Source organism: Eutrigla gurnardus (assembly GCF_963514095.1).
Source record: "Eutrigla gurnardus genome assembly, chromosome: 21".
Taxonomy (NCBI): Eukaryota; Metazoa; Chordata; class Actinopteri; order Perciformes; family Triglidae; genus Eutrigla; species Eutrigla gurnardus.
In genome coordinates this window covers 2,263,090-2,324,037 of record NC_139932.1, presented here as the reverse complement: position 1 = coordinate 2,324,037, position 60,948 = coordinate 2,263,090, and the positions used below count along the sequence as shown (strand labels likewise).

General features: G+C 46.1%; 1 protein-coding gene and 1 long non-coding RNA gene across 2 annotated transcripts in view; one reads left to right on the top strand and one right to left on the bottom strand.

Moving 5' to 3' along the window:
- Nucleotides 1-254: 254 nt before the first annotated feature.
- LOC311031948 (uncharacterized protein) lies at nucleotides 255-13,575 on the top strand. Its single transcript, XM_084038545.1, has 2 exons — nucleotides 255-1,106; nucleotides 13,470-13,575. The coding sequence occupies exons 1-2, from the start codon at nucleotides 473-475 to the stop codon at nucleotides 13,550-13,552; spliced, it is 717 nt and encodes a 238-aa protein (XP_083894671.1). The 5' UTR covers nucleotides 255-472; the 3' UTR covers nucleotides 13,553-13,575.
- Nucleotides 13,576-54,194: 40,619 nt separating this feature from the next.
- Nucleotides 54,195-60,948, bottom strand: part of LOC311031967 — a 78,953-nt gene continuing 72,199 nt past the window's right edge. The window contains exons 2-4 of the long non-coding RNA XR_014599126.1: nucleotides 57,445-57,624; nucleotides 54,365-54,431; nucleotides 54,195-54,250 (exon numbers count right to left, since the gene is read on the bottom strand). This is a non-coding gene — a long non-coding RNA (uncharacterized lncRNA). The remainder of the gene's footprint in view (nucleotides 54,251-54,364; nucleotides 54,432-57,444; nucleotides 57,625-60,948) is intronic.

Sequence of the window (60,948 nt, the reverse complement as noted above, 5' to 3'; positions counted from 1 at the left end):
ACGTGTGTTCAGGTCCACACTCGGCGGCCACCTTGTGGACAAATTATGTGTTTTTTTTTTATTTTGGTCGCTTTGTGTAAACTTATGTACATTGTGGTGTAAGCCTTTTTATATGATGTGAGGTCTTGTTAATAGGCCTACACGAATACAAACATAGAATGATAATAGAAATATATAATAAAAAAAACAACGTCTACCACTACATGGAATATTATTCATTTCCCAATGTTGGCTTTACGGATAGTGTAGAAGAAAGTCAGACGCACCACAGCAGCACCACGCGAGGGTAACTTCGTCTAGCTCCCTTTTTAGTTTAAGGGGTTTTTATTCCAGTATCTTAGCAGATTTTAGTTGCTTTTAGTCTTTTTATACTCACAGCCACTATACTGTGTTTTTAAGGCGATCAGTGGCTATTTTATCTGCTTTTTACTGGACACAAGCTACCTAGCCAAGCAAGGCTAAGCTAAGCTAAATGGCTACCTCCACGTCCCCGGCTGATCATCAACAACTAAAGAAAGCTCACAAAAAGATTGCTGACCTGACGGATGATGTTCGCCGACTTTCCGAGGAGCTGAGGAGCAAGGACGCCCTGCTACAGCAGTCTCTGACAGTAGCTCACGAGCAGAGTCTCCGGATCTCATCGCTGTCAGCGGCCCTCCAGGACACGGTGCCCTGGGATCCCACCTGTCCGCGGCCATCCTTCTGCTCCACTCCCCACCTCCAGCGATCATGGGCTCAGGTTTCTCATGGCCGAAAGAGGACCCCACCTGGAGCTGTTTCGCCTCCAATCCCACTCTTCAATTGCTATTGCTATGTTCTGTCGCAGCTTGCGACAGAGCCGATGATCGGGGTCCGGGCTCGGCTCCTCCGACCGGTGTGGTGTCCACAGACAGCTCCACTCCCCGGTGGTGCACCGCCACCCAGGCCCGCGGGTCCCTCGCCATCGGGGGGAAGCAAGGCAGCTGCCCTGCACCACCAGGTCGGTCTAACATCTCCCCCGCTGTCTTCTGGAGGTCCCCACAGCCGCTCTGCTGGTGCCTGTGTTGTTCCCCCACTGACAGACACCACAGCCTTCCCTCCACTCATGGCTAGCTGCCCTCCAGCAGGTGGGTGTTCAACTCGGGGCTGTCCGCCTCCCCCGTCCCGCTCCTCATCCCAGCGCAGACAACTCATTGTTGTCTATGATCGAGTGTTTTTTAACAGTTACTCATCATTTGAGCACCATGCCTTTACTTTTAGCAGTCCTCCAATTCTTTGCCTTACTGTATACAGACCACCCCATCACTCTAGCTCTTTTATCAGTGAATTTTCTGAACTTTTATCAATTATTCACACCTCTTTTAGCAGGATTTTAATAACTGGTTATTTTAATCTACACGTTGATGATATCTCGGATCCGATATCCAGAGAATTTTCAAATCTTTTAAGTTGTCTTTTTTTTCAGCAGCACGTCGCACAGCCAACTCACAACAGAGGACACACCCTGGACCTGGTCATAACCCATGGCCAGGGCCGGAGTGGGACTCATTTTCAGCCCTGGAGTTTCATACCTCAGACCGGCCCACTTTAGATCACAACCTATTATATTAAAATAATGTAATTATAACTTTACATGTTAAGCATACAATAGCGCACTGTTCTCTAAAGCCTTGTAATTCCGTGTATTTTTTCTAAAATAATTCCAATTCAGTGGAAGTAATGGTTGCTTCACAATGGGGATTTATTTCAACATGAGTGCACATCTCCACCATTATTCTTTGCAACACAACATCCTTTTCAACAAATTATAAAAAGAATAAATAAAATATTACATATTAAATTTGAAAAAATAATAAACGGTAATAATCTGTAATAACATAATCAGAACTTAGATTTCACAAACATTTAGATTTAAACATGAACAAAGAATAAAATAAGTATTGCACAAGTTTGTTATTCACAGTAAAACATAACTTTCTAAAGATGCCATTATCAGTTTTTCCTCTGCACAAGAATAGTGTCAAAGAAACATGGCCAACCCTAAAACATTAATAAACGCCTGAGCAGTGCACTGGTCTCTGCGACTTTGTTTATTACAGTATCATTGTGCAAAGACATGAGAATTTCTTTCTCAGTGCACATGAGCATGAATGCCTCAAGTTTTTTCTCAGTCAAAGTGCTCCTGAGTCTGTTTTTTATGAATTTCACTGTTGAGAAAGTTGCATTTTGTTCATTATCTTGTCTTACCCGTTTCATCGTCTTCATTGGTCGCTTCAGACCGCGACATCTGTCTCCAGGGCTTTTCTCTTTTTAATCCTCGCTTTTTCTGCGCCACCCTTGCTCTTTTTATTTTCCATTTTGGGTTATTATTTTCCTTGTACATCTGTGGTTGGAGCTAGGCAAACACCACTGAAGTGTGCGGACTAGTGCACGACACGTACGTTACGTCAGGCTGCGTCTGCGTCTGTTTCTTGTTGGTGGGCGTGCCCTTAACCTGCGTCCGCGTCCCAGTTTCATTGGCATGATCTAACAGACCGCCAGCTCCCTGATATGACCAGCGACAGTGGTAACAGCATACACGTGATACCCACTCCACTCAGTGCCATGACTGAACACCGGCACAAAATAAATAAAAATAATAATTGAACACCGGCCCTTGCGGCCCAAAAGTCAGACCGGCCCACCGGGAATTGTCCCGGTCCTCCCGATAAGCCACTCCGGGCCTGCCCATGGCCTGTCCATCGGTGTGCCCTCTGTTGTCGACCTGGCTGTGTCTGACCACTACTGCGTGTTTTTTAACATCACCAGTTTTAACCAAGAGGAGGCCCCGGTGAGAACAGTGAGGAGGCGCTACCTTACTTCTGAAGTGGCTGCAAATTTTATGGAGATTTTACAGAGCACTCCTGCTGAAATTTTACCTGCATCTTGTGATTTTATCGTTGATAATTTTAACAGCAGACTGAAGTCAACTTTGGACTCAGTAGCTCCACTTTTAACTACATAAATAAAAAGAAAACCTACACCCCCGTGGAGAAAAAAAGACTGAAATCAATGAACTGAAAAGAAAATGCAGGAGTGCCGAGGAAAAGTAAACTGACAATTCATTACGAGATTTTACGTCAACAACTCAAAACCTACAATAATGCAGTCAAAAAGGCACGAATTTTACATTTCTCACAACTCATCACCATCACTAAAAACAACTCCTGGTTCCTCTTCTCCACTTTTGATATTTTAACAGGCACTAATTCTAATAAAGTTTTTAAGACACCAACAGATGATCTTTGTGAGAACTTTGCAGACCACTTCAGAACCAAAATCAAGGACATCAGATACTGCATTTTATTCCATCAAGTTTTATGTGTTAATACTGAACTGTTGTCCTTGCCTGAGGTAACACTGGAGAGTTTTGTCCTGGTTGATGCATGGACACTTGGTCGAGTTTTCTCCCAAGTAAACCCAACAACCTGCCTTTTAGATCCCATTCCCACTTCACTTTTAAAATCGTTTTAAGCCCCTTCTGAAGAAGAGCAATTTAGATCCAAGTGTTTTTAATGACTACCGACCTGTGTCCAACTTACCATTTTTAAGTAAAATTTTAGAAAAACAGTTTTTTAACCAAGTTAACGACTTTTTAAAATAACATTTTATTAAATAGGCTCAGACACCTGGTGGGCATCTCTGGTACTGTTCTTATCTCACAGACCGATGCTTTTATGTAAGTATGGATACATGTTCCTCAGGAAACCATGAAATTGGATGTGGGGTTCCGCAAGGGTCAATTTTAGGTCCACTTCTTTTTAATCTTTACATGCTGCCCCTTGGGGACGTCATCAGGAGGCACGGCATCAGCTTCCATAGTTATGCTGACGATACGCAACTGTACATCGCCGTGTCTCCTGGGCCCAGTATTTCAAAACTTGTAATCCGGATCAGAATAATCCGGATAATGAAATCCTCCTTTTCTCAGTCATGGATCAAGGTGATCCTGCTGACTTTATCTGAGTATTTCAAAACACTGGCCGGGTGGATCACCGTGATCCCGACCTGGCTGGACACGGATTGCCAAATCTCAAGTCTCCGCCTCCGGATCTGAAACATGGCGGACTACTTCACGGAAGGAGCAGCTGGGAGCACGACTTTCACGTAAAAAATTTAAGTTTACCGTCATCTAATGTTTAGCGGTTTAAGGACCATATGAACGCCAACCAACATATCGTGCTAGCTAACTATATGAATTGTCACGTCCTTAAAACCAGGCTGTAGCGATCTCTAATTGAGCCGCGGCCGTGCTAACGGTAGCTAACTCGGCTCCATTGACTTGCGTGTTAAGCAGCTAGTGATCGCTGGCTTTGTTTACGAATTTTGCGGTCCATGGTTTGATTTACAAGGTAATTAATCTGACGTACATCATACCATAACTGTTTAAACTAACATCAACCTGTTCGGAGTTTATTAGCGTTACGTCATTGGCAACACAGCAGACTGAAAATAGGCTACATGCGTACAGACCACACACTGTATATGTGTGTTGTGTATGAACTATGCAGTTCATTCAGAAGTGTCAGAATGCTACAGTAATGCTGGGAAAATCATGCTGTTGGATGACAACAGCATGATGACTATTGCCATGTTAGTCATTCTGGCGTTATACTGCACCAGGCTCAACGCAAGCACATGTTAAAACGGTTCTCATTGTGGTTTGAATTGCTGTAGCTGCAAAAACAGGCTCATTTCAAAAGCAATAATGGGATACAATAGTGGAGAAGGCACATCTCCAAATCATGCTGTTGTCATCATGCACACAATTTCTGTGACTATTGTGGATTCCCAATGAAGACAAAGATATGACTCATACTCCTTCCCTTTCTTCTACTTTCAGAGCCCACTCAGCTATTAAGGACAAGGTCTGTATGAGAGCTGGAAATCCTTGGAAATGCTTCAATTGCAGTGATAAGTTGTTGGATTTTGAATAAAGTGCTGGAAAGTGTTTGAAATTGTAGTTGCCTTATTTTCATGTATTATTGCTTGATCAGTGACACAATTGGATAAAAAATGTTCCATCCTAATTTGTCTCCCTTTATGTAGAAGGCTCTCACTAAACATAATTGTGGTCATTTAAAGCAAAATAGCATCTGATTTGGTTAAGTAAAATAATCAGTTTGTACACAAACATAGCCAAACACTTTTGCTACACCTTAAATGTTCTTAAATTCGACAGAGCCTTCTCAATTGCTGCCCCCTCCCTCTGGAACTCACTACCCCCACACATCTGAGCCTGCACCGACCAGACCACCTTCAAATCACTCATCAAAACCCACCTCTTCAGAATTGCCTTCAACCCCCCTTAATCCACTACTTCATCTGTATTGCACCACAAACTTGTTTTTAAATGTGCCTGCTTTTAAACCGTTTTATAACTTTACATTACTTGTTTTTAACTGTTTTATAACTTCACAGTACATCTTTTTAACTTATTTCTTAAGAATAGCCTGCTTGTTTTAATGCACTCACTTGTAGCCTCCCTGTTTTTAATAGTACTTGTTTTAAATGTATTGATTTTTAACCGTATATGTAAAGTGTCTTTGAGATCCTTTGAAAAGCGCTATACAAAATAAATGTATTATTATTATTATTATTATTATTATTATTATTATTATTAAATTACTCCAATTTGTTTCAAGTAATGCACTGACAATTTAGATTAAGTGTAATGAACATCTTGAGTAACAATATCTTGGAGAAGCGGAGCTGAGACATTGTCAATCCAAGTCAAATCCACCTCTGAGGTGGGATCCAAATGATCCTGAAATTTTGGTATCAAGCTGATCCAGATCTCTGCCTTACGTTTTGAAATACCCAAATCCAGCCCTTTATCTGGATTCAAGGGAGGATTGGATTACCAAAGCTGAATCCTGATCTTCAGGATCGGGATTCTCTGGATCTGTGTTGAAATACCCAGTTTTCAGAACAGATCACGATTTAATCCAATCCGACCAGGATAATCCAGTCGGATCACTTTTGAAATACTGGGCCCTGATGATACAGGGCCAATTGATTGATTTTTAACTGTATTTTAGACATTAAGTCATGGATGGCAGAGAATTTCCTACAGCTCAACCAGACTGAGGTTTCAGTTATAGGGCCTGAAGGCCAGAGTCCGCCCGTTTCTCTCTCAGGCCAGTACGGAGGTGCTGATGCATGCTTTTATCTCCTGTCGTTTAGATTATTCTAATGCTCTGCTCTCTGGTCTTCCCAAAAAGAGTATTTTAAATTTCCAATTATTACAGAACTCAGCCACACGCGTGCTGACGAGGACCAGAGGGCGGGAGCACATTACACCAGTTTTAGCGTCGCTGAATTGGCTCCCCGTACGCTTCAGGATCGATTTTAAGGTTCTTTTACTAGTTTTTAAATGTCTTAACGGCCTTGCGCCCTCTTATTTAGCTGACCTGCTTTTACCATATCAACCCTCGCGGACCCTGAGGTCCTCCGGCACCGGCCTTTTATCCATACCAAAACTAAAACCCATGGTGAGGCGGCATTTAGCTACTATGGCCCCCACCTGTTGAACAGCCTGCCGGAGAGCCGCAGAGACAGTTGATATTTTTAAAGGAAGGTTAAAGACACACCTTTTTAATCAGGCTTTTAACTAGTATTTTAAATTCTTCTTACGCTCTTATGTGATTTTATCTTATTTTATAGTTTTGCTTCTATCTTGTTTTTAAGATGATATTAATCTTAAATAATTTTAGTTGTTTTACTTATCATTGGTATTATTTAATTTTATTATCTTATATATTTTTATCCTTTTAAGCTGTTCACTCTATTTACTTATTTTTTCAGGGTTTTTTAATCCTATCTTATGCTTTTAGTTTTTAGCTTTAACTCCAGAGTTTCCTCAGGGGGGTCTTCCAGGGAGCTGTGTCTGGGCTGCTGCTGGGGGCGCTGTCCCTGGGTCCCTTCGGCTCGGCTAACTGTTGTCTGTCGGGGTTGCCTGGGCACTGGTGCCCCCTGTGGCACAGCCTGCGACTCCTCCCAGTGTGGATGGCCCCAAAGATAGCGTTTCTTCAATCATCAGTGTCATGCCATGTCTCCCTATTGTCAGTAGTGAGAGTGTGCAGGTGTGTGTGTATGTTTGTGTGTGTGTGCGTGTGAGCGTGTGTAGTATGGAGGGTGGGAGGGAGGGGCTTTATTTGTAATTGTTTTTTCTATTTTCTTTTTTATGTGTGTAAAGCACGTTGTGTTACATGTCTATGTAGGAAAAGTGCTCTATAAATAAAGTAAAGTTTAAAGTTTATATATATATTTATGTTTCATTGCTTTTAATTATTTGTTATTTCATTAACATATCCTGTTTGGTTTGTGTGAAAAGATGTGAAAAGAAATAAAGGGTTATCTGAATGTGTATGTTTTTTTTTTACCTTAATATCTTAAAGGGATAGTTCAGAATTTTGGACATAAGACCTATTTTCCAAGTGAGCCGGTGTGTTCGAGACGTCTGGAGACGTTTTCAAGAAATTTCATTCAGTTCTTCTAGTTGCCGAGTTCGCTTATGCTATGGCTAGCATGAGTCAATGGTTCTTAGCTAGACAGGCATTAAAAACAGTCTTGCCCACTCCACAGTGCACCCGAGGCAAATCAATTAAAACACTAGACTGTCGATGTACATATCTGTGTTGATAGAATAATATTTGAAACAAAACTAACCTCGCATCGCATGAATCATCCATTTTTTGAGGAACTAGTTTCTCAGCAGCAGCGGAACTTTACTTTGCTCCGTCGGACTCAAAACTCTAAGACATCTATTTATGGCCCGTAATACTGCCCGTAAATAGGCAATCGAACCGGGCCAAACTGTCGGCACTTATACCCCCAAGGCTGTCTGAAAAGCCCTCAGAGCTCACTCAAACACCAGGCAGCCCACGGCCACGCGAAGCCACAATTACGCACCGCAAACCCGGACCACTGCTCCGTCCGGAGAACCGTAAACCCTCGGACGCGTTGCGGGGATTTCCTCTGGTAAATAGACACATGAACACCGACGAATAGTCGGGCCTTGTGCCCTCAGAGCTGGGTGAAAAGCCCTTGGACCGCAGACCAACACCGGGCAGCGGGCGGCTCCGCGAATCCACACATGCGGACTCTCCGTCGGACTCAAAACTCTAAGACGCGCCGCCCGAAATACTGCCCATAAAAAGGCAATCGAACCGGGACAAATTGTCGGGACCCATGCCCTCAGACCTGGGTGAAAAGCACTTGGACCTCACGCAAACACCGGGCAGCCCACGGCCCAGCCAACCCACAATTACGCACCGCGAACCCGGACCTCTGCTCCGTCCGTAGACCCATAAACCCTCGGACGCGTTGTCAGCTCCAGCGGGGGCTATCTCAGTAGCCTACTAGGAAGTATGACACGCTGCTGCTGCTGCTGAGATATAAATCCTTAAAAATGCAAGGTTGGTTTTATTTCAAACATTCTATCAACACAGATATGTACATCGATAGTCTGCTGTTACAATGGATTTGCCTCGGGTGCACTGTGGAGTGGGCAAGACTGTTTTTAATGCCTGTCTAGCTAAGAACCGTTGACTTGCGCTAGCCATAGCATAAGCGAACTCGGCAACTAGAAGAACTGAATGAAATTTCTTGAAAACATCTCTGGACGTCCTGAACACACCGGCTCACTTGGAAATAGGTCTTATGTCCAAAATTCCGAACTATCCCTTAACTAGTTTTGGAAGAATTACAACTATGTTTATTCTCTACACTGTAACAGGGCGTACCCACCAAACGCGATGAAACTTCATCGCGCGACAAGATTACATGTAAAGTCAATGCAAAGACGCGATTAGACGCTTCATCGCGCCGGGCGACGCGATGGACGCGATAGCGCGGCGCGATGGACGCGATGGACGCGAAAAATCGCTTCATCGCTTCATCGCGCCATCGCTTCATCGCGCCATCACGCCATCGCTCGAGTTGAAATAATTGAACTTTTGCAGCGAATTCGCGTGAAGACGCGCCGCGACAGCCTATCAGCGTTGAGATCGTCACCGACGTGCTGACGTACGGACGTCCTGGTGTTCCCTCGCTTTTTGCCGGCTCCTGCAGGAGACGGTGGAACTCGCCGAGCTCACGCCGCCTCCGTAGGGTAGCATGCACCCAGAACCGACATCGGCGCCTAGCCCGCAGACGAAGCTGGGAACTTCTCCAGAGTAGATACAGTGCAGCGATGGTGGTTATCTCAGCCATGATCAACGAGAGAATGAAATGGCGGAAGAAATGTTGTTGTTTGGGCGGGCTCGTCGCGCGACGCGATGACGCGATGCCGCGATGAGGCGTTTTTTGGCATATTGGACCGGCGTCAAAACTGGAGCGTCTAGCGCGACGCGATTTCATTTGTCGCGCGATTCAATCGCGTTCATCGCGTTTGGTGGGTACGCCCCGTAATGGAACAATGACTTCATATAGGCCTACCTTAAACAACCATCACCCTACAGAACTGTTCCAGTGACATCTCACTTCAATAAATATTGGAATGGTTAAATTCCAAAATGAATTCCATCCATCCATCCATCCATCCATCGTCTACCGCTTATCCTGTATTCAGGGTTGCGGGGGGGGTGGGGGTTGGGCTGGAGCCGATCCCACACTGGGAGAACATGCAAATTCCACACAGAAGGAACCCGAGGCTGACCCGGGAATTGAACCTGGGACCCTCTCGCTGTGAGGCGAGAGTGCTACCCACTATACCACCCCAGCCCCTTCCAAAAAGAATTGTTACATAAATATTCTCAGCAATAATTAAATTATTTATTTGATTAATACATAAGATAGTGAGCTAGTTTACCCAAAATGACAATAGAACAGTCTGCTGCTGTGACCCACATGTAGGCTTAATGAGTTTCTTTTGTGTGAGAGGTAAATTACTCTGGGGCTTGGTAATGGGCAGGTCCACCAATTAATCAATCAAAGAATGACTATATATATAGATAGAGAGAGACAACCAAAATGTAGCGAGTAAGATGGCGGAACACCACATTGTGGAAATCACAGATGTGCAAGGTACACTGAAACTTCATACGTCATCGGGTGACGCTGCTGTTACTGTCACTATTTAAAAGGCATTATACTTTATATACTACCAAAACAAATATCTTCAACCAAAAAGTTTGTTTTTGTTTTTTCCAAATATCTTCAATATCTTCAACCAAAAAGTTTGTTTTTTTCAGACCTGCTCGGCTGAGTGCCGAGCAGGTCTGAAAAAAACTGGCAAACATGTTGACGACCTATACAAAGGCAAAAGATAAGAGCAGGACAACTGGTGAATAGAGGGTGACCTGGGAACACTATTTAGTAAGTTGAATTTTGTTCACCTGTCCTGACATTCATATTGTCTCCAACATTATAACCCTTTTTTGGGGAGTACTATCTTTTTTTTAGTATCTTGTTTTTGTGTCTTTTGGTGGCAGTGGTACCGGCAGCACTCCGGTGGGCACCATTGTGCAAACACCCCACTTTGCCACACCTGTAATCCCCGGATTGGCCAAATCATCAGCCAAATCAACCAAAGCTGGGACCTCCTCCCCTCCACCTCCAAGAGGCCCGGCCACCAGAAGACCAGCCAGTCAGGTTTCTAGTTTTATGAGAGCTATGAGTCCCATGCTGAGCGGCGGACGGCTGCGCTGGAGACCCTGGTGCGCCCGGACCTAGAGAGGTGGAGGAGGGTAAAGGAGAGAAAGAAGAGGGCCTTTGAAAAAAAGCTTTTAGGTGCTCTCTCTCAAATTTCTGCGAGGGACAGCAGCAGATAATTGAACTTAAAAAAAAATTAATAAAAAATATTTTCTCTCCATCCTTGAATCTTTGTGTATTTTGTAAAATTTGGGTATTTGCACAAATAGTGGATGGTTAGTCATTCTAAAATAGGAACGACACCTCTGGGGACCACTATTCCGAGATCCCCTGCTAATTGAGCCTGGCTCGTCGTCCTCGGCAAAGCAGGAGTCTTGATGATTGAAGCACTGCCATTAAAAACCAAGTGATTGATTGCAAAGGAAGCCCTAGTAAAGAGGCAATTTAGACACTGCCTTGATTTTCCATTTCTAAAATGTTTGTTTCGTAAAGGCACAGCCTTTCCACTCTGGCCTCATTTCCAATTCATGGCAAGTGCTGTATCACCCTGTGGGATGTGCCACCAGTTCACAAAATGAAGTGAAAAGTAAAATATGTGTACTGTAAAGAATAAGAAGGTGGTGTGGGTGGGGTGGGTTCAAAGGCCATTGCAAATAGCATCCTGGTACTGTGCTGCGAGAGGAAGCTCCTGTTCATCATGGGCTACAGCCTCATTTTCCATCACATCCTCAGGATCGACCTCATCATCAGCATCAATACAGATGTTGTGCAGAATGCAACATAAAATGGTAAATGGTCCTCATTTATATAGCGCTTTTATCCAAAGCTCTTTACAGTGTTTACTGAGATTCACCCATTCATACACACATTCACACACCAACGGTGGAGTCAACCATGCAGGGCGACAGCCAGCTCTTCAGGAGCAATTAGGGTGAGGCGTCTTGCTCAGGGACGCCAGACACTCAGCTAGGAGGAGCCGGGGATTGAACCAGCAATCTTGCGGTTACCAGCCAACCCGCTCTACCTCCTGAGCTAATGCCCCCCATGCCATTACTGCAGCACTGGCTCTCTGCACGCTTCCCATTTGGAGGTATCTGAGGCAACAAAATCTTCCTTTTAAAAGGCCAAAGGCATGCTCAATGATCACTCGTGCAGAATGCAGTCTTCTGTTGTAGTGCTTCTGCCGTGCAGTAAGGTGACCATTGTCCCTGTATGGTTTTAATAACTGGGTAAGAAGAGGGTAGGCAGAGTCCCGGATGATGTGAGTGCCTGCAGGAAGCAGGGCTTGGGGGTTTTCGGCCAAGACAGTGGCAACCGCTGTGTGCCGGAAGGCCCGCGCATCATGCCAACTGCCTGAAAGGCCAGCATGGATGCTGCAGAAACGCCTTTTGCTGTCACAGAAAGCAGTTAAAACCAGTGAATAGAACTGCTTCCTATTAAAATAAGCATTAGGGTTCTGCACATGTGGTTTGGGGATAGGGATATGACACCCATCCACTGCAGCAATTGTACGGTGGAAACCTGCCCGTCCAATATATGGTATGCTAGATGAAGATTAACCAGGCCACAGAATTCATTAAGGTGCTTCATGAGTGTGACCTGCCAATGCCGAACCTGTCGGCAACCCTGTCGGCATTTACTATATATATATGAGTCCATAGACAGGCCAGGACACACTTTATCAAAGGGATTTTGGTGCTCAAAGGGACAACATTGGAAAGTTAACAAAATGTTTGGAAAAAAGTATTTTGCATTGCTAGAAACACATTCACATGGCCTACTCACCTCCACTTGGGGTTTTGAAAGCCTGAAATGAGGAACTCAAACAGTGGGACAACCTCACATAATTTTGGATTCTTGCCGCAATCCTATTGTATTCACACAAAAACAGAGCACATGTAAAAGGGGGCTGTCATGATTCCATCATGGCAGCCCTGCCTAGTGATGTGACTTCCGAAACGGGCGTGTCGGCGCTTCTCTGAAGTCCCGGATCGAAACGTTTCGAAACGTTGTGCCGAAAAGCGGTTCTGAAACGCCCATGTCACGTGACTGTAGTTCAGTGATTGAAGGAACGCCTCTGTTTCGAAACGGCTATTCCAAGATGGGCAGATCCTTTGAAATACTGCCAAGAGCGACGTGCTGTCTTCCCTAATTTGTACCAACTGACTAAAATGTTTAAGTGTCCCTGCAACAAGTGTACCCCGTCAAAGGATTTTTTTCAAAAGCAGGGGAAACGGACTCAACGAACAAATATTATTTTTTAATAAAAATCTTTGATTATTGTATTGCATATAACAATGTGTCATTTATTTATTTTTAATGTTTCTTTAATTCAACCTGTATTCTACTTAACTTAAGGAAACCTAAGACCGGCTCATTTCATAGTGGCACATATTTAGGAGTTTTCTTTGGCCAGAGCATGTAGTTCACAGAAGTCGCCACTAGATGCCACTGTAGAGTCAGGTTTCATATTCGTTTCAAGGCTTCAACACATACTGAAACATCGCTTCGAACTGTTTCGAAGCTTCCCTTTGCCCATCACTAGCCCTGCCCCTTTTCCTGTGTGTGTGTGTGTGTGTGTGTGCTCGTCTGTTTTCCCCTGTGTCCCTTCCCCCGTCTGTTCGGTGCATGTGGGCGTGGTCTTCCCTCCACAAGCAGCAGGCAGGTGAAACCACTTGCAATCAACGCCCTTTAAGAGCTCTGGATTCCCTCCTGTTCGCGGCCAGATCGTTTCGTCAGTCTCCGTGGTTGTACTCATTCCTGGCTTACTCAGTTTCCAAGTTCCTGTTGTTGCCTCCGTGTCCAATTCCAGCTTGTGTAGCTAATGCCTCTGTGCCTCTCCTGCTCTACCCCAGATCGCCGTGCCGACGTAGTCGCTGTTGTTCGAACAGCCTACTTACCTGCGGATTCGACCTGCACGCCGTCTCATCTGGGATAACGGACCTCACGATACCTTCACCCTCATCACTCCTCGGGACCCTGGGACCTCGCACCACTCACCTTCCCCTCGCACTATTTTTGCACCTGGCAATTCATTAAAGAGACTTTGTTTCACTATAATCCGTGTGTTGAGTCGTGCACTTGGGTCCAGATCCATCGCAGTTCATAACAGAACGATCTGGCCTGAAGCATGGACCCAGCCGACTCGGAATCGGGAGCCCAGGTGTCTAATCTACGTCAAGCTGTGTCCAACCAAGGTGTCCTGCTGGGGCGTCACGACGAGACGCTGCGCGGCATAATGGACGCCCTCGCCAACCTCTCCTCCGGTTTTTCTCGGCTAGAAAGCTGTATCCAAACTAATGACTCTCCCGTGACTAATTTCCCTGCAGCAGTACCGGTCGGCGCGTTTCACCCCCGCAAGCCTTTTGTTCCTGCCCCCGAACGCTACGACGGAGACCTGGGTATTTGTAAATCTTTCCTGTTCCAGTGCTCACTAGTGTTCGAGTTACAGCCCACTACCTATGGCTCCGATCACTGCATGAAAAGTCGGATTTTCGTCCCTGTAAACGCCCGGAAATCTCCCTAATTTTCGGGAGTTAATGACAATTTACAGGCTGCGAACGCCGCGTTCGTCTGTGCCGAAAATTGTCGAAAACGGACCACAGCGAAGGCTCTAATTAGCATATGAATAGCAGCGAAACCGCGCCTGGCCAGAGATGGCTTGAATATCCTCACTCAGGATTGGATGAAACCACTAGTTTTAAACAAGTATAATCGCTCGTGATTGGTTGGCAGATCTGGTCATTATAAATGTAAAGCCAACCCACGTTGGCAGATCTGTCACTATTGGTCAACCTGATGAGTCATTATAAATGTAAACCCCACCCCCGTTGGCAGATGTGTTACTATTGGTCACACTGGGTCTTTTAAACAAGAATAATCACTAGTGATTGGTTAGCAGATCTATCACTATATATATATATATAATATGAATGAATTTATTGAGGAAAGGAAAAATTGCCTGGAGGAAGTATTCAAAGAAAGAGCTTTATTGACATCACAACACACAACTGTACAAATTTGCCCACACAACAAACAAATTAACTGGCGACATTCTGTCCGAATTTGGTCAATTTTACAGCCGCCTGCGGTGCGTGGCCCTGTACTTGGGAGTGAGCTCCTGGCTACGAGAGGATGGAGGTCGCACAATCCATCCAGACACCCCGCCAACAACGCCGTCCTCCTCATTAGACATCATGTCTGTGGTGGCGCACTTCCAACGGTCCACCTCATCGCCAGCAAGCACACTCCGTCTCGCTTCCAGCAGCTGTAAAACAATCAATAAAGACAATCAGTACTGCGCGATGCACTGCGCACGGACACAACACATCTATTAATGCACCTGAAAAATAGGTTTAGGTAGGTTTGGTCACATTGACCAAAAACGGATCTAATAAATCTAATAAGTCTTACCCTCTTTCTCCTGGAACGACTCCGAGCTGACCTCTTCACAGCTTCCGCCTGCGATGCGAGATCAGGCTGTGTCTGAAGCTCCTGCGTACCGTTTCATAGTATGTCTTACAGGCAGCTGGAAAACAATTAAATGAGGGGTATGAATAAGAAAACTTAAGTCACAGTAAAATTAAAACAAGGAAGAAGAAAACAGTAAAAGTTACTTACACATAATGGCGTCACTATCAGCGTCATAGAAATCCGGACTTGCGGACAAAGCTCCGAGCAAGTAAGAGGTCACAGCTTCGTTATGAGGCGAGGTTCGTCTGTGAAAACAAAATGAACAGTTAAGATCGGTATCTACTGTTAACGCATCTATATCCTTATACAGCAGAATGAAAGCATATTCTTTAAATCTTACCCTTGTTCCGGTTCGTAGCGCCTACAATTCGTCTCCGAGTTGTGAAGACGGGGTACTGCTTCCTGTAAAAGACCAACAACACTTAACAAAGCAACTTAACGTTACACTGGTTCCTCTCTTTTGTTCTTTTACAAGGCTACTATGCTACTTTTAGCTTGGACTATTAGCTTTTAAGCTACTTTTAGCTTGGGCTTGCTTTGCTAATTTTAGCTTAGCTAGCAGTCACCGAACATATTCTTACCGCAATCTTGGGATTGTTCACCCGTCTTCTCTTCTTCGAGTTAACGTTAGCCTCTTTAAGGAAGGACTTCTGTCTTTCAAGGCGTTCCACGGAGAACCTCGTCCACTGCTTACTAACAGAACAGATGGGTTCCATGTCCATAGTTCCATGGTGGTGATGGGGGTGACAGCGACGAAGCCCAGCCACTCCAGCAGTCCTGGGACATTCTCAGAGGCAACAGCAGTCCTGGGACATCATCAGAGGCTCCAGCAGTCCTGGCATATCCTCAGAGGCTTGTAGCTGCAGTGTCTGCTCCAAATGTCCAGATCCCTGTGTTGCAGGAACATGATTATTGTTGAGGTTTTATTTGTGTTTATCAGTAGTGCAGTTTATAAGTAAAACTTCATGGACTCTGATGTTTTAACACATTGTAGATATTACCCAGCAATGCCTTTGCCTGATTATTTATCAGAAAGACAACTTCATCTGGTTTCTTTTATGCTGTAGAGTTCAATACTTTAAACTGCTTCCAACTCACCTTGTATTTCTGCTTCATGTTCTCCCACTTCTTCTTTGTCCATCCGGCTCCACCTTCCCTCCATCCCATGTTCTTCAATAAACATCCTATATGAAGAACAGCACGTAGAAAAGTGTTACAGTTCATTGATGATTTCTTGCCGACTTCTTGCCGGTTATTAATCACCGTTAGTAAATATATAACCACGGTTTAACATAAGCACTACATTATTAGTTAACGTCGGTAAAAACGGCACATTTTCCGCTTCGCTTGCGCTCGCTAACCCCTATGGTAAATTACCGTCAGTAGGCTAGCCGGCTGGCAGGACCTTCGATTCGTAACGTTAACGTACATTTCCAACAACAATAAAGTAACGTTCATTATCAATACGATTTAAAAGTCAGCTGGAAACATAAAAGTCATGTTACAGTATACTTACACGTGTACGCGGTTTGTGTCGGGCTGTCGCCAGAATCACCGCAGTTGTCCGCCATTATCCAAAACTTTTCAGAAGTCAGATGAGCCGCAATGCATTTTGGGGAAGTTGAGTAGATTTAGCAAGGTCCGCTGTATACTCAGAAATTCTTGCCAATGCAGTATACATCCGGGCATTTCTCGCGTACACAAATTCACATACTATTGTATGTGAACGCACTACGTACTCAAATGTACATTACATTTAGGTCATTTAGCAGACGCTTTTGTCCAAAGCGACTTACAATAAGTACATTTGTCAAAAGAAGGAAACAAAGAAACCACGACGTATCATTGCCGATGCAGTAAGAGCTAAAAATAGAACAAGTGTTAGGTCCTCATCTGAGTAAAGTAGTACTTCAAGAGTAACAGTGCTACGATCCAAGTTTTTTTTTTTTTTTTTGCGGGGGGAGGGGGGGGGGGGGGTCGAGGGAGGGTGTTAGTGGGTCATGCTATGTAGAGTCGAGGTGAAGTCTGAACAGGTGAGTCTTGAGCCTTTTTCGGAAGATGGCAAATGACTCTGCTGTCCTGACATTGGTCGGGAGTTCGTTCCACCACTGAGGCGCCAGAACAGAGAAGAGTCTGGACTTTGCTGAGCGACATTTGTTTGATTTCAGCGATGGTGGTACCAGCCGGCCAGCTGAAGTAGAGGAGCGGAGTGCTCGCTTCGGGGCATGAGGTTTGACCAGTGTTTGAAGGTAGGCAGGTGCCGTTCCATTGATGGCCCTGAAGGCCAGTGTCATCGTCTTGAAGTTGTTGTGATGTACGTCACAATTAAGTACGAGTAGGACGTTAGTATGGCATTTCGAACACAGCCGAGATCTATGATCTATGAACCCATCCTTGACCCTCTAGCAGAACTACGACCAGCCATTATAAAGCAGTTTATAGTTGTTAATGTTGTGTCAAAAGGTACTGCATTTAAACATGTTATTGCGCAAGTTTCCTGGCTTCATCCCCATCCGGACAGACATTTTTATGGAAAGCCAATAGAAGTTTGGAGCTTGCAGGGAACAGACACGTCATACCCAGCATCATTTCTGCCTGTTGAGCGCATTGCTGGGAGATGTGTGGTTAACACATCCACTGTGCATTTAAGCAAGACCAAAGAAAGGGTCACTGTAGTCATGCCACTATGCACAGTGGTTGAGCTCTAGGAGACTGTGATGTTGTTTGCATGAATGTACATTTTACCTTTGTGGCAAAGCCTGATTAAAAGTAATTGTTGAAGCAAATTGTTTTGTGTATCTTTGAATGAAGATGAAATTAAGTTATATCTTTGAATGAAGATGAAATGAAGTTAACACCTTTCAGAAAAATGTCACCTGGGGTAAAACTCCCCCTGCTACCCTGATTTGCATTTGTATAGCTCACAGCATTTTCATTTACATGTTAAAGCCTCCCCTAGGATTACGGGGAGGGGGGTCATGGGGGGACAACTGCCAAGCAAGGCCCACGTCAATTCCCGGCAATTCACGTCAGTTTTCGGTGTTTCCTGCAAATTGCCGTGTGCAGCCGTAAACCTGAACTTCAACGGCAATTTACAGGGCCGCTAACTGACGAAAATCCCACTTTTCATGCAGTGGATAGAGCCAAGATCGCTTACGTGCTGGGGTTGCTCACGGGGAGGGCTAGAGCCTGGGGAACAGCGTTTTGGCACAATCCACCACCTACCGAATCCACCTTTGAACGATTTTCCGCTGAAATGTTGTCAGTGTTTGACCACCCCATTACCAGCCACGACGCTAGCAAACAACTGCTAAGCCTACGCCAGGGCACTTCAAGTACAGCTGATTACTCGGTCCAGTTCCGCACGCTAGCCGCCGAGCTGGGGTGGGATGACGGGGCACTCCGGAGCATTTTTTTGAAAGGGTTAAGTGACTCTGTTCAAGACTGTCTGGTGGGCAGGGCAGAGACGGAGAACTTACAGCAGCTAATCGCACTAGCCATTAAGATAGATAACAGACTCGGGGAGCGACGCGGAGAGAGAGTTTCTTCTACGGCTGCCCTGAACTCGTTCCTGCAGGTTCCTTCGGAGGCTAAGACTGGTCACCAGACTCTACTCTCTTCGCCTACGGGACAAGAGGAGCCGATGCAGCTGGGGCGGCAGCGGCTAACTCCGGCGGAGTGCAGCCGGCGGTTCAAGGAGGGGTTGTGCTGCTACTGTGGGAGACCGGGACACAAACTCGCTAACTGCACCCTCCGGTTAAACTCCAATCCTCACCAGTCGCAGCCGGGGTGCTGGTGAGTAGATCAGTGGTTCCTATGTTGCCCCGTAAACGTATAAACATTAGTGCTAACATACTGCTAAGGGGTAATACCTGGAGACTCAAGGCCCTCATTGACTCGGGCTCAGACTCTAATCTGATAGACTCTCAGTTTGTGAAAAACTCCTTGATTAACACCCTTCCCATTGATACGCCACTGGTAGTCAACACTCTCAACGGTAACGAACTGGCTCGCATCACCCACCAGACCGAAACAATATCCCGGTTGCTAGCCGGTAACCACCGCGAACAAATCGCCTTCCACGTCATGCCGTCGACTCATGCTCCCCTGGTTCTGGGATTACCCTGGCTCCAGAAACACAACCCGGGGATCGATTGGGCGGCCGGTAAAGTAACCAGTCAGCACTCCCTGCCTGCTCTAAGAGCCCCCATGTGGCACCCCCTGAACCCCCTAACCTATCTTCTGTACCCCCTGTGTATCATGATCTAGCGGAGGTGTTCAGCAAGCAGCGGGCTCTCTCTCTGCCTCCTCATAGGCCCTACGATTGCGCCATCGCCCTGCTGCCCACCAGTCGGCTTTACAACCTCTCTGCGCCGGAACGAGTAAGCATGGAAACCTACATCACAGACTCCCTGAATTCAGGTATTATTCGGCCATCTTCTTCTCCTCTGGGTGCTGGGTTCTTCTGTGTGGAGAAGAAGGATAAGACACTTATACCATGTATTGACTTTCGAGGTTTGAATAACATAACGGTCAAGAACAAATATCCACTGCCCCTCCTCAACTCTGCTTTTGAACCCCTCCATGGCGCTACCATATTCACAAAATTGGATTTACGGAACGCATATCACCTGGTGTGTATCAAAGAAGGAGATGAGTGGAAGACGGCATTCAACACCCCACTGGGCCATTTCGAATACTTAGTGATGCCATTTGGGCTCACTAATGCCCCAGCCGTTTTCCAAGCCCTGGTGAATGATGTGTTGCAGGACTTTCTGAACCATTCTGATTACATACTCATTTTGATCTTCTCCCACAGCCTCAAGGAGCACATTGTGCATGTGCGCCAAGTACTGCAAAGGTTGTGGGAGAACAAATTGTTTATTAAGAGTGAGGAGTGTGAGTTCCATGTCCCATCTGTTTCCTTCCTCGACTACATTCTAGAGAAGGGACAGGTGAAAGCTGACCCCGCTAAGATCCAGGCAGTGACTGATTGGCCTCCGCCCCAGACTCGCAAACAACTCCAACGGTTCCTGGGCTTCGTGAACTTCTATCGTTGCTTCATCAGAAACTACAGTCAGGTAGTGACCCCTCTAACCAGACTCACCGTTCCTTCAGTATCCTTTGTGTGGTCTCCGACAGCTGAGGCAGCGTTATTGGAGCTCAAGCAGCGGTTCTCCTCGGCTCCCATCCTGGTCCAGCCTGATCCTGCCCGCCAGTTTGTGGTCGAGGTCGACGCATCGAATACTGGCGTCGGCGCCGTACTGTCGCAGAGAGCCACTGATGACAAATTACACCCCTGTGCTTTCTTTTCTAAGAAACTGTCACCTGCAGAGCGCAACTACGACATGGGTAATCGTGAACTACTGGCAGTAAAGTTGGCGCTGGAGGAGGGGAGACACTGGTTGGAGGGGACGGAAACACCTTTCACGGTATGGACCGACCATAAGAACTTGGCTTACATTTAAGGTGCTAAACGTTTGAACTCTCGCCAAGCCCGGTGGGCTTTGGTCGATTCAAATTCAACCTCACCTACCGATCTAGGAGCAAGAATGTCAAGCCAGACGCCTTATCCCGGCAGTTCTATGACAGCAGGGACAGCCCTCCTGTCCCAGACTCCATCCTTCCTGCTCCCTCTCGAGATCGAGGCTCTGGTAAGGACTGCTCTCCGAACTGACCCAGATCTTGGTGGTGGCCCCCAGGGTCGGTTGTTTGTGCCTGTCTCTGTTCGTTCCCAGGTCCTCCAGTGGGGCCACATGTCTCGGTTCTCATGTCATCCAAGCTCCTTCCGGACTCTTTCTCTGCTCCAACGCCACTTTTGGTGGCCAACTATGGCTCCCGACACCCGGGAGTATGTCAAGGCGTGTACGGTGTGCGCCCGAGGGAAGGCTACGCATCGACCTCCTGCAGGACTTCTCCGTCCGCTCCCACTGCCCGGCCGTCCCTGGTCCCACATCGCCTTGGACTTTGTTACTGGACTGCCTTCATCCCGAGGTAACAACACCATTCTCACCATTGTGGATCGTTTCTCCAAAGGAGTACATTTCGTGGCTCTCCCTAAACTTCCCTCAGCTACAGAAACTGCCCAGCTGCTGGTGGATCATGTGTTCCGTATCCATGGGATTCCCGCGGACATTGTGTCAGATAGAGGTCCCCAGTTTACATCCAGGGTGTGGAAGGAGTTTTGCCGGGCACTGGGTGCAACGGTGAGCTTGTCATCAGGATATCATCCGCAGACCAACGGTCAGACGTAGAGAGCTAATCAGGATCTGGAGACGGTGCTGCGCTGCGTATGTGCTCGGAATCCAGCTTCTTGGAGTACTCACCTCACCTGGATCGAATACTCGCACAACTCCCTCACCTCCTCAACTACAGGTATGACACCATTCGAGGCCTCCCTAGGCTACTTGCCACCTCTGTTTCCCTCTCAGGAGCAGGAGATCACCGTGCCATCAGAGCAGAGCAGCCCTCCTGCGCACCCAGGACCAGAACCGGAGGTTGGCTAACCGACGGCGTACCCCCGCCCCTGAATACAAGCCAGGACAGAAGGTATGGCTAAACTCTAAAGACATTCCCCTCAACGTAACCTCCAAAAAACTCTCCCCCAGGTTCATTGCCCTTTTGAGGTGGAGGCCATTGTGAACCCTGCGGCTGTTCGCCTCAAGCTCCCGGCGTCGTTGAAGATCCATCCTACCTTTCATGTCTCCTAGTTAAAACCCGTCTCCACCAGTTCTCTGTGCCCTCCGGCCATCGCCCCTCCACCCCCCCGGCTCATCGATGGACATCCGGCCTTTACTGCCAGCCGCATCCTGGATGTTCGTCGCAGGGGGCGCGGTCATCAATACCTGGCCAACTGGGAGGGGTATGGACCCGAAGAGAGGTGTTGGATTGCTTGAGGGCTCATTCTGGATCACTCTCTCCTCGCTGATTTTTACCGAAGACACCCCAACAAGCCTGGTAGACCGTCGGGAGTCGGTCATTGAGGGGGGGGTACTGTCATGATTCCATCATGGCAGCCCTGCCCCTTTTCCTGTGTGTGTGCTCGTCTGTTTGCCCCTGTGTCCCTTCCCCCGTCTGTTCGGTGCATGTGGGCGTGGTCTTCCCTCCACAGGCAGCAGGCAGGTGAAACCACTTGCAATCAACGCCCTTTAAGAGCTCTGGATTCCCTCCTTTTCGCGGCCAGATCGTTTCGTCAGTCTCCGTGGTTGTACTCATTCCTGGCTTACTCAGTTTCCAAGTTCCTGTTGTTGCATCCGTGTCCAATTCCAGCTTGTGTAGCTAATGCCTCTGTGCCTCTCCTGCTCTACCCCAGATCGCCGTGCCGATGTAGTCGCTGTTGTTCGAACGGCCTACTTACCTGCGGAATTGACCTGCACGCCGTCTCATCTGGGATAACGGACCTCACGATACCTTCACCCTCATCACTCCTCAGGACCCTGGGACCTCGCACCACTCACCTTCCCCTCTCACTATTTTTGCACCTGGCTATTCATTAAAGAGACTTTGTTTCACTATAATCCGTGTGTTGAGTCGTGCACTTGGGTCCAGATCCATCGCAGTTCATAACAGGGGCCCTAATGTGTTTATCTGAAGTGAAAAGATGTCAATCCACAGTGTTTTCATCAACACACTCTCGTGAATGTGATTCTAAGGAAGTAATGTTGGATATAATGTCACATTCAGGGTCCGACGTTAAGGTTTTTTCCTACTTGCCCAAGTACTTTTCAAATCTACTTGCCCTGCCTAAATTCTTACTTGCCCTGCCTAAGAGGTTCTTTTTGTGGCGCCGCGGTGTTGTGCAAATTTTCTTCAAGACTTATATCTTACTAAAATCCATTATCTGTTGACTGTAGACGACACTACACAACACTTCTTCTGTCAGAAAGCTGTTTTTATTTTTCATTTGTCATTACATTTCATATGAAACTTCTCCCTGCTCTCTTCCAACCAATGAAAGAAATGTTGTGACATTGTCAAATTGTGAAATTGCCTTGGTTGGAATAAATAAAAAGAAAGACAGAAAGAAAGAAATTTACCCGTACACAGTGCATCAGTGCATTCTGTGTGTGTCTGTGTGTGCGTGTATGCATGTATGTTATACCCTCCGTGCCCTTTCCAAGCATGTGAGCCACCTGTTTAAAGCACGATCACTGTTGAAATCTTGAACAGGAGGGCCTTCAATAGCCAAAAACATTAGTTTTGACAACATTTTTACAGACAGTTGGCTCCTCCAGTCAGACTTTATTCTTTTCATGGCGCTGAAGCCACGCTCGCATGCTGCAGTGGAGAGTGGCAGCATTAGGATCACCTCAATAACCATCAGGAGGTTGGAGAAAGTCTTTTTTCGTTCTGGGTCGAGAAGAAAATCCTCCCATGCCCTGGCTTGCTGGCTCGGTGGCAGGGACTTTATCAGCACCTTGGCAGCTGGCCATTCAGAATACTTTGCCTTCTTGCGATCGCATCCATTACGGTCCAGTACTTCGGCAAAGTGGCCAGTAACTGTATGGAGGAAGTCACTGCCGTAGTGGGCCAAGTCTTGCTTGTCTGAGGGCCACTCTCTTGGATCTGCAAGATTGGAAGCTGCCTTCAAGACTTCATCTGTCTCCACATCCTTGAAGAGCCGAAGCAGACTTTCATGGACTTTGTCCAGCAGCTCCTTCTTCGTTCTGTGACATAACATACATACTTAAAATTAGGCAATTATTTAGAGTCACTAACATCACATCATGTCGCTTATCACAGTGTACCGTGTTTCAAGAGTATTCTCCATGTGTGTCAGGACTGGAATGTAGTCTTTCATCAAGGTGTTGAGGGCTTTGGCAATGTGAGGGAGCCATCTCGTTCCTCCAAGATTTGTTGGCTTCCAGATCTTGATCTGCAGGACCTCTGCTAACTCACGCAGCTCTCTCCAGGCCTTAGGCGAATAGTGGTACTGCTTATACAGGCCCTGCAGTAAGTCAGTTACCTGTACAGAAAATCACAATACATACATACCTTTCTTTTCACTTGGCATGGCCATTTCTTGCACCTTGACATGTCTAAATACACTGACATAACCAATATTACATGAATCAATTTCACTTACTTTCTTCATGTTGGCATGTTGGTTGATGGTATCCATGGCTGCCAGTTCCAATCCATGACCAAGGCACTGGATGATAACCAGATATGGAATCTCTTGGCGCAGAAGGGTTGACACTCCCCCACGTCGTCCCACCATGACGGCAGCCCCGTCAGACCCAAAGCCAACTGTCTTCATCTTCCAGTCATGTAGCCCACTTTTCTGTAGGGCTAAAAACATGGTTAAAGTGATATTTTAACAAAATTCAATAAGTCTTAATGTGTTTTTTAAATTAATTTGATTATTTACTTATATTTGTGTGAAAGGACAGTTTACATTAATGAACTTTTCTTAAAATAATATGCCAAACTATAGCCAGAAGCTATTTTCCTCTATTCACCTGTTGAACATAGAGATGATATAAGAAACAGCTATCAGTGTGCACAAAAAATATGTAACAGGACTGAGTTGTAATTTTTCTCCCCTTACCAATACTTCACTTTGTCATTTTTGAACTAATTTATAGATGCATCATCTTACTAGAATTAATGGCCTCACAGTGTCCTGGAGCAGTGGCATGTGTTAATTCTTCCACTGCTACAAAGTCATTGTTGGGCTGCCCATGTCTTATCATTCTTATGTAGATGCCCTCCAGGTCCCTCACGCTGACATCCGTGGCTGCATCAGCCAGGACGCTAATGAAGGGTGCTGTGTTGATTTGTTTGAAGATGGGCTCCCACATCTCATCGTAAATTACTTCAATAAATCTGTAAACAATATAGAAAATAAATAATGTGGTCAATGTTAGAAAAGCAAAAACAACAATCTTCTTTTCTTTTTTATGTACCAGTTCATCTTTTTTTTTTGATAAAATGAATAAATTCACACACTTTCACAATGTTTTTTTAGGACTCAAACTCTTGGACATTTAATTCAGAAAAAAATACCTTCAAAATGTAAGACTTAATAAAGTCGTGAAAGGACTTTTTAATACTTTTTGGCGTTTTGGCGACATGATAAGCTGTCGTTAGACATTTTTTTATCTGGTTGTGGCTCTCCAGGTAGAGTCTTTGGACACAACGGTCCATCGGTCCGGGAACATTTCGGTGTTTTTTAGCCTGTACGCAGGCCAGGTGAGGAAGTGACTTGCTATGGCTGTCTAAATTTTGTTTGCGATAGCTGTCGTTCCCGCGGAAGAAAGAGCCGTTTTTATCGGCTTTCGAAGGAAACTCCCTGCACACCGTACAAAACATACAGGCCCCGTCGTACTCCACCCACGAATAAATTTCCTTCCATGAAGGCAGGAAACTTCTTTTTCTTTTGTCCGTTTCGTATGTTGTTTTTCCTGTTTTTTCCGAGCCGTCCACCATTTCTGTTACCGCCGCATGTGAAACAACGTCACCGTACGTCTGCGTCGGTACGTCAGCACGTCAGCACAGAGGCTCAGCCAATCGAAGCACACAAAAAAAAAAAAAAAAAAAAAAAAGCAGCACACTGCAACTGCCGCCTCCACAGCAGCAGACAGATGATACGAATTTGTCGGAGTTTGTGCTTGCCCGACCGGGCAAGTCTGAACAGGTTCTACCTGCCCGCCGGTTATTTTTACTTGCCCCGGGCAATCGGGCAACCGTTATTGTCGAACCCTGACATTGACTTACATGTAGGACCTCCTAGTACCTATACATTGGATAGGATGTCTATTATTTTAAAACTTTGAAACGTTTGCAGTCACCTTCTCTGGTCGAGATACTCCTCATGAAAAAGCACCAGTAATTCCATAATTTCTTTTTTTTTTAAGATTTTTTTGAGGCATAGACGCCTTTTATTAGCAGTGGATAGATCGGAAACATGAGGAGAGAGAGAGGGGATGTGACATGCAGCAAAGGACCTCCGGCCGGGATTCGAACCGGGGTCGGCTGCGTATGTACGTTCGTACATGGCATGCGCTCTAACCACTCCGCCAACTGCGCGCCAATTCCATCATTTCTATTTCGTCTGCCATAATAAACGCAAATGCCGCGATAGCCGCCATAATCACGTCTACTTTGGTGTCCTACTTGACAGCGCTTGGCTGCCGTCTCTTTTATAGCCCGAGCCTCTCAGACACCTGCAGCTCTCGCACCGATCGTGTAAGCGCCTGTAGTATAGATAACAGGAAGTGAAGGCTCAGTATCAACACCCAGAGGAAGGAAGTCAGACTTTTTTGGTTTTTGGTTCACAGTCGACATACTTTTTGAAAGTTTTATCCAGAGTTTTCTTTTGTGGGGAATCAGCCATGTTAATGACAGGGCTCGAAGTTCCATCCAAACAAGTTTCCTCCCGACACTATTTTGCTGCTGCACCACCCAAGACCATTGTGACTGGTTGAAAGAAATACAAACGAGCCAGAGTTTTTTTTCCCCGATCCCGGAGATGTGATATACTGTAGCCAGACCCTTCTACTGTTGCAAAGTGAGACTACCGTTGACATTATTCAGCGAGCATCCTGCTGAAATTCATGTCTGAGAGTGTCATATCTGCTGTGGCAACACAGCTTAGAGCAAAAGGACCTGGTACCGTGAGTCGAGTTGAGCTCTGATAGGAAGTGGAAACACAGCTTAACGGAGAACACATCTGTCTTCATATAGAGCAGCAGAAACTCGGTACCATCAGGAATATAGTGGTGATAATTGTCATCACTGTATTTGGTATTCTTTGTATTACAAACAGGTTCATGCAGATGGGTAGAATAGAATATCTATATTTGTCATTGTTACAGGTACAACGAAATTAAGTGCATTCCTTGTTCAGTACAAAAGTAGCAATAAATAAGTAAAAAGTCACTATGGAAAACCTCACACCCCACACATATCCCACCCATACACATACACATTTATAAGAGGTAAAACATAAAAGCTATGCTTTGGTAGCACCGTTCAGCAAAATAATGGCTGTTGGGTAGAAACAGTTTTTTAGTCTGTTTGTCCTGGTTTTTATGGATCTGTATCTCCTGCCTGATGGCAGCAGTTCAAACAGTTTGTGCTAATCTTGAGCTAAAATCTATATAGAGCAGCCGAGCATAGCTCCCCTGCTGCTCCAGGTGGGACAATGCAGCATGGAGGGCTGTGGCTACGGCGTCCTCAGTAGACCTACTAGCCCTATACACAAACTGGTGTGAGTCAAAGTTTGGGGGGATGAATGACATGATGTGCTTCTAAACCAGTTTTCCAAAGCACTTCATCAGCACAGGAGTGAGTGCTACTGGCCGGTAGTCATTGGGGGTGGAGATATTTGTTTTTTTGGGCAGAGGGACTATGGTGGAGGACTTCATACAGGATGGGACAGTGGACTGGGAGAGTGACCGGTTGAAGATCTTGGTAAAGACCCCCGCCAGCTGGTCTGCACAGGAAGATGCCGTCGGGACCAGCTGCCTTCCGCGGGTTGACAGCCCCCAGCATACACCTCACCTCATGCTCCCCCACAGTGAGGACGATGTCGTTGTTGGCTGCAGGATGTGGCGTTACTGCTTCTGGTGGTTTTACCTGTTATGCCCCAGCTAACAACATGAATAAATGGACACCTTCCCTCACTCCCAAGCCACAGAGAACCCAAGGACGCGGATTTGTGCGTATATCAAACAATAATTTATTTATAAAATAATAAGAGTAATAAGATACACAACTTAACATAAAGCAGCATTTGCGTCGGGGTGAGCCAAGGCCAAAATAACAAACATAACCCAACTAACTAAAGAACCGAGGCTGACCTGCAAAAGAAGAGGAAACCAAAATACAAAGTCTAACCTCCCTACTTACTGAACACAGAAAAAAACGAAGGACAAAGCAACTGGCAGCCCAACCCTACTGCTGCATACATAAACTAAACAAAACCGACGGGGTTGGGAGTGGAGGAGGGATGACGAGTGAGCGGCCCAGATATCCCTCCATATATGGTCCCCCTCGAGCTGGCTGGACCAATCAGGGCTGGATCCTGGCATGACACCTGCAACACATCATCCATTCACACATTCATTCAGACACAGAGGCCTAGACCCACCCCTGGGTCATAACATACCTCAAAGCAGGCGAAGAAATGGTTAAGCTCCTCCAGTTGAAGGCACCATGGAAACATTGTTAACAGGCACGCAGGCTCTTGCCATCTCTTTAAATGTCATTGCATCCAAAAACCAAGAGGAATTTTTCCTTTATCCTGTGAGAGGGTGAGAACCACTGAGAGGATGACGCCATCGTCCTCCTTCACGGTGTTGGGTGACAGCACAAACACTGGCTCTGACAGGAATAAACCCTTCTGGTACCAGACCTTGAGCATCTTGCCCTGCAGGTCCACCTTGAGCAAAGAGTCCCCCACCGAGTCTGAAGCCACAGCCATAGAAATAATGGTATGGTTGCATGTTACATTTCCCATAGTTGATCTGAGGAAACTCCAGGCCACCGTTCTCATGGAGGTCATCTCTGTGGAGATCCTCTTGTGGGCAGTATACCTTATCTTTGCCAATTTTGACACACGTTGCCTCACTTGTTCAGGTCTGTTGGAGTTTCACTGGTCATGTTGAGGGTCAGAACAAAACACAGAGGGAACACCCTGCACATGGTGTTGTACAACTCATCCAATGCTCCTGACTTGCATAAGTTCTGGATGAGGTATGTTGGTGACAGGTATAGGCAGACTGACAGGTCACGTGGTGTTGGGGCTACGTCAGTCAGGATCAGTGGTAAAAGTCAGCTGTTCACGCGCGGGTTGGGTTTGAATGAAATGTTTGAGATGAGAGGGGGTGGACGGGGGAAGTCCAACTTTGCTGACCGCACAATCTATTAACATTTAACGCACTTTAGCACCGATCACTTTAGGACTATGCTACTATGGAACGTTTTTAACTTATCTCTAATAAAACCAACAAAACGCAGTACCCATTTTAAGTGATTCTTTGAACAAGCAGCGCGTCTGGCAAAAACATATTTTCCCGATCTAGCCTCTCGGTGACTAAATAAGTGGTTCGATAGTCGCCATACATTTGTCAGCAAAACTGTGACACAACCACATGGATTGGAGCCACGAAAGGACCCGACGTGTCACAAATGGACGCGTGGAGCAACAAAGGAATGCATGCTATGCAAACAATGTAAGGAGGACGCGCACAAACAAACGGACAACAAGGACGGACTGAAAGGATAGGCGGTAACGTACCCGACCCGTTCCGTGACTGCTGTGATACATGATTGATTGGAACACTTTGATCTGGTCCCGCCGCTGAGTGGAAACTGTCTGTCATTGTGAATTGTGATATCACGCTGTGTTCGCGGCCCACCGGGCCAAGCTGTGTGTGTGACAAACTAACGTGCTCTGCCCTGTCTCTATGCTATCGCCGATAGCTGTGACTGTTTTATGTGGCTGCTTTGCTTTGGATTCTCTCATTGTGATCATTTACTTGTGCGTTCAAAATGAGTAGAACAAGTGTTGGTTCAGATGTTGGGAAACAGGACATGGGAAAGAGGAAAGTAATTCTAACTGAAAAGGCTTTTGCAAATAAAATTGAGTCCATACAAAAGGAACGAAAAAGGAAAGTGGATGAAATAAAGACTGTGATAAGCTCTATGAAAGAGCTCATGAAAGATGGAAAACATGTTTCAGCTGTTAAAGGGAAACTTGATGGCTTGATGAAATTGTCTCACACCTCTAATGAACTACATGCTTCCTTAATGCCTCTCATTCCTCATGATGAACAAGAAAAACAAACCGGTTGGTTCTTAAAAATCATTAAACATAAAGATGATTTTATTGAGGATGTTAATGCATGGTTTTCTGTAACCAGACTCAGAGGATCCCCAAGCAGGCCTCTGCTGGTGGCTAATAGGTCAAATGAAAGCCCTCTGCTACATGAGGCTGCAGAAGAGGAAAATGGAGGTGTGGAAAATGTGGAAGTGACTGGGCCTCAGTCACATAATGTTCAGGATGATATTCAGCCAGATGACAGCATATCAAACTATAGCAGCCAGAATCATGGTTCAAAATCTATCAGGTCAAAAGTGTCCTCAACTGCATCTGCCCGTGTCAGAGCCGAAGCTGAAATGGCTGCTTTAATAGCTCGAAAAAGGTTGCTCGAACAAAAGCATGCTCTTGAGGAAGAGGAAGCCAAAATAAGGCATGCGTTGCAAGAGCTTCAACTTGAAACGGACATGGCCGCATCGGCGGCAAAGCTTAATGTTTTGAGAACCTCTGGGTCAGGGGTACGGAGTGTTGCTTCTCAGAAATTGGATGGAATGGAAGCCTACTTTGAAAGTGGCCTCAACTTTAATGCAGAGACCTTTGTACGGCAAAATGTTGGAGATGTTGGAAGGCAGGAGCAACTCTGACAGAGCAGTGGACAGTGCTCTAGTCGAAGTCCAAACCGGTGGTCTTACTGGGGCCGGTGAGCAAGATTGTAAGCTTGCTATCGTGCCAGTCAAGGTTAAGTCCAGTAAAGGTCAAAGGTCAGTCGAAACCTACGCCTTTCTGGACCCAGGGAGTTCAGCGTCCTTCTGCACAATGGGTCTGATGGATAAGCTGGGACTCTCTGGGAGAAGAACAAGGATTCTTTTACGTACCATGGGCCAAGAGAAGGTGGTTGACAGTTGCATTGCATCGGACTTGGAGGTCGCTGGATTGGACAGTGACTGGTACTGTGAAATGCCGAAGATCTTCACACAACATCAAATGCCTGTTAACAGAGGTAACATCCCACGACAGCAAGATCTGGAAAGATGGCCACATCTGAAGCCTGTCTATCTGCCACAGATAGATGCAGACGTGGAGATGTTAATTGGCTTGAATGTTCCCAGAGCATTGGAACCACTGGAAGTCATCCGAAGTGTGGATGGAGGGCCATATGCGGTCAAAACAATGCTTGGATGGACTGTAAATGGACCCCTTGGAGGAGAGGGCAGTGACGATCCTGTGACTCAGTCTGCAGTTAGCATCAACAGGATCTCTGCTGTCACTCTTGACGAGCTCTGGAACCAACAATTCAAGACTGACTTCCCTGAAAACAGCCAGGATGAACTGCAAGGGCTGTCAAGGGAAGACTCTAAGTTCCTGGAAATGGCTAACGAGACTGTGGAACTGGTTGATGGCCATTATGTTGTTGGATTGCCGCTGAAGGACAAATCAATTACCATGCCCAACAATCGCAAAGTTGCAGAGCAACGTACTCTCAACCTCAAGGGGAGGTTTGGCAGGGATGCGGCATTCCAAAAAGACTATACTACATTTATGGACAACCTGATATCCAGTGGATATGCAGAGAGAGTGCCAGCTACAAGTCAGGAACGATGCGACGGCAAGGTTTGGTATATCCCTCATCACGGTGTATACCATCCCAAGAAAGGGAAGATCCGTATCGTCTTTGACTGTGCAGCATCATTTCAAGGCACATCACTAAATGCACATCTCTTGCAAGGACCTGACCTGACAAGCGCACTGGTGGGAGTCTTGACCAGGTTTAGGATGGAGCCCATTGTTCTGATGTCTGACATTGAGGCCATGTTCCATCAGGTTCGAGTGCCAGAGACAGATGCAGACCTACTTCGATTTCTCTGGTGGCCCAATGGGGACTTCAGTCAACAGATGGTGGAATACCGGATGGTGGTCCATTTGTTTGGCGCGACGTCATCACCAAGCTGTGCTAATTTCGCTCTCCGAAAGTGTGCTGAAGATAACAAACAGCTCTTTAACCAGAAAGTGTTTGACACCATCATGCACAGTTTCTATGTCGACGACTGCCTGGCTTCAATAGCCTCAGAGGATGAAGCCATAACCCTTTACCAGGATTTGGTAAAGCTCTGTGCCAAGGGAGGCTTTCATTTGACGAAGTGGCTGAGTAATAGTCGTCGTGTGCTGGCAGCAATACCGGAGGAGGAAAGAGCGAAGGACGTTAAAGACCTGGATCTGGACCACGACATCCTACCAGTTGAGAGGGCACTGGGAGTGCGTTGGTGTGTCCAGTCTGACACCTTTAAGTTCAGTATAAGCTTTCAGGACAGATCGCTGACACGCAGAGGAATCCTTTCTACTGTCAGCTCTTTCTACGACCCTCTTGGAATCTTGTCCCCTGTGGTTTTCACAGCCAAGAGGATCATTCAAGACCTATGCCGGCAGGGGCTAGGATGGGACGATGTCATACCAACATCTGTAGCCCAGGAGTGGGTCAACTGGCTCGAGGAATTACACCTGTTGGAGGGCTTCAGCGTTGGACGATGTTTAAAACCGCCCAACTTTGGAGAAGCAACCAGCGCCCATTTGCATCACTTTGCTGACGCAAGTGAGGAGGGATACGGTACCGTCACCTACCTGCTGTTGCACAATGACTGTTCTCAGATCCACGTTGCCTTCATAATGGGAAAATCCAGGGTGACACCTTTAAAGCCTGTGACGATCCCACGTATGGAGTTGATTGCGGCTGTGGTGGCAGCTCGCATGGACACGCTATGGAGGAAGGAGCTGAGACTGCAGCTGCAAGACAGCGTTTTCTGGTCAGACAGTACATCGGTGCTGAAATACATCAAGAACCAAACATCAAGGTTTCGCATCTTCGTAGCGAACAGAGTCACAGAGATCCTCAAAATGTCTCAAGCATCACAGTGGAGGTATGTCAGTACCGCACACAACCCTGCAGATCTTGCCTCCAGAGGCATGAGAGCGGAGCTGTTCCTCAAGAATGAGACATGGATATCTGGACCTTCATTTCTCATGCAGGAAGAGGAGACTTGGCCTGTTAACCCAGACAACTTGGGAGAACTTCCACCTGGGGACCCAGAGGTCAAGGTGTCGGCTGCCGTTGTCTCTGTGGAACAAGAGGAGGATGCTGTGCTGAGACTGATCAACCGCAGCTCATCTTGGAAACGTCTCACGAGAGTGATGGCATGGATCTTGAGACTCAGAACCTTACTTTGGAACAACAGGAAGAGGAGAGAAGTCACTGCATGTGATTCTCAACCAGCATTGAACCTAACTAAACACAAAGATGTTCTTGACAAGGAGATTTGCCTCTCATTGGAGGAGATCAAAGGAGCTGAACTGGAGATAATCAAGATCTGTCAAAGAAGAAAGTTCTCTGAAGAGTTATCTTGCCTCCAAAAGGGAGAGTGTGTGAAAGGGAACAGTCACATTTACAGACTCAGTCCGATACTGGAAGAAGGTGTGTTGAGAGTCGGAGGCCGACTTAGTAAGGCTGCCATGCCCGAAGAGTCTAAACATCCAGCCATAATAGCAAAGGATCTCCACATCTCAGACCTCATCTTACGCCAGATACATCGAGAGGTGGGCCATGGCGGTAGGAACCATATGCTGTCAAGGCTGCGTCAGCAGTACTGGATTCCTGCTGCAGGCGTTGCCATAAGGCAGATCATTTCCAGATGTGTCATCTGTCGTCGGCTGCACGGAGCTGCAGGTCAGCAACAAATGGCAGACTTGCCTAGTGACAGAGTTTCGACTGGAGAACCTCCGTTCACTTATGTCGGAGTTGACTATTTTGGACCATTTGACATCAAGCGTGGCCGGAGTCTTGTGAAAAGATATGGAGTTATCTTCACATGTTTGACAATAAGAGCTGTACACATTGAAGTTGCCTCATCTTTGGACACAGATTCGTTCATCAATGCTTTAAGGCGCTTCATCGCAAGAAGAGGACAAATCAAAGAGCTGCGTTCTGATAATGGCACTAATTTCATTGGTGCAGAGCGTGAGCTGAGAAGAGCTGTTGAAGGATGGAATCTGGAGAAGATCAATGATGTGCTCTCATTGAAAGGAATCAAGTGGACGTTTAACCCTCCCACTGGATCACATCACGGCGGAGCATGGGAGAGGTTAATACGTTCCATCAGGAAGATTCTCAATTCCACTTTGAGGACCCAAAGTCTGGATGAGGAGGGACTCAATACAGTACTCTGTGAGGTGGAGTCAATTCTCAACAGTAGACCTCTCACGAAGGAATCCACAGATCCGAATGACTTGGAGGCTTTAACACCTAATCATCTTCTGCTGCTTAAAGTCAAGCCCAGCTTACCACCTGGTCTGTTTCTCAAGGAGGACAACTATGCACGCCGGAGATGGAAGCAGGTGCAATACATTTCGGACCTGTTCTGGAAAAGGTGGATTAAAGAGTATCTGCCACAACTACAGGAACGACAGAAATGGACAAAGATCAAGAGGAACTTTGTCCCCGGTGACATAGTGATCATAATGGACGATTCTGCACCTCGCAATTCCTGGATCATTGGGAGGATTACAGAGACAATGCCAGACAGGAACGGACTGGTGCGACAGGTCCGGATCAAGACCCGCACCAGCCTTCTCTGCAGACCTGTGACAAAGATCTGCCTTCTTCAGGAGTCGACGGAGTCGTGAAGGCTTCCCTTCTTTTCCATGGATTTGGATTATATTGACTTTTGCCTGACATGACCTTTTTTCGTGACTTTGGATTGACTTTACTTTGGGGCGGGTTCGGTTCAAGAAGGATGAAGACCTGCAATGGCCATATGAACTATGAACTCTCTCCTTGCGCACAAAAAATCGCAAAAAAAAGACAAAAAAATGTGAAAAATAGAAAAAAAAAAAGAAAATTGGAATTGTATTGTTTTTCTATTATGAATTTATGCGTTGGTAATTATTACTACTGTGTAATAACATGTAATAATTAGGGGCCGGAATGTTGGTGACAGGTATAGGCAGACTGACAGGTCACGTGGTGTTGGGGCTACGTCAGTCAGGATCAGTGGTAAAAGTCAGCTGTTCACGCGCGGGTTGGGTTTGAATGAAATGTTTGAGATGAGAGGGGGTGGACGGGGGAAGTCCAACTTTGCTGACCGCACAATCTATTAACATTTAACGCACTTTAGCACCGATCACTTTAGGACTATGCTACTATGGAACGTTTTTAACTTATCTCTAATAAAACCAACAAAACGCAGTACCCATTTTAAGTGATTCTTTGAACAAGCAGCGCGTCTGGCAAAAACATATTTTCCCGATCTAGCCTCTCGGTGACTAAATAAGTGGTTCGATAGTCGCCATACAAGGTAGTTGTTGACGGACTGGCCATCGTCTGAGCAGCACATGTTGAGCATAAGGAATCCATCTTCCTGAAGGTGTTGATACGATGGAAGGTGGAGATGGCTTTTGTGTGGTACTTCACTGAGCTGACCTGTCCTGTATGCTTGTCGACCAGATGGAAGAGGGTTTCCCAGTAGATGCAGTCACTCAAAGCCTTCCTCCTCCGCTTGCATGTGACGATCTTTAGCAGGTCAATCCAGACACCTTCTTGACAGCTTGGACAACCAAATGAAAATGTTCCAGCCTTACAGCATCCGTTAAAGGTAAATACTAAAAACTCTTTGCGTAATGTCAGCAGATGTCTTTCAACATCTCTGAGCTTCTGATGAACATATTCATATTTGCTGCACACAGCAGGAGAAACGTCATCATCGTTCATCACAGTGAACAACTTCCAAACACCTTGGAATATCTGTTGATGCAAGGTCCAGGGTCTCGATTGGCTTCCACTGGTTTGGAGAGGCATTTTTGCCACAGATCCCTCCAAAGATACATAGGTTGGCAATACATGCAGTACACATACTGTTTTGCATCATACTTTTTATTCAGTTTTGAGCAATCCCGTCCCACTCTTTAAAACATCTGTGTTATATTTATAGTTCCCTTTGCTTCTGAGTTTGTTCAGCATTGTTTATTTTTGTTCAACCAAGTCCAACAGACCAGTGCAATTTTTGCCATTAAGTGTAGCCTAGGTTTCATGACGCCCTGGGCGAACCTCAACGCCCGAAGCGATCGCTTCACGGTGCGGGACGGCCGCGCCTATTCGTGGCGCTTCCGCAGCCAGTGTGAACCAGCCGTAATCAGTCCGCCTGAAACTCATCCAGTGAGAAACGTTCCGCGGTTCAAAAATAAGTGAAAGTCCCGGCCCTAATATATTTATGTATATATTCTCACATGCAACCACATTTGTACGCCAATCTTGTCCTATTCATTCAGCTTGCAAAGCAGCAGATCTACTTCATTCAGAAGGGTCAGAGAGGTCAGGAGGTAGTCTCAATTCATGTAATTGATGTACCTGCCCCAGTTTTATCTCACACACACACCAGCTGTGGCTGCGAACCTTTGATTCGTTTCTGAAGGTTTGATGCTGCCTGGGATTGTATTTTATTTTCCTTAGAGGTATTATTTCTCAGGAGGACATAGCCAGTGTATCTGTGTAACTGATGTGGGTAGGGGATGGATAAAACTTGACTCAAAGGGTTTTGCACATATGCTCCCTCAGCAAGATAGAACGGTATTGTACATAAAATCAAGCGTAGCATTAGTTCTGGCAGGCCACGACGTCAAGCTCTAAATCAGCAGCAACAGCGTAGCTGTCAAAACCAAGGAGATCAGCTGACGGCTCAGCTGACTCCCCGTGCCCGCTTCCTATTGGGAGATTGCATTCAGAGCGCACTATTTAAACTGCTCTTGCCTGACCTCCCTCGCTGCTTCCGCTGCCGGCGTTTGCAAAATGAGCTCCCGTTCAAAGAGAATTCGCTATTCGCGTTCGTACTCACCCTGCTGCTCCAGATGTTGTCGCTCTCCGTCCATGATGAGGACCCGCGGCAGTATGACGGTACGGAGCCTCAGCAAACCCCGAAACAGAGGAAGCCGATGAATCTACGACGATGAGAGGGCTCCATCTCTCCGTCGAAGCTCTCACCCGGCAGGCAAAGCTAACGCCACAGATGTCCCATTGCTCGATGACTGGCCGATTCCAAAGCCACTGGAGTTTCTGTTTGCCAACGATGTTACCGCTCCGGTCGGAGCGTCACACCAGGAACTGTTAGCTTTATTTTTAATTGCGCTGGGTTTCAACCCCCACCCGCAGATCAGCTCCTGTCTCCGCTCCTCGGAAACCTTCAGCAAACGCAAACACAGCTCCCGGAACTCAGCATTCGCTCCGACTCCAGCTGCTGCCCCGCCGGCCAAAAGAGCTAGAGCCCCGACTTCAGCAGTCGCCTCTGCAGCTCCGGCAAACGACGCCATCATGGCAGCGCCGTCTTCCACCCAGTCATCCATTTCCAGCATGAATTCCAGGATCCAAAGCTTAGAGGCCGCTACCGCTTCACCTTCCAGCTCTTCTCTCCAGGCCGCCGTGTTTACATCCCGGGAACCTGCCACTTCCTCCTCGACGCGGGCCGAAGACGTCACTCCGACACCCCCGACGGCGTCTCTATCCCGCGCAGAACTCTGGGAAGTGCAGTCCCAACCTCCACCGGCGTCCCATTCTACCCTCCCGCTGCTGACATCTCTGGCAATATGAAAAGCCAGATCCTCGCAGTCGCAGGTAATGATGTCAATCTAGTCAAATCCTGCTGCGCTCTGATTTCAGTAGGCGAATTCGACCCGATGTACCTAACGCATTGTATGTGGGTTGAAGCGATGCATGATGGCTAGAATTTGTTTTTGCTTAGCAGCCAACTACAAAGACGTCACAGGGTCGCGACCATATCACGTGACCTAAAACATTGCGGGAACAAGTTTTTAATTGCCGCTTCTTGCAGCGCTTGGCAGCGAGGTCTATGACGGCTACAACCGGCTTGCCCACACCTCCGCTACAGCGGAATGGTTCTCATTGGTTAAAAGTTCAATGACGTGTATTCAGGTCTGCACTCGGCGGCCACCTTGTGGTGAAATGCTTTGCCTTTTATTTTGGTCGCTGATCTCAGGGCTTGATCCAAAGTTCTGTGCATTGTGTTGTGAGTAGGCCTATTTACATGATGTGAGGTCCGGTTAATACAAACATAGGATGATATTACAAATATACTGGAGAAAAAAAAAAAAAAAAAAAAACACACACACATGTCGCCTTGGGTGTGTGTGTATAAGTGTATATATGTGTATATATATAGCCTATCGCTTGAGTCACGTTGACTCTGCTGTCCGTCTCGATGGCGTTCGGCTACAGTCTCTTTAGAGCCCGCCCCCTCAGACACCTGCAGCTATCAACGGCGTGATAAGCCAAGTCAAGCCAAGACCATCCTGAACAAGCCTAATGATAAGCGTGTGGTAGATTGTGGTGATGTGTCCGTGATTTTAAAAGATAGCCTAACGATCCTAGACTTCGAAAGACTCTGACACTAGCAGGATTCTCCGTTGTTATGGCGTATACAGAGATGTAATCTGCGAAGTCTATCCATCCCGTCGAGCCGAACTGGATACCTATCTTTCCATCATTGCCGATCTCGCATGTCATACGGGGGAACTCGGTTCTATGAATATCACAAATCATTCTCTGTCAGGGCTGCCATGTTCATTCAGAGGTTAACCAAAGACTGGACTGGTCTGTGGTCGACCTGGCTCTAATCAGCAGGCACTGCACTGGCCGCCAAGCTCTTTCTTGCACCATTCGCAGTTCTTTCTCACACCATCCAACCTGTGTCCCAAACCCGTGGCTTTAGCCTAGTCCATTCGCCGGCAGGCCCAAAAGCCGATGAGGATAAGGTGACATCTTTTTGGACTCCAATGTTCCACAAATCCATAAAAACGTATGCAATTTGTCAACTGTAACTATATTCATGCTTGCAGCTATTGCGGGGACAGGCATCCAAAATCAGTGAGTCCCAGACGAACCCGCCTCGCGAGGAAGGAAAAGAGATAATAAAAAATCTGTTAAATAAGTGCTCCCCATACCATCAATTAACAGATTTATAAGACGCCTTACTTGGGCATCCTTGCTGGGGATCTTCATCATCTAGCAGCTCACATTCCAGGCCGCATTTGCTTTTGGTTCACTGTTTTGAGTCCCGCAAATGCAGCCGTCCTCCATCAAAGGCCTCCTCGCAGGTGTCCAGTTCCACCTGCGCTGCTCGGATCCATCCGCCAACAGCTTGCTAGAGAATCCATCCATTAAGCTCCTGCTAAACGGCTTCAAGAGAGGAACCCAAGGCAAGACATTCGTCTCCCTTTCACCCCACTCCACCTTTTCACAAATTATCACCCACCATGGAACGGGTGCTTTGGTTCATAGGCTCACTGTTAGGAACAGCCTTATGGGTTTTAATAGAGATACTCGGATCAGATATCAGCTCCGATATCGACTAATTAGCTGGATCGGTTATCGGATGAATGAGGCCGATCCAGCATTCCGATCCAGCCATTTCATTTTTATTAACATCCTACACAGCAATACAGTTACAGCGATCTAGTCGCTTCAATTCTGTTTGCTATGCTGGTTATGTCATCACGCAGAGCATGCTAACAGCTAGTGATGAGTACACAGAGCAACACGGAGCAAGCGCCGATTCATTAAGCCTTTGTCCGTCGGGTTTCAGGCAGCTACTACATTTCATATTACATTTTAAAATATCTGTTTACAGTGCACTTTACATGGTTACAAGTGTTATTTATTTCTTTTTGCTGCAAATGTACACTTTATTCGTTAATAAATAATATTAAGTACATTTATATCTGTGGCAATGCCACATGATCGAAACTGGATTGGTGCATCTCTAGTCTCTAAGGTGTCTACGATCTTCAACACCTCCCAAGACCTCACCATAGGCCATGTAACTCTCCACATTCATTACCTTTGCGTTCCTGAAACATTCCAAAACTGATAGAGACAGAAGCAGAATATCTGTTCCTATTTCCAAAACTAACTCCGATTTTTGTCCATTGTCTTCCATGGCCCGCTATCTGGGAGCCGTGCTCCAGCCAGCCCACAGGAGCCGCTGTTCATCACGGAGGGAGGAGAACCCCTGTCACGAGCCTGGTTCACCTCTTGCCTCCGCCTCCTCTGCAAATTCTGCGGCCTCCCTCCAGAACGCTGCATGGCTCATTCGTTCCGCTTTGGAGCAGCAACCACAGCAGCAATGTGTCCAACCTAAAAGCCATGGGCAGATGGTCCTCACCTGCTTATGAATGTTATCTGCGCCCCGAAAATAGAGCCATCCTAGATGCTCAAGCCATGAGCCGAATATTGGAAGTACATAAGTATGATTAAAATATTATTATTCACCAAGCTGAGGGGTAACTGATCGGCCTATCTCCAACCTAAATAGGCTACATTTATTCTAACTCAGATAGCCTCCTGACATCTCTTGTAGCAAGAGGGTCAGGGAAATTGCCGGTGTGGTCGTTTTGGGGGTTTTTCTTTGCTGCTACGCTCCCTGCTTATGCCGTTCATGATGGCTCATGAAGGGCAGGAAAGCAGGGAGTCCCAGAACAGTACCATACCGCCAAATGAAACTTGTGCAAATAAATAAAGATTATTTTTGACAAAGTGGTCCTGACTGAACCACAGTTTTTGTCACGACCACCAGTCCACAAAATACATACAGCTGGAAACAGCCATTTAAACTACACACCTGAAAATCTTGAAACACTTATCTCACATCGCCACAGCCTTTGGAAAGTCATATTCTGCTAACTTCATTGAAAAGGATTCTCACCTGCATTGTAGCAGCAAGCTAGCTGCTATGTTCTGATGTCAGACATCAAACAACACAAAACGGTCTAAATTCATGATCTGTTATTTACTTTTACTTTCCATCTGTATTTGGTGGTCCTTGGAATCTCTGCGGTGTAATCCTCCAAATATCTTTTGTAAGGTCCGCGCCGTTTCGCCATGTAAGCTCAAATGAGCTAATTCAGCTAGCTCTCTCTGTGCCAATTCGCGCCAATTTACTCTGTGGTAATTGCGTTGCACTTCCGGCCATGGTCCTGCCTCTCTACCTGACAGCCAATGGGAGCCGCCCCAATTTCAAATTAGCGCCCACCGCGCCAAGTAACGTCTCACTCGCAAAAAAAAAAGCGGTCCTGTTCTCGGCTCGGAAAGAAGGAGAGACATATCCTAGCTAAAACGTAATTTTCAGCATTGAGATACCACAATGGCATTTGCCACTTATTATTTCAAGGACAAGACCGTGGAAGTTGGGAAGACTTCACTGATGAGTACTGACGACCAGCAACAATGTCCAAAAGTAATCACCCAGTGCCCTGATCTGGAAGAAGAAGAGGGGTGGATGGCAGTAAAGTGGGACTTGAAAAGCAGAAAAAAAGTCAGACGGCCCCGCCTTTTTCCCAGCAAAGGTTTTGATGGTTGGTGGTAAGTTGTTGAATTGTATTTCTTCTCAGTTAGCTGGATAGCATTGATAGCCCAGTTGTTCTCAAAGTTGGGCCTAGAGATTTAGCTTACATATTTGAAAAAAGCTCATCTACAAGCTAACAACACAATGCAGTGCTTAATGCAAGTTTAACTGTCTGCTCGTTTCAAAAAGGAGGCAAAATAGATAGTAAAATAGATAGATAAGTAAGTGAAGTGTACACTTAATTTTGCACTCTTAATCCCCATTTAAATAATAGCTGACCTGCATGGTTAGCCTGTGGTGGTTTCTCCAGGTTTTTCCATGTTTTAATAGGCCTTTCTATATGCAAAAGGGACCCCACAAGTTTGTAATTTGATCACATTTCTTCCACAGACAACTACAATGGTCTCTGCAAGAAGAGACAGGAATTCATTAAGGGTGAAGACATCTGACAAGAAGCAACCAAGAGGAAGAGGAAGCCAAACAGCAAGTGGAAAGCTGTGGAAGAGGAGGATCACGAGGTTCCCCCAAAAAAGGTAGTTACCTGGATAAATACCACCGTATCAGTCGATTATAATTCAAAACAGAAGTGATATTTCTTTATCATTTATGGTAAAGCAAATGGTGAATGGTGTGCAACTTAACTCCATAGTGTTACCACCTGGCTCTAAGGTGGCAACAAGGAGGGAGGCGACACACAGATAAAGCACAAAAAAGGTAGTTTTATTTGACAAAACTAAATTAACTTATTTAGAAATGAATGTGGTGTGTAGGTAAGAAAAGGAGTCAGTCATGTCAGCAGTGTGTGGCTGTGTGGACAATATGGTGAGATGTGTGCTGTATAGTGCAACAAACCAAACAAAGGAAGGAACAATCATGGGTCTGGAGCCAGCTGCGAGAGAGAGAGGCTATGCAGAGGGCCGACTTATATGCCCTCTGAAGAGCCCAGCCCACATGGGCAGGTATAATCACGACCCTCCCACTATACCCCTAACCACTCCCCGTACCTGCAACACAAAGAAGAGGTAAACAGATAGGCAGAGTGGGAGGGGTCGTCACACATAGTTATATGATTTTTGTTTTGAGTTACACATTTCTGAATGTAGGTATGATCCATCGGTGGTGCAGTTGATTCTGTAACTGCAACTAAATCATTCATCATTAACATGGATGTTATTAAATATGTCTGTTGTAAATATACAAAACTGAATTATAATTTTGACAGAAGAGAAAAACAGCAACGTGTGCAGAACAGGAGTCAGCTAACAAAATGATAGAAGAGCTGAAGAAGCATCTCGTAAACAAAGCATCTTCAGAGGTAAAATATTTGACTATGTCAATTGTGGTACTTAAAGTTGATGCAATAACTATGGTGTGGATTTTGCTTCAATGGAGAAGCCTGATTCTTTAATTTCATGTGTTTGGTGTAGTTGACTAACTCAAATGAGGAATCAGATGAAGAGCAGCTGCCCAGAAACTGGAGTGTGAGCCTGAAAGGAGACCATGTGAAAGAGATACTAGATGCCATGAGAGGTATTTTCTATTTATTAATTCAAGTAGCCTAAAACAAATTATAAAACAACAGCTTTTAATGACTGATGATGTTCCCATACTGATTACTGAAGATAGACAAACACTGTGGGTGTGCAGATCAGGCACAATGAACTGAACTTAATAAAACAATAAACTGAAATTTTCCCAAATCCAAAGAAATGACCATGATAACTGAGAACTAGATCAGTATACCATGCAGCCTTGTACTAACATAATTTAACACAAATACTCCCATATTGGAGCATTGACATCTGAAAAAGAGACAAATCACAGACAAATAATTGCTGCAAGGGAGAGCTGGGATCTGCTGCCAAGGCCTGGCCTCAACCTAATATTTAGAGGTTATGGCTGATTCAGTCTCCTCCTGCTTCCGGTTCCTACCTGATATTTAGAGGTTATGGCTGATTCAGTCTCCTCCTGCTTCCGGTTCCTCCCTAATCAGCCCCACCTCCAGCCATGGCCTTTATAACACAAATGACTAATGTATGTTTTTTAAATGGTCTCAAAACACAGTAATGACACAAAGCTTTTGTTGCCTTGTTTTTTTATTCCCTTTACAGAGCTTCCAGCAGTAGTGACAACGCTGAAAGAGGTCATAGAAAAAATCACAGTTCAGATCTCATCTCCTGCATCCACCTGGTCAACACCCACAACATCTGTAGACCAACCAGTTTCTGTACCCAACTCTCCCCAAGTGCTGTCTGACCCTGATGATATGGTAAATACCACAAAATGGATTGATAGTGTATGTGTTTATCCATGTAGGGAAAAGTTTACTATACAATTTCCCTCTACACCTTTTGATTGGGCACATAAGTTAGAAAGAAAGCACTCATCAACTTTGTGCTGGATGTATACTATTAATGATGGATTAGGAAATGGTATGATGACGCCCCCACATTTCTCATGTTATGAAGTTATTCTATAGACAATAGGTCTATGCACATTCACTGCATTTATGAATAGATACCATAGATTTCCAAAGAAAATTGTAATTGTTTAATCATTATTTGGTGTGTAACATTCAAATGTGTTGCAGGTGCTTCTTACGCCAGACTATGATGTAAAAGTCCCAAGACAAAAGCTGAAGTCTCTGCAGACTGCAAGTTCAGCATTGTACATTGGGGATCTTGCGGTTCATCTTTGGTAGAGACACACTGTCCAATTCAAGTTTAACCGGGAGGCAGTCAGGGGTCCACAAAGATGTGGAGTCAAAGCCACCACTGGAATAATAGGGAAAGAAAGTTAGAATCAGACATTCACTCACTCACACTATCATAAATACAAATAATAATAATACCAAAAAACAAATATTAATACTTCTATATGATGGTAAACAGTTTCAGTAGGCGTAAATTACAGAGGGTTTGCACGTGATGTCACTGCTGGCATGCTGCTGAATGTTTTGCCACTCAGTTATCCCTCTATTGTAGTTTTTGTTGATTGCATTTAAGTTCAGAAATGCACCTGATAAACCATCTCATGCGTCTTTGACATGTGTGTTATTTGTGGATGGTGAATAAGAATAACATTGAAGTCATGTTTTGTTCTGTGTTTTTTTCACTCACAGCCCACGCCCAGACGAAGTTCCCTGACACCACCATGCAAGACGTGAGACGAATCATAAGAAAGAAGTGCAACGATATAAGCTATGCCAAGCAAGTAAATGAAAAAAAGTCATAAAAGTGGACATTTTGTTTCTATCTAATTTTGGTTCCAAAGGTTTGCACTTTTCTTTTACCTTTTTTTTGTAAAGGAGGGACTTCAGTTTTCAGTTAAAGACACTATTATGTTTACATTCTTACAAGCAAATGCACAAGTTTTGCTTTACCATTTTTGACAAAGAACATTTTGAAAGAACATTATGTTTACATTTTTACATGCAAATGTGCACTTTTTCTTTTCATTTTCTTCAGTAAGGAAGGTCTTGATTTCATAGCTCTTTGTTTTTGAAATGTTTGCAAATATATGAAACTTGTTATCAACATTCTGTCTTGTGACTTTGTAAAAGCATTGCACTCTAGTATACACACAGTATGAGTTAACTTTAAGAATACTTGAAGAAGTATATTTCTAGTAAATAAATTTGCCAAGCAAACTTAAAAGTATAACAACAACTAGTAAAATAGCCATAAAAGTACACCTACAGTATAGTTTTATGAACTTAAAATATGGACTAGAAGTATAACTAGTACAATAGCAGTATATAGAAGAGTGTACTTGTGGTATACTTAAAGTGTACTAGACGGATATACTAAGTACATTGATCATATATAGATAAGTGCACTTGTATACTTTAAAGTATATTTTTGTAAACTTAAAATGAACTAATAGATTATACTTAAAGTATACTTTTATCAACTAAAATTGTTCCAATTTAGTCCAAAGAAGTATTAAATTAGTATACTTTGTAGGACACTAAAAGTACATGGTCGGTAGTATACTTGATATACTTTTACTCAAGGATACTTAATAAAATGAACTTTAAGTATACTACTTTTTGCTGAGGGATGCTCCTGCTAGTTCCCCAACAGTGTTGTGGCAAAAGTGGCCCATCTTCAGGGCTGTTTAGTGGAGTGCTGCCGGGTGACAGGGGGAACGCCTGCCAGTGTTTTTTAAATTACTCCCTATCCTGACCTTGATGCAGGGCCACAAAATCACTTTAATGTGGCCCTTAGCAGAACCGGGGTCAGGATAGAGATGACATTTGGCCTAATAAAAGGCCCGGTTCACCTGCCTTCGTGGCCTGAGAGTGGCCCCAGACCAGGCATGCAAAATCATTGTGGCATGTGTGGTGCTCCACAACATTACTACCACAAGGAAGGAGAGGGCCCCTCATGTCAACCCACAACCCCCTGGTGAACCACATCAGCCTGGACCACCTTACTGGCAGGACTGTGAGAGGGGCCGTCGCACACCCTGGACAGGTCGCCAGTCTATCACAGGGCTAACATATAGAGACAAACAACCATTCACACTCACATTCACACCTACGGGCAATTTAGAGTTATCAATCAACCTATCCCCATCCTGCATGTCTTTGGACTGTGGGAGGAACCCGGAGAACCCGGAGAGAACCCACGCTTACACGGGGAGAACATGCAAACTCCACACAGAAGGAACCCGGGCCGACCCGGGAATCGAACCCAGGACCCTCTTGCTGTGAGGCGAGAGTGCTACCCACTACACCTCCGTGCAGCCTGACTTCTTTTTTTCTTACATATTTTATATGAACAACAGAACCTAAGAGTGGAGAGAATTTGGCCTGAAATCAATAGTCGGGTCAATTATCCTTTGAAGGAAGCCTTGGTGCACCTGGTTGACCAAGAGGCCATTGACATGCAAGACAACCTCATAAAATTCTGTGTGTCAAACCTGACGTGTCAGGTCAGCCAGATTGGAATGAACAGGGTTGTGCAGTCCTGGAATGCACATAGGATCCCAGGTATGCTAGATAAACATAAACATATTGTGAATGAGTCCTGTCACCCAAAGAAAAACAAAAACATAAACTTTAGAATTTCCTTTTCTAGGCAGAGGAATACCCAATGAGAGGAATAGCCAAAGTGTCTGAGGACCTACTACCCTGTGCTTCCATTGCTGCAGATGGATATGATCAGGCGCTGGGATCCTCGCTAAGGAGGGATGCAACCTTTGGAGTGGATCCATTTCACAGTGAAGAAGATAGGAGCCAGGCTGAAGACGAGTTTGCAGTGGCATTTCCTGACATGTCAGTCATTTTTGACAGTGTGGTTAACAACAACCACAATGTTTTCTGTGAGGCCCTTTTTGCCTGCTAACTCTGGCAGAGAGGTATGCGTGAAATGATGTTGTTGTGTGATTGACTGTATATGCTGAATCTGTGTTATAAAGTTCTTATGATAACACCAAAATTGACTTCACATTGTTTCTTAAGATCTTACATGGGATATCAAATGTGTAGTTTAACTGATGTCCTAAAATGTATTTCACAGCATCCAAATAGAAGTGAATGTGGGATGGGATTCAAAACATAACAACAATTTAAGAATATCAAAACAATTTTATTCATTTAAACATCTGATTTAATTAAGTGCACACATTAGTTTCTTCAGATCATACACAAAATATCAAATGTGCTATTACTCAGTATTTTAAATGACTGGAGTGAAGGTGGGATTCAAAAGAACAATGAATTTAAGAACATCAAAACAATTTAATTAACTTTGGGATACAATAGTTTAATATCAGAGTTAAGGCAATAAGAAATGTAGAACAACTTTTAAACGTCTGATTGTAACACCTGAACACATTTTACGAAATGATGGGGTTCAGTGCCACCAAAGACTCATCCAGCCCCACCACTGACTGCGTGTGGCTGCCGAAGTCCACAGCTCTGCACTTTGGGCAGTGACTGTGGTCTTCCTTCCACTTCTCCACACATGTAAGGCAACCCAAAAGGCTGCTGCAGCAACAAGAAAAAATGGGCTTCCACATAGGATCTGCAATTTACATAGAGAAGTGTTAACACCTGAATGAATTAATGCTTCACAACAGTTAAAACCGCCTTTAAGGATAATGCAGACTGACAATTAAAAACATTCTGATGAGTATTTCTGTATTAAGCACCACGAAAATAACATACCTCCACAGATGACACGGGCAAACGCAGCCTTTACGGCTGTGGCCTGTGTGTCATCAAGGGAGACTGTTGTCCTGTGGTTGGCTTGTGCAAATTCAACCTTTCAGGGTTCTGGAGACCTCCTGGCGACCCTGGGAGGCCAGGATGACCTCCTCCACTTGGTCAACAACCTCTTGGAGGTCTGTGTCCTCGAGTCGACTGGAAAATATAGAAAAAAATAGTTAAAAGTGTATATACTTGGGCTTTACAACTTTGCCTACAAGTTAGGGAGGAAGAATAGTTTGTGAACATTTGATAAATCCTCCTGTGAGTGCAGCCGCGCAACCGCTCACTTAGTACCTCGACCCACTTCAACCCCAACCCCAAAGTCTTGAACTCAACAATCTTGGATTTCTTTTTTCTTGTTCTCAGGTGCTCTCAGGTCCAACGCTTCTGGCTGCTACACTATAGGCTCACATCTTTATAGTAAGTTCAGCAGCCTTTCAAATTTCATCAAACAAAACCTTTCAGTATTACTGCTTACACATGAATTTTAATTTATCTTACATCAACATGTACACCACATATTAAATCATATTCACAGTAACAATTAACACAACAAATATGCAAAATAAATAAGACTTAGAGAAATGGCTCTGAGGCAATTTTTCTGCAAAATCTACACCAATCTATACTCTCTTACATCAATCACAGCACATCAGCCATGATCTCTGGGACATAAATTATCACAGACACCTTGTCGACCTGATCTCAGGCAGCTAAACTACCTCTGTCTCCTTTTCTTACTCCCTCGCAGCCTCTGGAGCTGTTCCTCTGGTACAGCATATATTTTCCTAGCATGCTGCCTCCAGAATGCAGACCCTGTATTGTATGGATGTCACAGAATTAGTGTCTATGAATAATACACAGGTTTCCTACTCTACATCAAGCATCACATTTCCTGCCTTTTCCCTGGCTTTCACTGTAGAAAATGCCGAATTTCCATGACCTTTACTTAGGTCTGCTGAGCAATTGCTTTAAATGTGCAGTATACATGGTGAACAGAACAAATATTACATACTTAAAAGGTAACATGAATAAAAGACCCAATTCAAAGACACTGTGAATCTTAAGAAAGGACACATTGATACGATGGACTGATACAATTCAGTATGCTCTTGACAACTTGAAATTATTATTTAAAAACATTTTACATTTGTACCTCTGGTGCCTTCACAGTCCATGATTTCATTTCCATGGCTGTCTATCAGCACAATCTGCTCTTCTGGTCCCAGGGCCTCGGCCACTTTTGCTGTTATACAGCCCACAGAACATTCCAGTTCCGAAAACCTGACAGTGACAGATTTCGTGGTCTCAGGCTTCCCCTCCACCACCTCTGCTATTTAGACATTCCTATGGATGTAACATTTAGGGTGAAAGTAATAGTGACAGAACACCAACTTTGGCTCAAGCCCTCTGGGCATTTACCTCTGGCTGTTCCCAGAGCACCTGGGAGTTGATGCAAAGGTAAATGCCCAGAGGGCTTGAGCCAAAGTAATAGTGACAGAACACCAACTTTGGCTCAAGCCCTCTGGGCATTTACCTTTGCATCAACTCCCAGGTGCTCTGGGAACAGCCAGAGGTGTTGAGGCACTGGGTGTACTAGGGAGGCGAAAGGCAAACCTGTTTTGGGTCTGCCAGCTAGGTCCACCTTCATCACCACTCCCCTCCCCATGCACCTCATAGTGCCCACTGTGCACCAGATCCCTTGGGCTGAAAATGCCATCTGACCCTGGCAGTATGCCTCTGTTGTTGTAGACTGAATGACCACGGACCTGGAAATAAACAGTTTTAAATCAATTAAGAACTCATACAAGAGACAAACAGGACAACCTACAAGTAGCCTACATTAACATTGAGGATGTGTAAATGGTCCGATACAACTTTTATTAATAACAAGTTTGAGCATTAAAGGGAATGTTCAGAATTTTGGATTTCAGACGTATTTTCCAAGTGAGCCGGTGTGTTTGAGACGTAAGGAGACGTTTTCAAGAAATTTCATTCAGTTCTTCTAGTTGCTGAGTTTGCTTATGCTATGGCTAGCGCAAGTCACGTCTACACGTAGCTTGTCATCGCCACTCTCCCACTCACTTGACTGCACATGCGCCTTGCAAGTCTCCCAGCATTCCCCGAATTTTCCAAATAGCATAATAACAAAACAGTAAAAATCAAAAAACTTAATTTTCACATTATTCTGTTTTTGTTTTAAAACAAAATAACAGCTGCAAAATGTGTGATTTTGTGTTATTCTGTTTTTCCGTTTTTCCGTTCTGGGTTTAAAACAAATTTTATTTTAATTTGGTTTTGAAACGGAAAAACCAAAAAAAGAAGGGTACACGGAGTCACAGCCCTTTCCGTTTTCACAAATTTGTGAAAACATCATTTGTTCTACCGTTCCTTCAAAAGGAAAATACATTTTAGTTTAGTTGTTTCCCCAAACCTTGCAATAAATTAAGTTACTGAATTACTTTCTGTGGCAGTGGGGTGTGGTGAGGGCGCCGGCTGCTGGAGGAGAGGGAGGAGTGGCTCAGCCAACGCTCAGACAGCTGGACAGAATCAGGTAATCAGTCAGCTATATAAGCATGCTTGTAACCTGGTTCTGGTCTCTTGCAGTATGCTGGGTCCTGTGAGAGGACTGGAAACGGAGGAGCCACAGGCCGTCAGCCGTCGGAGATACGGCTCTTCCTTGTTTATTTGTGACTGTTTATTTTGCGCCACGTTTGCGGCAAGGGGAGAATAAACTATATACCCTGAACTCTGAAACTGAAAACGCTGTCCAGTCCTTCCTTCCCTCACACATCTGGCGCCTGAACAGGGACCCCATGGAAGCCCAGTCGCCGCTGGCACTGGCCCTGCAACACCTCGCGGCGATGCAGGAGAGCACCACCGCGCTCCAGCAGCAGCAGTCCCAGGCCCTGATGGACATCGCGTCGGCCCAGCTGGGACGATCGTGCTCTCCTGCAGGAGCTGCTGCAGCGCCCGGTCGCCCAGAGCGCTCCGGCCGCGGATTGGGAGCCCGGCCGGGGCCGGCCTCCGCCGGCCTCCGCCGGTGGCCCTCCAATGGATGACCGCTGAGGATGATCCAGAGGCGTACCTGGACATCTTCGAGGGCACGGCGGAGGCGTGTGGGCGGTCCGGTCCCTGCTCACCGGCGTAGCGCAGTTGGCCGCGCACCGCCTGCCAGCGGCCTCGCGCACAGACTTCGCGCTGCTGAAGAGAGCCATCCTGGATCGGATAGGCAGCACGCCAGAGGGACACCGGCGACGGTTCAGGGGGCTCTCTTTCGAGGAGGCCGGCCGCCCCTTTGCCTTCGCGCAGCAGCTCCGGGACACCGCGACACGCTGGCTCCAGCCGGCAGTAAACTCCGCAGAGGACATCGTCGGCCAGGTGGCGCTGGAGCAGTTTGTCGCCGGGCTGCCCTCATCCACCTCCAATTGGGTCCTGTGCCACCGACTCTCCAGCATCAAGGCCGCGATCGTCCTCGCGGAAGACCATCTCTCCCTTCCCCGGCGGAGCGCGAAGGAGGAAACCAGGCCAGCGGCGATCCCCGCGGGCTGGCCCATCCCAGCCCCGAGGAGGAGATTCCCAGCGCCGGCCAACACGCACACACCCCCGGAGCATGCACCGCCCTAACCACCCTCTGTCTCCTGTGCCGCAGGGCCCAGCTTACGTGACTGAGCGTCTGGCACCCCAGGGGGCTCCTCAGACGCCACGGCAGGGGTGCTGGCGGTGCGGGCAGCCCGGCCATCTCCGGGCGGAGTGCCCGCTCATGGAGGTGGGTCAAGTGGTTCGGGTTGCGGGAACGCCAGCCCCCTCCCCCGGTTGGGAAGGGACATACCGTATACCGGTATGTATACAGGGGGGTACACACCAGGCTCTGCTAGACTCGGGTTGTGAACAGACCATGATCCACCAGCGCTTGGTTCGACTGGGGGCATTGCTAGAGGCATCGTGGGTGAAGGTGAGGTGGGGATATTCACGATTATCCGATGGTGGCTCTGGACATAAGGGGAAAAAGCATAGGGTCAGGGCTGGAGTTAGCACTCGCCTCGCGCACCCTAATCTTGGGCACAAATTGGCCGGGGTTCGCTAGCTTAGCGGGGGAAACGATGAGGGTGCGGTCACGTATGTCGGGGAAGTGTAAGTGGTGTGCTGTGCTCAGTGGTGAGATGGAGGTGCCCCGTCCCGACGCTACCGGGGGAGGCGTGGGGCCACCGGAGCCAGCACGGCTGGATCCGGGGGTTCCCCAGATCGCCTCCATGGAAGATTTTCCACTCGAGCAGTCTCGGGACGACACCCTCCGTCACGCCTTCAACCAAGTGATGAAAATTGATGGTCGTCCGGCTCACCCTGGTACAGCACTCACTCACCCCTATTTTGTTGTCATTAGGGACAGGTTATACCGAGCGGCGCGTGAGACGCGGACAGGAGAAGAGCTCACCCAGTTGTTGGTGCCACAAAGCTGCCGGGAAACCATTTTCCAGGCGGCTCATCACAACCCCATGGCAGGCCACCTCGGTTATGATAAAACACTGAACCGGATAATGGCTCGCTTTTACTGGCCGGGCATTCGGGAAGATGTAAGTCGGTGGTGAGCATCCTGCCGCGAATGTCAGCTGGGCAACCCGCCGGCCAACCCAAAAGCGTTGTTGCGCCCCTTACCCCTAATTGAGGTCCCGTTTGATAGAATTGCCATGGACCTCATCGGGCCATTAGACTGGAGCGCACGGGGGTACCGCTTTGTATTAGTTCTAGTGGACTATGCAACGCGCTATCCTGAGGCAGTGCCCCTGCGCACCATCTCTGCAAAGAGTGTTGCACAGGCGCTGTTCCAAGTCATCTCCCGAGTCTGGATCCCGAAAGAGATCCTGACTGATCAGGGCACATCGTTTATGTCACGTACACTACGCGAACTATACGAATTATTGGGCGTCCATTCCATCCGGACGAGTGTATACCATCCCCAGACCGACGGCCTGGTGGAGCGGTTCAATAAGACACTAAAGAACATGATTCGTAAATTCGTGCACAAAGATTGCCGTAATTGGGATAAATGGTTGGACCCTCTGTTGTTTGCAGTGCGGGAGGTGCCCCAGGCCTCCACAGGGTTTTCCCCCTTTGAACTTCTGTTCGGCAGAAAGCCCCGGGGTGTCTTGGACCTGGTTAAGGAAAGCTGGAAGACGGGTCCAGGCGCCAGCAAAAACGAGGTACAGCATGTCCTGGGCCTGCGAGCGAAGCTCCATGCACTGGGTAGGTTATCACGAGAGCATTTGCTCCAGGCCCAGGAGCGTCAACGACGGTTGTACGACAGAGGGACGTTTTCACCCGGAGATAAAGTGCTTGTATTTATCCCCTCATCTAGCTCCAAATTGCTCGCCAAGTGGCCCTTTGTGGTCACACGGCGAGTGGGGGATGTTGACTATGAGGTGGTGCGTTCTGACAGGGGTGGGGCCACGCAGATTTACCACCTCAACCTCCTTAAAGTCTGGAGGGAGGCGACGCCAGTTTCTCTGGCAACTACGCTGGAAACACCCCCGGGCGTGACAGTCCGGTCGCGACCCCATTGGCTGCCGGAACACAAAAGGGAAATTGTTCGGGCGGAGCTTCAGGCCATGTTGGAGTGATAGAAGAGTCCAACAGTGACTGGTGCTGCCCCATCGTGCTGGTTCGCAAAATAACTGCGGTGGTGGCGGCCTGCCCAATACCCAGGACGAAAAAAGAGGTCAGGAGGTTTCTGGGGCTGGCCGGGTACTATAGAAGGTTCATTCCGGCCTTCTCGGAGCTGACTGGCCCCCTAACCGACCTGACCCGAAAGGGTTTCTCAGATCCGGTCCGGTGGACAGACACGTGCCAGCTGGCGTTTGAGAGGGTAAAGCAAGCACTCTGTGGGGAGCCAATCTTGTACACTCCTAACTTTTCTCTCCCTTTTGTCCTGCAGACCGATGCCTCAAACAGTGGGCTGGGGGCCGTTTTGTCGTAGGAGGTGGAGGGGGTCGACCGCCCCGTGCTGTACATTAGCCGGAAGCTGGCTCAATGGGAGGTGAAGTACAGTACGGTGGAGAAGGTGTGCCTCGCCATACGGTGGGCGGTCGGCGCCCTCCGCTACTACCTCCTGGGATGCTCCTTCACCCTCTGGTCGGACCATGCCCCGCTCCAGTGGCTCCACCGCATGAAGGATGCCAACGCGCGGATCACTCGCTGGTATCTGGCTTTACAGCCTTTTAAGTTCAAGGTGCTCCATAGGCCGGGTAACCGCATGGTCGTGGCTGACTTCCTCTCCCGCTCCGCAGAGGGGGGGGGGGAGTGGGCTTGCGGCCGGCGGGATCCCGGCCTAAGTCGGGCGGTGGGGGTATGTGGCAGTGGGGTGTGGTGAGGGCGCCGGCTGCTGGAGGAGAGGGAGGAGTGGCTCAGCCGACGTTCAGACAGCTGGACAGAATCAGGTAATCAGTCAGCTATATAAGCATGCTTGTAACCTGGTTCTGGTCTCTTGCAGTAGGCTGGGTCCTGTGAGGACTGGGAACGGAGGAGCCACAGGCCGTCAGCCGTTGGAGATATGGCTGTTCCTTGTTTATTTGTGACTGTTTATTTTGCGCCACGTTTGCGGCAAGGGGAGAATAAACTATATACCCTGAACTCTGAAACTGAAAACGCTGTCCAGTCCTTCCTTCCCTCTCTGTGGGCACTGAGTTCCACACTTTCTTTTCATACCCCAGTTTCTCCACCTCCAGTCTTGCATCCTTTTTCCAGTTCTAATGTCCTCTTGTAGAGAGATCTTAAATGTTCTGCTCCAACCTGAAAGAAACAAAAAATACAGTTACTTTGACATTTGAGCATTGTTCCTTTGCAAGAAAAAAAGGTTCAAATGTCACATTGACTAGCCCGTTTGAATTATGGTTAATTAATTACCACTTGTGATCCTCTTGGCCTGGGAGGTGGAGGCCACAGGCTCAGGGGGACGAAGATCTCCCTCTTCCTACAAAATAATCATGGCAATGGAAGCAATTGATTCATTTCAGGATACAAGCAGCACTTGAAGCACGTAGTAGTCCCATGTGTAGACTACCACCATAAGCAAGTAATTAAAGATAATTCAATCACTGCCACATGTCCACACCCTCACATCTGCGTTAAGATTTGTAACTGCATAGAATTGGTAACAGAACTTAATTGTACCAGCAAAACACTCTTGGAATAAACTGACACGGTCTCGTCATCTGGGGCCTCCACCTGAGAGAATAACATATAAATGGTATATGATCAGCAACCAGAGACAACATGATGCCAGTATGTCAGGTTGCTTTCACTGTTTCCTCTGTATGGGACAGTGTGAAAGTGGCTGGTGGCAGCAACACCAGTGTCTGCCATCAACTGTAGAGAAAGTAAATGAGTTTCAAGGGGCCCTATTATGCTATTTTTCCACAAGTAAATATAAGTTATTGATGTCTCCAAACCTGGTCTTTGAATTCCTCAACTGGAAAAAACAATCGGAACATGTATTTCGGAGTGGATCACACTCCTCATTTTCAGCTTTTTTACCCCACTTTTTCAAATGGGTGATTCTGTCAGGGTGTAGCCTTATGCTAATGAGATGACCCCTGACCCCGCTCCTACTGAGGATGTGTCGCTCCGCCCCGTGCTGTCTGCGTCCAGCTTGTTGCCATGGTTATGGTTCTACGCTACAAACTAACAGCGGTGCAGCCGTACCGCTTCGAACCGGACTCCGACACAGAACCAAGACCAGCTCCTGTAGAAGTTCTACGCCGCGGATGCAGCAGGACGTTTCTGACGTGTTGTTGACAGTTCACAGTTGCATGTTTTCCAAATGGGGACGTAACATTATATTTAAACGGATGAAAACCCGATGAAAACAGTGTCCTGCAGTTTGTTTACATCACATTAACGGGATTAAAAACGTCATCCTCTACACATAAAGATATACAAGGAACAGGATTTGGTCAGTATCATGTCGTCCTCCAGAATTATGTGCTGAATTGTGAATTATAGGCTGTGTGCTGTATTTTATATACTTGATTGTGCTCCATCTCAACATTACGTGCTTAACTTACTGTTACAAAATTCAAACATGAAGTTTACTACTCATCCACCTCAGCTTGTCAGCAAAGTCAATCAGGTTACCATATTAACAAGATTTGTTGTTGAAATGCTCAAATTCTGTACTATATTCATCTAGGTGACCATGTGGGCCTTCAGACACCGAACATTTCTGCTGCATGGAGACACCACAGGTAATGTTACTGTCTGTTACACCAAGTTGTCTGTTGAGATTATTATTCACATAACATGACGATTATAATGATTCACACTAGGTAAGAAGACGGATGTAGCAGCTGGAGGAGGAAGAGGCTTGCATGGTGGGACATCCTGGTTGGAACTGTCTGTCTGAATGTTCTCTCTCCAAAACGCATGAAATATATATACAGCTGGTTATGGTGCTTTACACGTAAGAGGAATACAGCAGTCTGTTGTTTGTTTATCAATTGTGTTTTATAAAAATAAATCCCTCTATGCAACATATTATGCAGTCTTCCTGACCATTACTTCAGTAATATTAACCATGACACATTTTACAATTACTGTAAAGACTTTATTCTCAAATTAATCAGCAGTTGAAGTTCACAGTTATATCAGAACACAGGAGCCTGTAGTCCTCCTCGACAGGTGACTGCCAACAGTAGCTGTGGTGGGTCGCTGTGGGACGCTGATGTGAGCTGCTGCTCTGTAAGCAGACAGACAGTCAGACAGACAGTCAGAGTTTACAACTACATCTGAAATGTGGAACACGTTACTATTTCACTATAACTGATGTTGTGAAGCACCAATAGCTCGTAAAATCCCTTCGTTAGCGGTGCAAAAACAAACGTTTGGTGACGTCGTCTTTGCATCGGCGTGTATAAACAAACAGATCAGCTGCTCTTGCTGCCGCATTCAAGCTACAAAACGTTCCCAAGCAAACTGATCTCTAGGCGTTATTTTACAGGTTTGGGCCCCCGCAGTACTACGTATCATTAACCGTCCTCGATATCAATACAATGGAAGCTTTTAACGCAACACGCCACTGCTAACTTTAGCGCAACACGCCAATGCTAACACACCAATGCTAAGAAAGCAACGGTAAACTGTAACACGGCATATTACATAATATTTAGTAACTTACCGCTTCAGTGTCTGTGGTTGGCTCTCTGACTGTCGGTACTGATCCAAACTTTAGCCCCAGGTTAGAGGCATATCCTGAACTGTAGCGACCCATGTCAAAGCTCCCGTCGGTGAAGTGCGTCGCACACACAAACACACATTTACGGACGCGTGTGCGCACATTTCCATCGTAGATGCTCCGACGATGCCAGTAAATATCTGCAATTGGACTGCCAACTCGCTTTCCGTTGATTTTGGCATTTTTGTTCACTGGTTTGTATGTACATCACACTGACAGCCAACAGGTATGGGGATTATGTGGGCGGGACCACACAGGTGGAGCGATTCTAATGAGCCGAGATGACCCATATAAGGCACAGGAAAATTCGGTGCTGACGTCATTTAGTTGACATTCTGCAAACCGTTCGTTTATCGGGAGGATTTCTTTCAAACTGAGGAAGTGAAACAGGGAGATGGTGGTCTTTTCTGATACTGTGGGGACTTATTGATAACCGGGGGACCCATTTTAGGGTTGAAAAACATGGAAAAGTCGATTTTTCATAATAGGGCCCCTTTAAGTTTACGGGCGCTCGCGCGCGCGGACACACGCACTGAAGGCATGTATATCTGTATAATGTAATCTAAAGGAGTGGACCTAGAATAGAGCCCTGACTCACTCCAAAAATTACACATTGATTTTTTTTTTCAAGGTAGGATTTGAACCAGCATAAAGCAGAATAAAAAAAGTTAAATACATGTTACTTACTCCCACAATCATTATACAATTGTGTTTTATTTGCAACCAAGTAGTTGACATTGATACATAAGCCTACCCTGTATAAATGGGGTCCGTTGGGAGCCGCCACCACTGGGGTCTGATGACACACCCCTTTCCACCCCTTCCATTCAGGGGCAACCCTCATTATTGGCGACGGCCAGCTCCTCAGCAGGAATGTAGTCTTGTGTAGGCGGGCCCCCTCCTGTCTTTTTCCTTTGATTTGTTTTCCTGTTGGCTGCAAGCAATATCAAATTCATTTCATCGTGCTTTTTTATAGACGGATATCCTCCTACAATAGAGACTGAAGCACTGAAGCCTTGCACATGCCTAATTACCACTTTGAATGCTATTTTTATTTATTTGCTCCCAAGTCCGCCTTGCACCGTCAGGATTGCAGCTGAAAGAATGAGGCTGATATTATCATACACCACTCCATAAGAACACAGCCAAGCAACATATTCATTAAACGGAATACACAAATGTAGTTATAGTCAGATCTACTTGTGTCCTTATGATGAGGCAGTGATATTATAAGAACATTAAAGTCCCAGTCGGCAACATATACACATCATATTCACCGAAGCCGACACTATGCTCCGATAGAACAATATAAATCATCCGGTTTTAGAAAAAAAGCGTGCCTCTACGTGCACGTAAAGCCCGGCTCATCCTGTCCAATCAGCACGCAGGGCTGTGTTCGTGCACACACAGAGCCCCTCCCCCCTCTGGTCGTTCCACTATCACTCGGGGGAGGCGGAGGGAAGTAACAACAAGCTTCCAATTCCTCGATTAAAAACTGAAACGAGGAGGTCCAAAACAACAAAGGAAAAAAGAAAGATTGCGATGGTGCCTGTGATCACGGGCGGGGTTAGGGATGGCTACTTGAGCTCAAGCCCCGGATGTTTTTGCCAAAGCCCCGAATGTTTACAGTAGGGGGAAAGAAGCTCAACGCTGTTTATGTCAGTCTCCCTCCCCTGACCATACCGTAGTCTGAAGTGTAGACTTCCTGCAGTACAGGAGTCCAACAGAGAGGCAGCAGCAGCGGAAAAGTAACCTGCGTTCACAGCCTGCCCTGCCGAGAAGAGTATGTCCTCTCTCTCTTTCCTGTGTTGACTCCAGAGATGGGGGACTTGAGTCTAGTGACTTGAGTCGAGTCAGACTTAAGTCGCCAGATTGAGGACTTGTGACTTGCTTGATCAACAGTGAGAAAAGACTTGACTTGGACTTGCTATCTGTATGACAGATTGACTATATAGGATCTCAGGTGGCAGCAACCACTTCAGGGTGTCAGGTCAGGACACGGTAGGTGCAGAATGAAGGACAGAGCCAGCAATAAAGTCAACCTTTTATGAATCCGAGTGGGTGTGTGTGTGGTTTCTGCAATGTTAAACACAACAATACAGATTGATTAGAAATAAGGTACAACTTAACATAAACATATACTGAGTTAGATATACACTATCTCTCTAATCAGATAACTACAGCTCCAAATGATTTATGAACTTAAATCATTATTAAACAATAAACAGAATGAGCATTGATATGCAATATGCAGTACAAACATCAAAGACTAGCAATACAGTAGCCTAGCATAAGGCACTCAGGCTATTGCTAGTTAGCGGCTAATTGTTTGACACTCATTAGCACCTAAGTGTTTATCACATAATGAAATCTGAAGGCAAAAACTACTACAGTCATCAGTTGACTCATGAATAAAACAGAAATATCAACATAGTGTAACATATGAATACAACAACATAACTCACGGCTCAATGGACGCACACACTGCAGACACACGGAGGGACAGTTCAGCCGATACCTGCTCTGAGCTGAGCAGTACGTATGTGGTGCGTTCAAGGATCTCAGCAGTGTAGGAATTCACATGCACAACAATTATCAACAAACTTAAAGGAATAATGCTCAGAGGGACGACCTTTTGTACACTATCCATGACTTGAGACTTGACTTAGACTTCCATGAAATGACTCGACAAGTCATTGCTGTCTTGGTTAATTGGTGAATAATAATAAAAAAAATATTTTCGATTTGATGTTTCCTGCTGCATGTGGGCGAACCTGGCAACCGGTAATCTATCTACTACGTGATGCGCACGCCCATCTAACAGTAGAGCAGCCGGGGTTTGAAGCATGGAAGGAGGCACTGCTACCAGTTCTGCTGCTGTCACAGCAGGCGCGCCGGAAGCACCGGTGCCGCTTTTCACAGGAATCCGGCCTGCAAAGTAATATTTACTGGCCCTTTCAGCGGAGAAAACATTAAACAATGCTGGCCGTATAGTGGCCGTTATGAGCTGCCCTCTCTCATCTCTGCGCAGCAGTGTAGATTTGCTCCGCAACAATCCTCACCGCGCGCCCCCGCTACGTTCTTCTTCATGTACTTTACGCGCTTGATGTTGTTCTCATGACCGTTCCGCCTCGTTGAACCACCACAATGTCGCTTTCTACTTTGAAACGTTGACACTGTATTTTGATAAGCTGTTGCACTCATCAGACTTGTGGTGTGAGCGGAACCTGGACTGGTAAAATGCGGCTGTGTGTCTCCGTCCAAAATCCGCTGCGCTCATGCTCACATGCGCTGATGCAGGTCGAGTGTTTAGTATAAATATATGCAGAGACAGCGCTCATTCAAAACAACATCAAATAAGGATTGTTTTTGATAAGCTGTGGAACTCTGAGTTAACCTATTTCTACCTGAATTTCTATGAACTATTAAGCTGTTGAGTAAACCTTTAACTTATATTTTACTTGATAAAATAAGACAATATATGCACTCATATGTCGTAGTATTTTACAGTATCTGTAGCTATTAACGTGATGCCCATCATTTTCCAGCCATATTTTTCATTTTCATTTCCATCAACCGGCCCTCATTCAAAACTAATTGAATAGCCCTGCTATAGGCCACCTTATCTTATCTAGTTAGGCTATCAGATGTGAGGTTTTTTTAGTTTTTTTATGCACCCCCACTTTCAAACTCGTTCCGGCGCCACTGTGTCACAGCCAGTGTTCCCAAAATGATAAAATTTGGATTTAAAGATATTCAACTCAACAAAAGAAATGATTTGCCGTGTGAAGCGCAAAAATATCTGACACATCCAGCACCACGTCAAATTTCATCCGCCATTTCTGACTACACAAAGAAAATTAAGAAATGTCTCTAGCTAACTTCACAATTCTTTTTAATCTAACGTTTGTTGTAAATAAAAGGAAGTGGTTTGCTGCCCTTCCCAAGATAAACTACTGTGTTGACTCTGTCTGGTAATTATTGTTTGGTACACCTGGCCCTGTACTCGTTCCTAGTAATTCTGATCCCGCTGGTCCTAGTGAGTATTTATAATTATTCTTTAGCCTTATATCCCCTTCCTCTATTTGTTAGCCCTTTTGTGCAAAGGAGGGCTACATAAAACTTAGGCTGCACTCTCAAAGTTTTAAGATGGTTGTGCCAGCTTATTATATTTCTATGACTTGACTTGTGACTTGCTTGACCTAAGCTCTGACTTGACTTGACTTAACTCGACTCTCACAAAAATGACTTGGGACTT

Excerpts from the sequence above, each read along its gene's own strand:
- LOC311031948 (XM_084038545.1), top strand. The coding sequence starts at position 473 with ATGGCTACCTCCACGTCCCCGGCTGATCATCAACAACTAAAGAAAGCT. Across the intron at positions 1,107-13,469 it reads GGCTAGCTGCCCTCCAGCAG|ATCGCCGTGCCGACGTAGTC; the intron begins GTGGGTGTTCAA and ends GCTCTACCCCAG.